The sequence below is a fragment of the Chelon labrosus genome, assembly GCF_963514085.1.
Source record: "Chelon labrosus genome assembly, chromosome: 1".
In the NCBI taxonomy this organism is placed as follows: Eukaryota; Metazoa; Chordata; class Actinopteri; order Mugiliformes; family Mugilidae; genus Chelon; species Chelon labrosus.
Window position 1 is genome coordinate 26,303,073 of NC_140337.1, and position 72,089 is coordinate 26,375,161.

General features: G+C 41.2%; 3 protein-coding genes across 4 annotated transcripts; all 3 read left to right on the top strand.

Annotated features, from left to right (window-relative positions):
* Positions 1-2,027: 2,027 nt before the first annotated feature.
* Positions 2,028-11,684, top strand: LOC311488613 (butyrophilin subfamily 1 member A1-like). The gene is made up of 2 exons (XM_084545416.1): positions 2,028-2,441; positions 11,022-11,684. The coding sequence occupies exons 1-2, from the start codon at positions 2,117-2,119 to the stop codon at positions 11,369-11,371; spliced, it is 675 nt and encodes a 224-aa protein (XP_084401542.1). The 5' UTR covers positions 2,028-2,116; the 3' UTR covers positions 11,372-11,684.
* Positions 11,685-17,411: 5,727 nt separating this feature from the next.
* LOC311491992 (butyrophilin-like protein 2) lies at positions 17,412-41,034 on the top strand (the record flags this gene model as incomplete). The annotated part of the gene is made up of 5 exons (XM_084550099.1): positions 17,412-17,571; positions 18,247-18,573; positions 31,583-31,912; positions 38,818-38,980; positions 41,001-41,034. The coding sequence occupies exons 1-5, from the start codon at positions 17,511-17,513 to the stop codon at positions 41,032-41,034; spliced, it is 915 nt and encodes a 304-aa protein (XP_084406225.1). The 5' UTR covers positions 17,412-17,510.
* Positions 41,035-42,507: 1,473 nt separating this feature from the next.
* Positions 42,508-52,120, top strand: LOC311488599 (butyrophilin-like protein 2). Of its 2 annotated transcripts, XM_084545399.1 has the most exons (5): positions 42,508-42,534; positions 45,339-45,662; positions 50,023-50,382; positions 50,946-51,269; positions 51,502-52,120. In XM_084545399.1, exons 1-5 carry the CDS (start codon positions 42,519-42,521, stop codon positions 51,555-51,557), a joined length of 1,080 nt encoding a protein of 359 aa, XP_084401525.1. In that variant the 5' UTR covers positions 42,508-42,518; the 3' UTR covers positions 51,558-52,120. The 2 variants fall into 2 exon arrangements, with proteins under 2 accessions (XP_084401525.1, XP_084401524.1); XM_084545398.1 differs by lacking the exon at positions 42,508-42,534 and having other exon boundaries at positions 44,311-45,662.
* Positions 52,121-72,089: the final 19,969 nt, after the last annotated feature.

Below are 72,089 nucleotides of genomic sequence, written 5' to 3' on the forward strand. Positions count from 1 at the left end.
TTAAAATAAAATCAACAGACATCACTTCAGTTTACGACTGGATTCTATTTAGTTGGTGAGAAATTAAACGTTTCTACAAGTGAGAAAAAGAAACTCTCTACCTGCTGCAGTCAGAGATCAGCTGATGGTGGGAGTGTTTAGCTGGTGGAGACCAAACATAGAGCCAAAAGAGACAGAGTACCAGAGGTGGCATGTAACGAAGTACGAATACAATAAAGACATTCATTCAATCATCTTGTGGTTGCTAACCACCTCGCCACTGGTCCACCTCTCAATAAAGACAGTAATACTGAAAGTCCACCTGACCCCACTATTTGAGAAGTACTGGTCTAATATGAAAAAAACTAATTCATGTGTGGTGTGGTTTCTGTTGCTATCATTAGCTTTTTGAAGATTTTTTGGAAGCTCGTTTACAACGTTAGCAATGATGGGAACACACAGTTTTGATAGTTTATAGATAACACTCGCTAGCGGTTTAAGAACAACACCCCAGTAATACTAAATCATTCTTAAAAATGATCCAGATGCTCATGCAGGACATCTGGTCAATTCAGTCTAGATTATTCTGCTTGAACTTTTTCATTTTGCAAAATTATCAATGGATGAATTGTTCCATTAATGACAAAATTATTTTTACCTTTTACTTAAGTTCATTTCAGAGCCTGTACTTTCTTACTTTTACTTGAGTAAAGGAGTTGAATCAGTACTTTTACTTTTACCAGAGTATTTTTTTAAACAAGTATCCGTACTTTTACTTAAGTACAGAATGTGAATACTTTTGCCACCTCTGGGCGGAGGAGCTCCAGGACAATGGTGTTGAACGCAGAGCTGAAGTTCACAAATAGGACCCGTGTGTAGGTCCCTGCAGAGTCTAGGTGGTGCAGGATGTAGTGAAGAGTCATGTTGAGTGCATCATCCACTGACCTGTTTGCCCTATAGACAAACTGCAGGGGGTCTAGCAGGGGATCAGTGATGTCCTTCAGATGGGCCAGCACCAGTCACTCAAAGGATTTCATGACCACAAACGTCAGGGCGACTGGTCTGCAGTCATTTAATCCTGTGACAGGGGACTTCTTGGGGACCGGGATGATGGTGGAGTGTTTGTGTTGGGCCTGTGTACTATGAGCACTACATATTGGGGTTTGACTATAAATAATTAATAATTATCAAAAATAATCATTCATTATTACATAATTGGATCTAAATTACTAGATCACCGCGGGGCACCACTCATCTGAGAAGGGAAAAGATAGCCAGTTCATTAAATCAGTCTTATAATACTTATTAAATTATCAGTTTGGTGCTCTAATTAATAATTAACTTAATAACTATAACCAAAATTACCACATTAACAACTAGTTAAGGTGAAGGAATTTGTGTGTGTGTGTGTCTGTTTGTGAGAATGAGACAATGAAAATAAATCCTTAGGTTTAGTTTAGTTTACTTTCAGAGCGAAACTGCTGAACCTGACACAAACTGGATGAACAGGTGTGAAAGTATGAGGAAACTGAACGTCTTCCTCTTTCCTCAGAAGTGATCTGTGGCGTTCTGGACTTCATCCAGACATTTTTATCAGAGTGAAGCTGAATGTAGAGAGAGACACACCTCGCTGCTCCCTCTCTTCACCTGTCAGACGAAAGCTGACACTGTAGAAGCAAACGTGGCTGCAGAGAAGTGTTGTCAGAGAGTCAGTAGATGATCAGCTGCTGTGACCCTTAGTTTGACAGGAAGATGAAGACGTTGGTGGTGTTTGTGATCCTCGTTCACGGTAAGATATCTTCTTGCTGGATCTGATTATCACTTCAGTCTGACATCATTTCTCTCTCGTCTGTCTCTTTAAAGAAAGTCAGTAATGACCTGTTTCAGCTTTGATTAGGAAGTTTTTCAGCCAAATCTATGAAAACTGTCAAAACACATTCAATGATCTGTTCTTTGACTTCAGGCTGTGAATGAAATGTAGTTTTTCATTGACTGACTGATAGTTAAACTGATTTCTCTGGTCCCTGTAGGTAATGTGACCTACAGTCAGTCATGTGTGAAGTCAAACCCACATCATGCAGCTGATTTCTGTTTCTCTTTGTGTGTCCTCTCAGTTTCCCAGCATGCCCTGGCAGGTATGGTGCAGGTGAATGAGGGGGCGGAGTCTGTCCTGCTACCCTGCAACTACTTGGGTTTTTTACCTGTGGACAACCCCACAGTGATTTGGTCCAGGAACGATCTCAGTCCCAAATCTGTCCACAAACAACGAGAAACAGGTGAAGTTAAAGGTCAGAACCGGGTTTACAGGGGGAGGACATCGATGACGCCTGATGCTCTAGACTCTGGAGACTTCAGCCTCACTCTGAGAAAACCCCACCTCTCTGACAGCGGCAACTACACCTGCTCCATCAGTGATGGAAGAGAAGAACGGAGAGTGACAGGCGTACATCTACATGTCAAAGGTCAGAAACAAACCTCAACATGTGGTTTCAGAGGGAAACAAACACTCAAGGCCAAACAGTTTCTGGTCTTTCCAGTAGAAAATCAAAGTGGTGATCAGGAGCTGTTGTATTGTTGGAGTCACAGAAAACATTTCTGATCTCATCTAACAAGTAGGACTTCTCAAGGACACACACACATCAGTCTTCAGTGTGTCTATCTGGGCTTACATTGAATAAAAATGTGAACCCCCAGCTTCAGTCAGAGGAAATAATCAAATCAGAACTGTATAAGAAGGTGAGTTGTGGTCTTTAAGTGAGCTGATGAAGAGTTCTGGTTCAGTCTCGTCACATATCCGTGTTGATGCCACATTAAGCGTAACCTCCTAGCGTCACGTGAGTAAGCGTATTGCGTCATTTCCTGTTTCTGCACCGTGTGGTATTGCTGTTTACAGAGTGTTAGCTTCGCTCAAATTCCAAAAAACGTTCTGTTTATTGCGGGGAATCCTTACGTATCTTCAACCACCTGTCCTCTATAGCTACTTTTTGAACTACACACTCTCTCTTCTAATCAACTTTGTCTGCTAACGTTATCGAATTAACCATGGCTTCTCCCTCTGCTTCCTCTTCTCTCTCCTGCATCTCGTGCCACATGTTTAGTTACTCCTCTGCCTCCTTTAGTGGTAATGGTATGTGTAACAAATGTAGTTTATTCATAGCACTGGAGGCGAGGCTTTCCGAATTGGAAGCACGGTTCCGCACCATTAGGGTTGCCAACTTCCTGAAAAAAAAATAAGGGACACCTCATGGCAGGTCCGGCCGACCCGATTGCCTTCACCCTTCCTGGCGTGGTGAATCTTTTTAGCCCCTTTTTTTGTGAGTCAAACAATTTTTTTAACTCAAAAAAAGAAAATACAGAGGCACTCTGAAGTTGAAAAAGTATCAAAAAAAGCCTTTAATTTAACATGGCAAGGACTGATTAAAAGCACATGAGCCTACGCGTTGCGGCCATATTGGCCTTCATCAGGGCATTTTTTAACTATTTGACTCAAACCTGAATTGAATTAGATGCATATTTTTGAGTGACATGAACACATGGAAAACTAATTATTATCCAGCAATTCCCTTTAATACAAAATAACAAAATTCACTGAATAAAATAAGTATCTCTTTTAAACAGAAACCTGTCCTGCTTAACTTAAAAGAAATTAATAATAAAACAATAGATATAAAGCAGAACATTCATCCAGCAATAGTGCTAATTTTTAGTGCAATAACGAAAGTGCAAACAGAGTCTGTAGAAAACTTATAAACATCGTAAACATATTTGTGCCTCAAAGGCTATAACCGTATGCAACAAATTGGTCTAGGGTTCCCCTAGTTTTGTTGTCCCTTATGCTTCGCATGTGCCCACCACTGGAAGCATGTTGCTTTAGATCAGTCAGTCCACCATGGGCTATGGAAAGAGTGCGCCGGCACACTGTGCAGTGCGCTTTATAGATGTTATCGCGCACTTTTTCCATCCAGGTGTTATCTTTTTCCCAATCCTCTCTGTATTTCTGCATTCTTTTCTGGTTTTTTCTTGGAGTACAAATCGCATTGTTGCTTGAACTTGGTGTACTGCCCCTTAAATCAGTGTCGGCGTCTGTGTCACTGTCACCCATGCTGCTTTGTTGTCTTCCGCTATCTTCTCCGCGAGCGACAGTACCTCAACCAATGGGAGGAGCGTATTCTGTATCGTCATACTCGTGTGTGAATATGCTGTCAGATCATTGGTCACAGAGAAGGACAGGGCCTGGGAACAAGTTTACCGTAAATTTTCATATAAAGCGTCCTGTTATTCATTTTCCATTGGCATTTTACTGACTATTTTTTGACTCTCACAGTAATACGGGACAAAGTGCGTCCCTTTTCAGCTCAATACGGGACGGGTGCTTTTATTTCTAAATACGGGACGATTCCGTTTTTCAAGGGACGGTTGGCAACCCTACGCACCATTGAAAAACAACCAGCAGCTAGCCAGGGCCCTGTAGCCGGTGCGGACCGACCAAGAGTAGCTCCTGTTAGCATAGCTCCAGTTAGCTGTCCCCCGACAGCTCCCGAGCAGCCGGGAAACCAGGGCGGCTGGGTGACGGTTCGAAGGAAGCATAGTCCCACAAGGCCCGTGGATCACCACCAAACCCTTCACGTCTCCAACCGATTTTCCCCACTCAGCGACACACCCGCTGAGAAACCAACTCTGGTGATTGGCGACTCTATTTTGCGGAACGTGAAGATAGAGAAACCAGCGACCATAGTTAGATGCATTCCAGGGGCCAGAGCGGGCGACACTAAATCTTACCTCAAACTGCTGGCTAAGGCTAAGGTTAAATACAGTAAAATTGTTATTCACGTCGGCAGTAACGACACCCGGTTACGTCAGTCGGAGGTCACAAAACTTAATGTGGAATCGGTGTGTAAGTTTGCTAAAACTATGTCGGACTCCGTAGTTTTCTCTGGTCCCCTGCCCAACCTGACCAATGATGACATGTTTAGTCGCACGTCGTCATTTCACCGCTGGTTATCTAGGTGGTGTCCAGCAAACAAGTGGCCTTCATTGACAATTGGCACACTTTCTGGGGAAAGCCTGGTCTGATTAGGCGAGATGGCATCCACCCAACTTTAGCGGGTGCTGCTCTCATCTCTAGGAATATGGCCGATTTTATTAACCCCCCGAAACCATGACAACCCAGAGTTCAGACCAGGAGGCGGAGTTGTAGTCTTACACACTTCTCTGCCGCTTCTCTAGGACTGTCTCACACCCTAAACTCTATAAACTCTATAGATGTTCTGTCTGCTCCCAGATTATTTAAACCAAAAAATAACAACAGAGGAGTTTCTCATAGGAACCTGATACAAATCAATACAAGTTCATTGGTAGAACAGAAGAATAGGAAAATTAAATGTGGTCTTTTAAATGTCAGATCTCTCTCATCTAAATCTCTTTTAGTGAATGATCTGATAACTGATCATCAGATTGATCTATTTAGTTTGACTGAAACATGGCTACAGGATGATGAATATGTTAGTTTAAATGAGTCTACGCCACCCAGTCATAGTAATTATCATATTCCGAGAAGCACAGGTAGAGGAGGAGGAGTGGCAGCAATCTTCCACTCTGATTTATCTATTAATCCTAGACCTAAGGAGAGCTTTAATTCATTTGAAAGTCTTACTCTTAGTCTTCCCCATCCAGACCAGAAAATACAAAAACCAATTCTTTTTGTTGTGGTGTATCGCCCACCTGCTCCTTATTCTGAGTTTTTAGCTGAATTCTCTGAGTTTTTATGTGATTTAGTTCTTAGAACAGATAAAGTCATTATAGTAGGTGACTTTAACATCCATGTTGATGTTGTCAGTGACAGCCTTAGCTCCTCATTTACATCATTATTAGATTCAATTGGCTTTTCTCAGAACGTAAACGGATCAACTCACAGTTTTAATCACACCTTAGATCTTGTCCTAACATATGGCATAGAAACTGAAGGTTTAACAGTATTTACTCATAACCCTCTTTTGTCTGATCATTTCCTCATAACCTTTGAATTTGCAATAATGGATTACACAGGAACTGAAAAGACATTTCATTACAGTAGATGTTTGTCTGACAATGCTGTAACTAGATATAAAGAATTAATTCCTTCTTTATTTACCTCAGTGCCATGTACCAATGTTGTGGACGACAGCAACCACAATTTAACCCCTGCACTAATAGATTATTTTGTCGATGGCACTGCAGCATCGCTTAGTTCAACTTTAAACTTAGTTGCTCCTCTGAAAAAGAAGGTCATAAATAGGAGGAGGCTAGCTCCATGGTATAATTCACAGTTGCGCTGTTTAAAACAGGCAGCCCGAAAGCTAGAAAGAATTTGGCATTCCACTAATTCTGAAGAAGCTCGCATAGCCTGGAAAGATAGTTTAACAACTTATAAAAAAGCTCTCAGTAGTATTAGAACAGCATATTATTCATCATTAATAGAAGAAAACAAGAACAACCCCAGATTTCTTTTCAGCACTGTAGCCAGGCTGACAAAGAGCCACAGCTCTGTTGAGCCATCTATTCCTTTAGCCCTCAGTAGTAATGACTTCATGAGCTTCTTTACTAATAAAATTGTCGGCATTAGAGAAAATATTCAAGGCATCCTTCCAACAGCTGTTAAAGATGCAAGTGCAGCGACATTAGAAACTTTTGTAAGACCTTATCAATATCTGGAATCCTTCTCCCCAGTAGATCTTCTTGAGCTCTCTTCAACAATTACAGCATCTAAACCATCAACCTGTCTTCTAGATCCAATCCCAACTAAATTGCTCAAAGAAGTTTTTCCATTAATTAACACCTCCATATTGAACCAGATAAATTTATCTTTATTAACAGGATATGTGCCTCAGTCTTTTAAGATTGCTGTAATTAAGCCCTTACTCAAGAAAGCCACTCTAGATCCAGATGTTTTAGCCAACTATAGACCAATCTCCAACCTTCCTTTTATTTCCAAAATTCTAGAAAAAGTTGTTGCTAATCAGTTGTGTGACCACTTAAACAAGAATGGTCTGTTTGAAGAGTTTCAGTCAGGTTTTAGAGTTCATCATAGTACAGAAACAGCTTTGGTTAAAGTTACCAATGATCTCCTCATGGCTTCAGACAGTGGACTTGTCTCTATACTTGTTCTGCTAGATCTTAGTGCTGCATTTGACACTATTGATCATAATATTTTACTACAGAGACTTGAAAGTGAGGTCAAGATTAAAGGAACTGCATTAGACTGGTTTGAATCCTATCTATCTGACAGATTCCAGTTTGTTCATGTCAATAATGATTCCTCTACTTATACAAAAGTAAGATATGGAGTTCCTCAGGGTTCTGTGCTAGGACCAATACTCTTCACGTTATACATGTTGCCATTAGGCAAGATTATTAGAAAACATGGCATAAACTTTCATTGCTATGCAGACGACACCCAGCTATATTTATCTATGAAACCAGATGAAACTAATCAGTTGGTTAAACTCCAAGCATGCCTTAAAGACATAAAGGCTTGGATGACCTGTAATTTCCTACTCTTAAACTCAGACAAAGCAGAAGTTATTGTTTTCGGTCCTAAGCATCTCAGAGATTCATTATCTAATCACATGGTGTCTTTGGATGGCATTACCTTGGCCTCCAGTACTACTGTAAAAAACCTTGGTGTTATATTTGATGAGGATATGTCCTTTAAATGTCACATAAAGCAAGTGACCAGGACTGCCTTCTTTCACCTGCGTAATATCGTCAAAATTAGGAACATCCTGTCTCAGAGTGATGCTGAAAAACTAGTTCATGCATTTGTGTCGTCCAGACTGGATTATTGTAATTCATTACTGTCTGGCTGTCCAAATAGCTCTTTAAAAAGCCTCCAGTTGATTCAAAATGCCGCAGCAAGAGCATTGACAGGAATTAGCAAGAGAGATCATATTACTCCAGTTTTAGCTTCTCTTCACTGGCTCCCTTTAAAGTCTAGAATAGAATTTAAAATCCTCCTTCTTACATACAAGGCCCTTAAAGGCCTAGCTCCATCGTATCTTAAAGACCTTATTGTACCATATCATCCCAGCAGATCACTTCGGTCTGAAAGTGCAGGCCTACTTGTGGTTCCTAGAATTTCAAAAAGTAGAATGGGAGGTAGAGCTTTCAGCTATCAGGCTCCTCTCCTGTGGAACCAGCTCCCAGTTTGGGTTCGGGAGGCAGACACTCTCTCTATTTTTAAGGTCAGGCTTAAGACTTTCCTTTTTGATCAGGCTTATAGTTAGGGCTGGACTAAACCATCCCTTAGTTATGCTGCTATAGGCCTAGGCTGCTGGGGGACGATGCACCAAACACATGTCCTCCTTCTTTCTTCTCTCTCCTCTCTCGCATCCTCTTGCCCTCTAATTTCCTATATACTACTAGTCATACAATTCTGTGCTATTACTATGTAGAATGTTTACTGCTGTGTGTGTCCCCCCCCCCCCCTTCTTGTGAGTATCTCTGGCCTGGAGTGGTGTGTTTCCTGTGGAGCTCTATACTACATCTGTTGTCGTGGTCTCATCAGCCTGCCCAGTCTTCATGGAATCCTGCAGTTATCCACTCCTACCTGAATGAACAATTCTCCAACCTGCCTATGTTTCCTCTTACATTTTCAAACTGTCATGTAACATCATCAGTTTGTATCATAAGATTCCACATGTACACTTTAGTCAGATATGTGTATCTATGACAGATGTATGTTTATCTTGCTGTTCTCTTCTCTTCTCTCTTTGCTGTTCTCTTCTCTCTTTCTTCTGTCTGTACCCGGCTGGCCTTAGGCAGATGGGTCCCTCCATATGAGCTGGGTTCTGCTCGAGGTTTCTTCCTGTTAAAAGGGAGTTTTTCCTTGCCACCGTTGCCTTCAGGCTTGCTCTGGGGGTTTCAGGCCGGGTTTTTGTAAAGCGTCTTGAGACGATTTGTATTGTTATTGACGCTATATAAATAAAATTGAATTGAATTGAATTGAATTGAATATCATGTTGCCCCTGAGCTGAAGAACAGTCTACAGATATTTAAAGGTACAGTATGTAAGATTCTGGCCAAAACTGGCCAAAACTGGTACTGCAATCACTTTCAAAATACTGTAGAACGGTGTATCCCCCCCTGACTCGAGGTTGCCAGCTACGCTGCAGGATCCAGCAATTACGTTTCACATTGCCATAATCGACGTGCTAATGTTGTTTTCCTCGGCGTTTCAGCATAATGACAGAGAATGGTAAATGGCACATTCCGGAGATCGAACCGCTAACCCTCTGGTTCGTGGACAACCCGCTCTACCTACTGAGCCACAGCCGCCCTGTGAAACGGGCAGTGTTTGGAATAACGCTGTTTAAAAGAACGGCGTTAGGTAACGACGTTATTTTTTCAGTGACGGGGTAATCTAACTAATTACTTTTCCCGTCGTTAGAACGCCGTTAACGTTACTGGACGTTAAATGCGGTGCGTTACTATGCATTGATTGAATATGTGTAATCCGAACGCACCCCTGGCTCACCGCTAGTGAGGAGGTGGGTTAATAACGAGGTAAGCGATTATGATTGGCTAAGGCAGAGTCATGTTTCATGGTAGCCAATCAGAGCCAGTGTTTTTGCACACATGCCAGCACACGCGCCACACACTCACAACAGCTAAACAGAGATTCGACGAAGCAGCAGAGATGGCGAGTCAGGAGCAATCCGATGAAAAGTTGGCATTTTCAAGGTGGAGATATTTAAGCACTACTTCAATAAATAAAAAAAATCATTGTGGTCAAAGGGAGGGACGTGCATGTAAGCAACTCTAATTTAATGAAGCATCACACAACGACACGCATCTACAAAGCTAGTGGCCAAAAACACCGATACCTCCACCACAGATGATAGCTCGCCGTCTAAACCCTGTCGAAATATAAATATTATATATATATATATATATATATATATATATATATATATATATATATATATATATATATATATAAATATCGAAAGTTATGTACATACACCTGTCTGTTCTACCAATTTCAACTGACTTGTGAAAACTGCTCAAAAAAATCCAAATTATTTGACATATAACAACTTTTTTTTTAACAGTAACGCAAATAGTTACTTTCCCTGGTAACGAGTTACTTTTATTGTAGAGTAATTCAGTTACTAACTCAGTTACTTTTTGGAACAAGTAGTGAGTAACTATAACTAATTACTTTTTTAAAGTAACATTCCCAACACTGGAAACGGGCTCATAATGCATCGCTAATGTTAGCAATGACGACTCTGCGTTTTTATTTCCCAAACAATTCCTTACCTTTTCAATTCGATGACCCACCTCCTCTGTATGCGCTAACGTAACGTTACTTTGCACGAACATGCATAACTTTGTTCGACTGTCGTGAATATTTTAAATGTCCATTTACATTATGTACAAGTAAGTTAGCCAGATGAATCTTACCTGTCCAGGAGAAAATTAGCAACGTTGGCGTCTGTCTTCAAATTCTTCTCCGTTTTCAGCCGTCTCCATCTTTCAAAGGCATCTCCTATACAAATCCTTGTTTTATTTCGGACTTTGTCACGACGTAGTTCGCATTCATAACGAGGTCTTGGGTTTAGTAACGTTATACATGTTTTATCCGACACGTTCGTAGCTGCAGCTGTGGTAACTAGAGCAGAGCTGGCAACCCGGATGACGAAACTCTACTGACTTGGTGATTAGTAGATAGGTGGAGGGTGGCGCCTCAGACCAAAACACAACATGACAACAATAACATCAGTTGAGGGCTGCAACTCTCACTTTTAAATGACAATATCCTGGCCGGACCACTGTTGTCAGTGATATAAGTATTTGAAATGAACATGATTTCTTCATGTCTAGTGACATATCAGGGCCATTTTATGATGAATTGAAATACATTTCTTACATACTGTACCTTTAACAAACTCCACCAGGAACTCTGGACCATGTATTAAACATGTTAGGCTGCTTCAGTTCCTGCATGTAACAGTTATTATTAAACCAGCTGACTGATGTTTCTGTCTCTTGTGTTCTCTCAGTTTCCCAGCCTACCCTGGCTGTGGAGGTGGTGGACGGGGCGGAGTCAGTTCTGTTGCCCTGTCAAGACTCTTCTGTTCCTATGGACCCCACGGTGGAGTGGATCCGCTACGAACTCAGTCCTTCAACCGTCCATCAGCGTCGGAAGACAGGTGATCAACTGAAAAACCAAAACCAGCGTTATAGCGACCGAACATCCATGAAGACTGACGCCTTGACAACTGGAGACTTCAGCCTGAGTCTAAGGAAACCTCGCCTCTCTGACAGCGCAACCTACATCTGCTCCATCAGTGCATTTGGAAACGAACGCAGACTGGCAGCCGTGCAGCTGCAGGTCAAAGGTCAGCAATAAATACTAACACTGTATACAGCAGTATACTGTATGATCACACACAGTTGACATTTGTAGGGTTACCATCTCTAAGCCTTTTGGCCTGGAAGTATCCTGGAACAGAACTAATCTGTTCACTGAGAACATTGTCTGACCAAATTCAGAGAATGCAAACCAAGTACTTGTCTTCTGTTCAAACTCCGACCCAAGAAACTTTGATTTCCGCTCAAGCTACAGCCCTAGTTTCTGTCCCTGAGACTTCTCTAGTCTCTGTTTTTACCTTGTCTCCTCACCTCTCCCAGCCTGAGCGATTTTCTGGAGATTCAGGTGACTGCTGAGCATTCCTGAGACAGTGTGGACTCCATTTTGAGTTCCAGGCCACCTCCTACCCTACCGAGCCAAGGTGGCATCATCTCCCTTCTTTCTGGAAGAGCTGAAGCCTGGGCTACAGCTGAGTGGAGCCAGAGTTCTCCTATCTGCGACTCTTTTTAACTTTTCTCTGAGACTTCTCCTGGACGTGAGGCAGCCAGGGCCCTAGCAGGCCTACATCAGGGAGAGAGATGGGTTAGCGTTTTGTAGCGTCTTGGGTTGACTTTATTCTTTATCTGCACCTGAAATGCAAGCCATGAAGGAATATGTGGAATCATCCTTGGCTGATTGGCTCTCCTTCATCCTACCCTGCTGGAGCTGGATTTTTCTTTGTGGGCAGAAAAGATAAGTCTCTTTGCCCTTGCATCGACTACCATGGCCTGAACGACATCGCCATCATGAACAGGTACCCACTTCCTCTTATCTCTTCTGCCTTTGAACAGCTACAAGGAGCTAAGATTGTTTTCCAAGCTAGATCTACAGAATGCCTACAATTCAGGGAGAGGGATGAGTGGAATGTCTTTTGGACTCACAAATGCCCCAGCTGTCTTCCAGGCCCTGGTGAATGATGTCCTCCGAGATATGTTGAACATCTTTGTGTTTGTCTACTTGGATGACATCTTCATCTTTTCCCCCGACGAAGAGACTCAAGTCCATCATGTCCAGTGCTTGACCATCAGCTCTCGAATGAAGTGAAACTCTTGAGTGAATTTCATGTTCCTTCTGTGTTCTTGGGATTTGTTACTGAGGAGAGACTTCTGATGGACCCAGCTAAGGTCAGTGCTGTCAAGCACTGGCCCACACTTCACACCTGCAAACAATTACAACGCTTCCTGGGCTTTGCAAATTTATATGGCTGCTTTATTAGGAACTTTAGCTCGGTGGCTTCGCCATCACATGCCTTAACCTCTGCACATGCCAAGTTTTTGTGGTCTCCAGAGGCTGATCAGGCCTTCCAGAAACTGAAGGAATGCTTCACCACAGCTCATGTACTAACCCTTCCTGATGCCAGTACACAGTTAGTTGTGGAAGTGGATGCCAACAAACAAAGGTAGACCACAAACAACACCCCTGTGGGCTGAGTTTGTTGATGCCATTTCCCATCTGTTTTTCCCTTGACTCTGCACCAGAGTATCCTTCACATATCCTTTCCCCGTCCTATATGGTGGGGGCAGTAACCTGGGAAATTGAGGATAGGGTCAAACAAGCTACTGGTGATATTCAAGACCCTGATGGTTGTCCCCAGAACCAGTTGTTTGTTCCATCCTCTCTCTGTTCTCAGGTGATTCATTGGGCACACACCTGCAAGATGTCCTGTCACCCTGGAGTGAATTGGACTCTGTTCTTAATCAGACAACAGTTTTGGTGGCCTTCCATTTTGGTTTGCACCCTTTCGGTTTGCACCCAAAATAAAACATCTCGCTGTCCCCCAGCTGGACTGCTGCACACTCTTCCAGTTCCACACCACCCTTGGTCTCACATTTCTCTGGACTTTGTCACCGGGTTCCCTCTATCAGAAGGCAACACTACCATTCTCACTGTTGTGGAGAATTTTTTTTAAATTGGTGTACTTTGTTCCTGTCAAGTCTGTTCAAAGCGTCATGGCTTCCCAAACTTGAAAAAGGAAAGACTTGACCAGACTCAGGATTTTTCTCAATCTTCGGTTTATTTGACCAATAAACTAAGGAAGGTGAAAAACCTTTAAACACAAGAATAAAACAAATGTAAATAAAATTCTGCATTTTCCATCAACCAAGATAAGTACATTTAAATGCATTTTCAGGTAAGTGCATGTAATTTGTTTAAAGGTAAGTATATTTTAAACACACATCAACCATTATCTCACTAAGTCAACCCCAGGTAAGTACTGTGTAAATTAGGAATTGAATAAACAGAAACCTAACCATTTACTTTTAAATTAACCTTTTAACCTAAATTATTTTATAAAGATTTTAGACTCGGCATGTATTTCTATCACAGTTTTAACTAAATACTCATTTTGTAACTAACTAACTTCCAAATCAAGCATTTTAAACTGATTTTACTCTAGATTTTAACAACCGTTTTTGAACAGAAATACCCTTATTTTTAATACATAAATTAAGTATTTTTACTTTGCATTTGATGAAGCAAAAGTTCGCTATTCTTAAAGATGGTTTTAAGCAACCTAATTGGGCCACAATTTGATATGTTATGGTAAATAAGGTAGGTAACCCAAAGAAACGAAATAAGCACAAATTGTACATCTTAACAGTTTAATATCTAAATAAATGTTTGCAACAGTGCCAATTGCAACAGCTGCTACCCTTTTGCTACCAATTTACCATATAAACAAACAATGTCAATCTCTCTCATCAACAGACAGTACAATTAATTTACCTCAATACATAGACCACAACACAGCCAGAGATCACATTTTAGAGTCCAGTGAAGAGACGTGATCTCACCGGTAGCCCTTTTGATTTGAGTCCTCATCCCATGCGCTGATTTATTTATGAAGTGCTTCTTTAGCTCTGTTTCTGCTGTCCTCCGCAGCCTTGCACCCAGCCCAACGGTGCAACGTGTGCTGCTGGTTAGTCTAATTCCATTCACCTGCAGAGCGGCACGTCTGTTGTTAAAAGTACTAGAGGGACTAGAGGGTACTAGCACTAAAAGTACTAGAATGAGTTCCACCAGAGAGAGAAAGAGATTTTTGATTTTTTTTTTTTTTTTGATTTTTAAAAAACATATTGGAACAATAAATAAAAACGTTCATCATTTCATCAACAGAACCTACTTAAACACAATATTAAAGGTCAGAACATCTACAGACACAGAGCATATCACGTCTTCATAGCACCACCTATGGATAAAATCAGTCATGTTACTCACTGTGCTTCCTGTCCAGTTCTGTCCTCCACCTTATTTCTTGTACTACAGTAAATGGACATTTTTGCCATTGTTTATGCTGGAGGACAGTGTTCCAGGACATTTTTGCCTCCACTCCAGTGAGTAGTGTCTCCAATTCACTTTTTTGAAGTTCTTCTTTTTTTTTTTTTTGGGGCCAATGAGGTATTTCCGTAAAAACTGCAGTCTGAATCACTGCAAAAAAAGAAAAGCTGGGGGAACTCAAACTTTCAAGGCAACAAACTTCGATAAAATTTTAAGTTGGGCAGTTAAACTAAATATTGTAAGTTTTGCTTTTGAGTTGCTCAACTCTGAATTCTGATTTGTCAACTCAACTAGAAGTTGTACTAACTTTTAATTTTACGTTGTAAAAACTTCTAATCCTTACTTCTGCTAATTCTCCCATTAGTTGTACCAACTTTTAATTTTACATTGTAAAAACTTTTAATACTTAATTCTGCTAACTCTCCTGTACATTTTACACGGTAAAAATGTAATTCTTATACAGAATCCACTTTAATTTGGTTTAGTATAGCAGAATAATTTAAGAGTAATTTAAAATTGCACACTGCAATAGTTTATAGTGTAACCCAACTTTACAATTTAGAACACATAACTTTTTTTATCAAATGTATAAAAAATTACAGATGCAACATATGCATTCAAAAGATTTATTTAAACCAGCATCACATCCCTTCCAGTAGGGCCAAGTAAATGAAAACTGAGACCCAATTGTCCCGGTCCTCGCAGTCAACTTGTGCCACATTGTATACTAAAAAAAAAAATAAAAATTCGAGTCATGTATACCAGACTTCACAGAACCAGAAGGAGTTTGTTTTTGAGGGATCTGACCCTTGAAGTGAGGTCCGTACCAAGTTCCATGAAAACATTCTGAACAGTTTCGAAAGTGTAGCTGAGGTCTTTTGGGTGCTTAAGGTTTAAAGCATAGATCAACCCAAAGAGGTAAGCAAAAGCAGTTGGCAGGTCAGGGAGATCTTGAAGGACAATCTCTTCTTCCACAACGACAGCAACACTCACAACACTTTGAGGAGCTGTGCTGTCATCATCCTCCAACACAGTGAGGATAGCCACAGTGAGGCCCTTTGTCTGCTCCTCTTCTGCGTCAGTGTCCTTGTGTTGACAGACAGGAAAAGACCAACACGTGACTTGCAAGACATTAGTCATTAAAATACTGTGAATCAGAATAAACTATTACTAAATTAATTCCAAATTATTGCATAAACATTTTTTCTGCAAACAGAACTACAAGTTTGACATATTAACCATTTCCATCCCATATCCCACAACCACAAACTGAACCCCCATACACACATCAACTGACATCAATTAGGCTACATCAAGTCATAACCACTGTCTCAACATACAGTCATTTAGTGAGACCAGCAGACGGCAGAGAACTGAGTAGAGAGGCAGACAGCAAACTAACGGCACAGCGGACTGAGCCACTGCCTGTGGCCGGCTCCGCTCTGTCTCTCTCTCTGGCCCTATCTCAAACCTTCACCTGCTGTGGTCCTGGAGCAGCGACCTAGCATGAGTGTTATTATCACTGTAGTAACATCAACAATTTTTCTAAAAGATGACATGAAATGTCATCTAACATTGCGACCACAATTTTTTTTAGCATTAAAACCCTATGGCTAACAAGTTAGCGAGCATGAACGGTTTAGCTCACGACTAGCTTAAGCTAATGACTAAAAAGTTTGTTTTTAAATGTTGAAAATGTGTAGGTTGACTTCTCCATTCATCTACAACATACTGCACAACACTCCTCAGAATAAAATTCCTGTATCATTTTAACTTAATTTAATTAAAGGTTGGTTAACTTACCCGTGTGGACTACAGCTCGACGCAGCACAGCCACAATGAGACGTCAAGTGAAAAGTAGCTACCAACTTGGAAAGTTGGCTTTCCCGCATTTCTCAACAAAAAAACAAGAGTTAGCAGAATTGTTGTCCCTTGTATTGAACCCCAACTTGGAGATACAAGTATTAACAACTAATCAAATTTTTTTGGAGAAAACAACTGGCTTGCTTTGTTGTGCTAACTAACATTATTGCCTTAAATGTCAATAATTTATATTTTCAAGCTTGACAAACTGTAATTACTGTTTTAGCCCAAAAAATACAAGTTGTTTTTTTTTGCAGTGATGTTGTTAACCTGCTCTGTATATTTATCAGGCCATGTCCTGTCCATGTCCACTCTGAGGCACCCAGTGTAATTTATCCCAGAAAAAAATCACCAAGAACAGCTGTAGCTTCGCTGTTAGACCTTTAGGTGGCTCCATAACAGCTAGCTGGTGCCAGAGGGCCGACGCAACCAAGTTATTAATAACTAACACCCGGCCTCTAAAAGATCATTTTATTTAATTTGACTTTCATCTTTTCTATAATTCCGTCCCAGTTTTTCTGCACCATGTTCTCGTCTCCCAGATATTAAAAAACATCCTTTTCCCACTTTACTTTCCCTATTCTTACCACATCCTGGGTAACCTGTGGGGCAGACATCCAGATGAGTGATACATAATTCCACGTGTTTGTGAGTGAAAGGACAATGTTCAACTAGAGAAATGCCAACATATCAATAAAGTAACAAGGATTTTATTTACAGAATTATTATTTGTGTATTATCTCTCTCTTTTAAAATATTTTTTATTTTCTTTCTTTAAGGTCTCTGCTTAGTTTTCTCATAATTCCTCGATGTCATGTTGTGTTCAATGTACTTCAACCAGGGAAAAATATCAGAGCTGTTTGAACTCTGAGACATTCAGGAGTTTGGACCAGAGTAGTGGTGTTCATGTGGAGCTCATTCTGTTCTTTGTTTTTAACCCACAGAACCGTACATTTTTCCAGTTGAGGCCTGGGTTCTCCTGGTTGTCATCATTGTCATGATCGTTGGTGGTGTCATTGTGGGTCTTGGAGTGTATTTGAGAAGATTCTTCAACAAAGGTATGCTGTGTGTGTTAATCTCTCACAGTGTTAGTAGATGAAGACAATAGACACAAAAAAATAAATAAATAAATAAATGAGGAGTGATATAACCAGTCCAGCATCAAACATGACTGTGGAATCAGTTTGACGCTGATGTGACGACTAAATATCAGAGAAAACTATAACGATAGGTGTCACTAAGAAACCTTAATCTAAACGACCTCACTGAAAGAACCAGTGAACACCACCAGGGCTGGCTGTGGTCAGACGACCTGAACAAAGGCAAAGCAAACTTAGTTGCACCAACATGACGCTAAACATAGAGATGAAGGTCAGTACCTTCCTCAGGAAATATTTGGGACTACCAGAGTAACACTACAGCAAACTGTAACTGCCATTCAAGTCCTTGTGAGAGGAGTTTAAGGAGACGAGACCCAGGGAAGGGATGCAAAGGTGGTTAGAAACAGGATGGAGGAGAGGGTGGACAGGAAGTGGAGGGTAGTGTTTAACATTTACACAGAAGCTGATTGTGGATACAATGATTGTTTATCTGGCATTTTATCTTTAATTTCTAATTTCTGGAACTTGACTGGAACCAGTCAAACATGTTTCACTCCAAATATTTCTCTTCAATGTGCTCAGAGCTGCTGCTGCTGTCTCTACAGCTGATGATGGGATTTGTTGTCCTCTCAGTCTACCAGGTGGAGGTGGATTCAGGGGTGGAGTCTGTCCAGCTGACCTGCAAAACCACAGCTCACCTGCCTGAAGACGCTAAAGTGGTGTGGAAGGACAGAAAATACTGGACGCTCCATGTGTATCAGAACGGCTCTGACCAGCTTGAAGATCAGAACCAGATTTACAGAAACAGAACAAAGATGAATGAAGACCTGCTGAAAACTGGAGACCTCAGTCTGACCCTGAAATACCCCACATGGGAAGATACAGACATCTACACCTGCACCGTCTACAACAGGTGGAGAAACATCCTGATGAAGAAACAAGTGAAGCTCAATGTCGGAGGTCAGTACTGTAGATACAGGTAAGAGGTCAGAGGTCAATACTGTAGACACAGGTAAGAGGTCAGAGGTCAATACTGTAGATACAGGTCAGAGGTCAGAGGTCAGTACTGTATACAGAGGTCAGAGGTCAATTCTGTAGATACAGGTCAGAGGTCAGAGGTCAGTACTGTAGATACAGGTCAGAGGTCAGAGGTCAGTACTGTAGATACAGGTAAGAGGTCAGAGGTCAATACTGTAGATACAGGTCAGAGGTCAGTACTGTATACAGAGGTCAGAGGTCAATTCTGTAGATACAGGTCAGAGGTCAGAGGTCAGTACTGTAGATACAGGTCAGAGGTCAGAGGTCAGTACTGTAGATACAGGTCAGAGGTCAGAGGTCAGTACTGTAGACACAGGTAAGAGGTCAGAGGTCAATACTGTAGATACAGGTCAGAGGTCAGTACTGTATACAGAGGTCAGAGGTCAATTCTGTAGATACAGGTCAGAGGTCAGAGGTCAGTACTGTAGATACAGGTCAGAGGTCAGAGGTCAGTACTGTAGATACAGGTCAGAGGTCAGTGATTTTCCATCTTTCTGTCCAAACGATTCATGCTCATTGTTAAAATGTATTTTTTCTACCAATGTATTTGTAGTTCTTCCAGTTTCCATCTCATCTGTGGTGATTAGATGTTACATTAGTGTTCATTACAGATTACACTCAGATCTACTGCTGCAGAGCGTCTCGTCCAGTTTCCAGCTTCAGTCTCTTGTAGTTTACCTTTAGACAAGTTGTTCAGTCAGGTAGGTCATCCACCAGAAGTTGTTCTTTCACAGCTTTTTGATGTGAGGTGACAGTGTTAACCAATGCACCTCATTAAAAACAGAATTAATAAAGATAATAATAATGATAAAAAGAGATTCCAGACTGGTGCATTGATGACTCTGTCTTTTGAGGGTCTTTAAGATAAGATAAGATAAGATTAGACATGTTTATTGATCCCACGTATGGGAAATTAACTTGTCACAGTAGCATTGAATTGATTTGAAAAATATATACGACAAAATAACAACGTTTCGAAAATATATAGAGAAATATGAAGACATTCTGTATATACACTGTGGTGGTGGAATAAAAAATATACAAATAAATAGATTGCTAAAACTTTCGGAAAAACTATAAGTTGGTGAGGTAGTGGTTTGTGCAAAAAGGCAGATTTATTTTTGCAAAAGTACAGTTATTATTGACTCAGGCTGGTGTTGTACAGCCTGATGGCAGCTGGGGTGAAGGACCTGCGGTAGCGTTCCTTCCTGCTTTGGTCTCCTACAGTCTGATGCAGTGGGTGAGAGGGGTTGTCCATGATTGATGTCAGCTTGGCTAACATCCTCCTCTCACCCACCTCCTCGATGGAGTCCAGAGAGCAGTCCAGGACAGAGCCGGACCGTCTGACCAGCTTGTTCAGTCTCTTCCTGTCCCTCTCTGAGCTTCCACTGCTCCAGCAGACCACTGCATACAGGATGGCAGAAGCCACCACAGAGTGACTTTAGTGGGTCTTTATATACTTTTCTGATGGTTTTAGAGGGTTTTCAATAATTAGTGGTTTGCTGATGTGAGACCAGAAGAACTTGGTACAATGTTAAAGTACAATGCCTTGGGACCTGCACAAGAAGTACACTGGCTTGTGATTCCCTGTGGATGGATTTAGAACAATTCACTTTCAGTCATGGTTATTAATTGGTTTTTGTATAGGTCACTGTATAATGACAGTAAAGGCTAATATGAATCATTGTTGGTAATTAATGATGTTCAGGATGATAACTGAAGATCATTGTTTGCATGAATCATACATCATCACAGATTAGATCCTAAACTGATCGTACACACAACTGAAGAACTTTTGTGGCATTAATGAATAATTAGAGAGCTCCTGTTTGTTCTTGGGTAAGAAGACCCTCGACCATACATGAACACAAGAAAGACAATCTGCTGCTGGTGCTGGGAAATAAGAATGAAAAGGAATGAACCTGATTAAGACACAGGGAAATGTTCTGAAATCATTCATTCACTTCATAAATGGATAGTTTAACATTTAACATTTAATATGTAGGGGAGTCTACACCTTTTAAATGTCTCGTTAGGGCACCACCTCCTGTTATCGTAGGAAGAACACGGTTTAAATCAATTTATCAGTCTCAATTAAATAATTTGCATATCTGAAGGAGTGAATCCTTTACTACAATTTGTACCAGTCATTCTCTGCCATAAAATAACATCACAAACAACTTCTTAAGTGTGAACAAATATTTATTTAATAAAGTGACAACTATGAATAAATGAGGGACTAATAGAATATAGGAGTGTAATCAAATGAACGAATATAATAAGGTATGAAATAATTTCTGGAGCGATGGTGAGAGATGGAGATGTTTTGAGTCCTAAACTAAAGGAATGGATTTGATATCTGATCTAATCAGTCTTCTCTAAAAGATGTTAGTAGGGAGTTTCAAAGTAGTGACACCAACTCTTTGTCTTAAGCGGTAGGAACGTTTCAGCCTACTTTTGCAGAGTCTTCTCGGCGTTGGTGATGGCGGAGCGTCGGTATGACGAGTTGGTGACGAAGCGGCACAGCTAATGCAGGTCTCTCTGGGACCGGTAGATAGGACTTGTTGCTTGATCTGCAACTCCAACACCCAGCTTTGCTTGAGAGCGTTGTAGGTGTTCAGTCAAAGGCAGATGACACTTGGCAATGTCTTTTACGTTTGAAGAAAGAAACTGGATCGTCACGTCTTCTTGATGTCGTTGCTATGGCAACAGCTTCTTGGTTTCTTGATCCGTCGAAGAGATTGGGTCTTTCTCTGATATCCCAGCTGTCTACGCTGGCTAACTTATAAACGTTGTTGATTAGTACTTCGGTTCGTAGAGTATAAAAATGAATAAAGCTTAGAAAAATATTTAGGTCACTATAAAAATCGTACGTCGGGAAAAACATCCGACGAGAAACAAACAGCGCTTGAAATATTCAAGTGGTTCTTAAACAAGTTACTAAATATAAATGTGACTAAGTACGCAAAGAAGACGACTAAAATAAAAGTAAAATGTGAACGGAAAGTGGAAAGTTGAAAGTGTGGAGAAAGTGCGGCGAAAGAGCGGCGGAAAGAGGAGCGTCTCTCTGGTTTTATGAGTTAATTATTCAGGGCGTGTTTGGATCGGGTTTCCATTTTCTTCGCGCGGAAAGAGAAGGGCACGCCTACTTCTTTGTCTCGAGATGTCTTATTGCCTGATCTTCTTAACCTATTTTATATTATTTAATTGAACCATTCCATCACTCATCATGACTCGTTAGCAATGTTTTTCGTATGCGACAACACTCAACATTACAACATGACAAGATGACGTATCAGAATGACCACATCAAAATAACTCAAAAGCATCAATAAATGAATAAACTCAAGTTCTCTTTACAGTGACATTTTGCTAATAATAAAAAGTTGGGGTTTCTAAAATAACAATTTCAACAGTTATGATTTCAACTAATAGCTACTATTAATAAAAGAACATACCTAAGTTTCAACATTCTTTAACTTCAACAATTGATTAAAAGAGAGAAAATACTTTTAAAGATAGCCACTTGATGGCAATGTTGATCCATCCTTACTGTGACAAATTATGTGAATTTGGGCTAGCATTATTGTACAAGATCGTATCAAAATCGTCTCATTGTGATCGTAAGCACTTGCTGAACAATAATATATAACTTACCAGGTTACAACATTTTTGATAGTCATATTATCAAACTTAGGCTCTTTTAGAGAAGAGAAATGCAGATCAGGGTCTGGTCCTGAGCCAAGGAAAGTTATTTACGACCTTCTTATCTGGGTTCCTCTCCCTTGCTCATTCTCGGAGAGGGGGAGAGGAAAAACCTGTGAAAAGCATGTTTGCATGTATGTCTCTGAAAAAAGAAAATTAGTACATCACAAGTTTAAAACATAATTGAACATCACATTAAGGTTTCTAGGCAAGGCAAGGCAAGGCACGTTTATTTGTATAGCACAATTCGTACACGAGGCAATTCAAAGTGCTTTACAGAAGCAGAAGATATAAAAGCAGATTTAAAAGCATAGAACATTGAATATAGAAAACACAATAAAAGGAAATAAAAACAAATTATTTTAAATAAAATAATTACAGTAATTAGAATCATAAAAGACTGATTTAAAATCAATAAAATAATAAAATGTGTCTAAGAAAAAGCTGCAGCAAATAACAATGTTTTCAAGCCTGATTTAAATGAATGAACAGTTGGTGCGGTCCTCAGGTGTGCAGGGAGTGTGTTCCACAGGTGAGGAGCAGAATAACTGAAAGCTGCTTCACCTTGTTTGGTTCTAATGGACCTATGGCTAAACCACGCCCCCTCCACTCACTCGGACAAACAATCAACATTCGGTGACAGGCGCTATGGCAACTTTCACAGAAAGAGACATTTGTCAGGAGGCTATCAATGATTTTTGGAGTCAGAAGGATTACATTTCATCTCGAAGTGACCAAAAGGGTCTACACTATGCGTTGGAAGGTTATATTAATGATGTTATCATTGAGAAGGTCGGTAAGAAGCTTCTACTTCAGATAGGTTTGCCAAAGTACAAAAACTACATAACAGGCAAATGAACTCCGAGGAAACGAAGTGAAATGATGTACAACGCAGCTAGAAGCTAACATTAGGCTAGTCTAATGTTTTCTAACGTTAGCCTAACGTAACGTTAGACTACGTTGTTAACTAATAAGTCCTTTGAACAGATGTAGACGTCTTTGTTGATTTTATTCACGTTTAGTTGGTGGTGTGGTCTTCCACATAACTAATTAATCCAGAGCAGACACTTCTCTCGGTTGAGATATGGCTTTGGAAAGGGTAAAAAATAGACACCGTCGTCGCCCAGCCTCTCGGGATACCTAGTATCGGAGTTGCAGGTACCCCATGCACACCGTTTGACCATTTTAAACGTATAATGTCACGAAAAAACATATAAAAACATTTAAAAACGAACGAAAACTGACTAACTGCAATGCATTTCAATGGACATGGAAGCAGAGAATGTCCGAGTGTATGGGTTAGCTATGCACACTGTGATTGGCTCATCGCGTTTGGGGGCGTGGTTTAGCCATAGGTCAATTTTCGGAACACACAATAGACCTGTCCCTGACGACCTAAGGGGTCTGGATGCTTCATATGGAATTAGTAAGTCAACAATATATCTTGGTGCCAGACCATTTAGTGCTTTGTAGACCAGCAGTAAGATTTTAAACTCTATCCTTTGGCTCACAGGAAGCCAGTGCAGTGATCTGAGCACTGGTGTGATATGATCCATTTTCCTAGTGTTTGTTAGCACTCTTGCAGCAGCGTTCTGGATCAGCTGTAGTTGTCTAATGGATTTTTTGTTCAGACCAGTAAAGACACCATTACAATAGTCCAATCTACTGAAAATAAATGCATGAACAAGTTTTTCCATGTCTTCTTTGGACAAAAATCCCTTAATTCTGGCTATGTTTTTCAGGTGGTAATACGCTGATCTGGTAATGAGCTTTAGATGGTCATTAAAATTCAAGTCAGAGTCAATAATTACACCAAGATTTCTGGCTTTATCAGTTGATGTCAATGACATGGAGTTAAGGTGAGCCCTGATCTTTGATCTTTCACTTTTGGGGCCAAAGACAATCACTTCAGTCTTATCTGCATTAAGCTGGAGAAAATTTTGGCACATCCACTCATTGATTTGATGAATGCACTTGCTCAGTGAAAGTAAGGGACCGTAATCATCTGATGACATCGAAATATAAAGTTGTGTGTCATCTGCATACGTATGATAAGAAATATTATGGTCCTCCATAATCTGGGCAAGGGGCAGCATGTAGATATTGAAGAGAAGTGGTCCAAGAATGGAACCTTGCGGCACCCCACACATAATCTTTTTTCGTTCGGACACATGTTCACCAATTGACACAAAGTAGTCCCTGTCTTGTAGATATGATTTGAACCAGTGTAGTACAGTGCCAGTTAGTCCCACCCACTTCTCTAGTCTGTCAAGCATTATATCATGATCAACTGTATCAAAGGCAGCACTAAGATCTAATAATACCAGGACTGAAGTTATAGAAGCATCATTATTCAGATGTATGTCATTTAGAACTTTGATAAGTACAGTCTCAGTGCTGTGGTGTGGACGAAAACCAGACTGAAATGCATTAAAGAGATTGTTCTGTGTCATGAAAGCATGAGTTTGCTGAAAAACAATCTTTTCAATGATTTTTCCTAGAAAGGGAAGATTTGATATTGGCCTGTAGTTACTTAATACTGAAGCATCCAGATTAGACTTTTTTAGGAGCGGTTTTATTACTGCAGTTTTCAGTGCTTGAGGAAACTGACCGGACTGAATAGAGTTATTTATTATCTGCAATACATCTGAAGCTATACTATTAAAAACATTTTTAAAAAAGTTTGTTGGCAGAATATCAAGGCAGCATGTTGTGGATTTTAGCTGCGATACAGCTTCCGTCAGAGCTCTATGATCTAGAAGGTCAAAATGTGCCAGATTAACTGGAGAAAAAGAAGGCACAAGAGGAGTTACAATTTTGCCTGAGCTGGAGCTGCAAACTGTTTGTCTTATCCTTGAAATTTTATCTGTGAAAAAGGCTGCGAAATCATTACATGACTTGCTGGATAGCAGTTCCGGAGGGACTGATGTTTGGGGATTTGTCAGCCCATCCACAACAGAAAACAAAGTGCGGGAATTGTTACAGTTTCTGTTAATAATCTCGGAAAAGAATGCTTGTCTTGCCTTCTTCAGCTCATAGTTATAGGTGTGGAGACTGTTTTTGTAAATCTCAAAATGAACCTGGAGTTTGGTTTTTCGCCACCTGCGTTCTGCCTGTCTGCAGACTCTTTTCTGGTCTTTGACCAGTGCTGTGTTCCTCCAAGAGACCTTTTTCCTTCCTGTCAAAATTTTGGTCCTAATAGGGGCAATGGAGTCAATAATAGTTGTAACTTTGGAGCTGAGGGCAGTGTTGGTGATGGTGTAAAAGACTGAGCGAAGACTGCACAGGTGTTATCATTAATATAACGTTTTTTGATTACCTCTGTGACATTTTTGTTATGGATAGCAGGCGTAGTTATTTTAAATGACACACAGTAATGATCAGAAAGAGCAACGTCCGTCACCACAACCTCTGAGATATTAAGCCCTTTGGAAATGACCAAATCTAATATATGCCCTTTATTGTGTGTTGGACATGTTACATGCTGAGAAAGCCCAAAATTATCCAGAATGCCCAAAAGTTCGTGCAGTCAAAATCAATGCAAACAATAGACAGTAGTTTGACAAACTCGTCTGAAAACCTTGCATTGTATTTTGGTTGTTTGTAGATGGTTACAAAGAGAGATCGACAGGGAGATTTTAATTGAATAGCAACATATTCAAACGAGTCAAACTGCCCATAAGAAGCTTTCTTGCCCTGAATGCTGTCATTAAACAACACGGCGACTCCACCTCCTTTCTTATGCCTTCTTACTTCACTCATGAAGCTGAAGTTTGGAGGGGCTGACTCATTAAGAACTGTTGAACTGTTGTCTTGTGTTAGCCAACTTTCAGTTAAGAACATAATATCAAGCTTGTGCTTGATTATAAAATCATTGATTAAGAATGATTTGCCTGCCAGAGACCTAACATTTAAAAGAGCTAAGTTAAATGTGCTAAAAAGTTGATCATTCCCATGTTTGGAAACAGACTGTGGCTGACATGGAATGCGAATTAAATTTGATGAAGACATTTTTCTAGAAAGATGAACCAATCTTCTCCTCCGGCCTATAGATACATGAATCAATGCAGCTTCCGACACAATGGGCCCTGGCTTTTCCTTGGAAAAGTCAGGCACTACATTTGCCTTAAAACCTGGACCCAGAGCACATCAATTCCCAACACAGGTAACAAGCTGTGTTGGGCTCGTATTGGGGGATTGGAGTAGCGTCAGCTTTGGAGGGGGTGGTGGTGGTGCCCGTCGGCGGAGAGTGGGTGGTTGTGAGGGCCGAGGTGGAATTTGGGGGGACAGGATCTCAGATGGGCCAGTTGGGCTCGTATTGGGGGATTGGAATAGCGTCAGCTTTGGAGGGGGTGGTGGTGGTGCCCGTCGGCGGAGAGTGGGTGGTTGTGAGGGCCGAGGTGGAATTTGGGGGGACAGGATCTCAGATGGGCGAGGGGTAAATTTAATGCCGACACTGACAAGTCTGTTCATTTGGTCAGTAAACTCCAGCATAGGAGAGGAGGGTGATGGGATACCCTCTGAGCTGGATGGAGTTTGGACAGTTGGAGATGGTGTGCAGGGCAGAGTTTTGATGGTAGGAGACAAATCCTCACAACCAGTGGCCCCTGGTGGAGGACATGAGGCATCCTCTTTTTTGCTCTGACATCCCTCATGGTCAGCGCTTACAGGTGGGGGGAGAGTCACTTCTCCTTGTTTTGGTGTTTGCTCCTTTTGTTTGGATTCCTCATATCTCTTGTCCTTGGGAATGGGAGCAGTATGACGCAGGCATGAAGATAGGTTGCCACAGAAAAGTTTAACTCCTGCCTTGTTCAGAGACATTCCATCTCCTTTGAAAAAGTGTCTCCGGTCCCAGAAAAAGTTAAAATTGTCAATAAAATGCACTGAGTGGACATCACATGCAGTTGAGAGCCAACTGTTTAGTGCAAACAATTTGCTGAATCTTTCACATCCTCCTCTGACTGGTGGTAAAGGCCCACTGAAGAAAACTTCAACATTCAGAGAGCTCACTGTGTTTAGCAGATTACCTAAATCTCGCTTAAGCACTTCAGATTGTCGCTTCACAATATCATTTGCTCCAGTGTGCAGCACGAGATATTTCAGAGTTGGAATCTCTGCTACAATACTGAGGATTCTGTCTGTCATATTGGAGACGGTATCATCAGGAAAACACAACACTTTAGTGTTTCTGCCAAACATGCTTCCCATGTCTTTAATTGCAGAATCACCAACAACAAGAGTCTGAGGCCCAGTCAGTAGCTTTCCTTGTAGCTTTCGGACTTCAGACTTTCGGTCAGGCCTTACCCTTCTCTGTGAGTCAGTGAAGTTATCCAGGTCTTCAGTTGGAAATCCAGGGTCCTGCAGTAGTGGAGCAAAGCGATTTTGCAGCTGCACACTTGAGGGTTTGGGAGGTTCGTTGCTCCTGTTCCCTTTCGCTTTTATCCACAGCTGTGTCTTATTCTGCACTGGCGTTGAGGATGATGATAACGCAGGCCAGCCTGTTGCATCACTGATCTCTGGGCACTGGATTCTACCCGTTAGACGTCTCCCCATAGCAGGTGATTTATTCTTAGGCCTTGCCCCGAGAGCATTCCAGGGAGGACTGATACTGGAAGAACTACTACCCAGCACACAGCCTTTTTGTTTTGTAGGAGCTGTATAAGAGCTAATTAGCGGTGTGTTAGCATTCCCCTGTCCATTGTTTTGAGTCAGCGACAAAGTGCTGTCATTTCCACAAAGTCCATTCACCTCTGCATTTATTTCCAAACGTTGAATTTTTGTCTCCAGCACTGCTATTTTCTGGAGAAGTTTGCAGAGGTCATCTTCGGAAAAGGGAGGCATCTTACTGCCAATTAGCTTAGTTTAGCTTAGCTTAGCTTAGCTTAGCTTAACTCCTCAATCCCAATCACTGCAGCTGGTATAGGTGTCCTTGTAGGCCACGCTCACGAAGTAAAACAGTTTAAAATAACAGTGGTAGCCTTCAGGAACTTTCAAAAATAAAACTCCAAGTGATATATGGGTGTCCAGGATCCACTTTCCATAAGTTTATAAGCAGAAGGAATCGATTGCAGTGGGAAAAGATAGATAAAAACAATTGTCTAGACATTGTCCATACAAAGTAGAAGAGTCATTTAATTCAATCTTTGTAGTTCCTGACATCGCATTGATGTTCTTTCAATTCAGGACTAATTAGTCAAGAAACAAGAGTGGAAATTCCACAAGAAGTGTAAATCTGTTGTTGGGATCTGAACCTGGTGGTGAGCTATGGAAGCTCACCATGCCTAACCAAGTTAACCACATGGTTGCCTTTGTCTTGGAAACAAAGGGAAGCCCTGGAAACTCTAAGTCCCACAATCCTCCAGGTGTGAAAACTGGCCCAGCAGTTCACTGGCTGACAGTGGCATGTGACATCTGAGGTCATCAGGTCATATAAAATGCGCTGTTTGGCCAGTGTTCTCACTCTCTTACTCTCTGACTCTCTCCCCCACTACAACTCCACACCTCCACGTGGAGACCCCCAGCTGCTCGGCTGCAGCTGGGCGCCAGGTAGTCTGCTAACAAAGAGCAACTACTTGCAGGCCTGTTCTCCATACAGCAGCGAAGCGAGTTCCTGCTGAGGAATCTACACCAGCTCTTTAGCCAACAAACCAAAGGTTTTGCAGGCTAAACTCTCAAACAACAGGAGCCACACGGCTAGTTAGCACCGAGCTGCTAACCAGCCACTTCAAAGGACTTCAAGGAGCGGCTGGTTTCCCTCCAACGTTTGCCATCAGGAAAACACAGCAAGGACTACAACTTTTCCCAGTTTGGCTTTCCATCAGGAACCGCCAGCTAAAGGAGCAACACACCAGAAATGGACTTTCCACCAACTGGTAGTATGACCTGGGCCTAGTCAAGCTAAGCTAAGCTACGCATAGAACTTTCATTTGATGTGATATTTGTTTTCATTGAGTTGTTTGAGTATTGTGATTTGATGTTAGTTTAGATTATGCAACACATAGACTCAGGGTCTTGCATGCTTAACTAACCACTCTTCCTCTCACCTGGCACCTCATAAAACCCTTATCACATTCCACACATCTACTGGCGAGCACATGGTCTGAGTGTCCCCACTCAGCAGCCATTGTTTCCTTTGTGTTCAAGACCTCAAGGCCCAGCGGCCATCTTGACACACCCACAACCGGCGGCCATCTTGACACGCCCACAACCGGCGGCCATCTTGGCACACCCAAAACCATTTTGGCTCACACACACACACATACACACACACACACCTGTATTGAGTACACTGTAGTTAGCTTGTATGTTTAATTTTATTCTTGTTAATAAATGTCTTTTAAACATACCTGTCTGTTTAATGTTGCACAAGAGTGAATATTGCCAACCTCTACACTGTCAAGAACTCCAAATTCCTTCAACTTTAAAGCAGCACTAAAGAAGTTTTCCTCTTCGGTCCCCCTACTGGTTGGAAGTGTAATTGTCCATTACTTCCGTCGTAAATAAGTTAGCCTACTGCATCCTACTGTCGCAGGCACGTTATTTGTTTATGCAGAACCGGCTTTGGAAACAATCAACGATTTGAAGGATGTCCAGTGAGAAGGTAGAGTATGTTGCATGATTTTACGAAAGTATGATGTATTGCAACATTAGAATGAAGTAAAACAAAATAATGACATTGCTTGCTATTTTTATTTCTGTGTGAAACTGTAAATTTGAAACGGCAGATTAGCAATAGCCAGATAGGTTTACATAAGGACGAAAAATAAAGAAACGTATTGCCTAACAGTTTAGCATGTAATAGCCATTTGCATTGTCTGTGAAAATCTTGTGAATGTTGTTGAAAAAAGTTTCAGAGACCGTTGTGAACTAAGACAACTTTGGGAACGATCAAACATTTGAGGTTATTTTGGCAGTTATTGTCTTAGCTTGCAGAGATAGTTACAGCGATATTTAGCTTAGCGATAGTTACATACAATAGCGAACACCTTAGCTAACATGAGCCATAGCGATAGTTACATATATATTAGCACAATAGCTAATGCCTTAGCTAAGATGAGCCGATAAAATAATTGACAATGTATTGAACACTGATGCACACTGTTTGAGTCCAGCAGCAGCAAAGCCAAGTCACCATCCGTCTTGCATTTTGTTGCCTCCTTCAGCTCCTTCAGCTCTCGCCAACGAGTATGAGCCGGTCCGATATTCACTCTCGTTTTAGCTCTTTCTTTATCATGCTCTCGTTTTTTTTTCTTCGCCTCATCGGACAGTACACTCCTCCTTTTCTTTGCAGGCTCTGTCATGAAGCTGGTATCTTCCACACACCTGCTGAGTGTTCTCTCACTGATCTGATTCACTCTCTCACTGATTTGAGCTTCAACCTACCGGCTTTTGTAGCCGCGTTGCCGTAAAGCAGGTCAAATTTGTAGTCTTTTTAGAACTACAAAAACGCTACCCGACGAAGCAAAGTTACATAGTGCGGTTACAGCCAATAGAGGGCCGCAAAGCGAATACAGAATTGTCTTTCACCCGGTTTTGAGGTGATAAATCACTGAAACTATTTTTGAAACATTATTTTAAGGTACTAAAAACTCTTTAGTGTTGCTTTAACTAGTTGTTAACGTGGTAATTTTGGTTATAGTTATTAAGTTAATTATTAATCCGAAACCCAAATTGACAATTTAGTATAATTTATGAGACTGTTTTGATTGATTGGCTATCTTTTCCCTTCCTAGAAGGGTGGTGCCCCGAGGTGATCTGTTAATTCGGATCCAATTATGTAACAATAAATAATTATTTTTGATAATTATTAATTATTCATGATAGCCAAACCCAAATATTGAGTGCCTTAGTACCCAGGCCCAACACTATCTTTTTGGCTCAGATGACGTCCTCAGCATTAGGGAGGTCCGATAGCATGGGTCTGTCCGGCATCTGGACATGGCACATTTATGGCTAAGGTGTAAAAGGTTGATCTGTTAGAAGAGTTCCTCTGCAAAACAACTTCGTAAATTTAAATTCCAGAGAGGGGGAGAATTGAGAGGACCACAGGTTCCTACAAATACATCAGTAGTTTACACTTCTTAACTTGTCTCTGTTCAATGGAGAATGGGACATATTTCAGACTGAAACCAGTCAAACATGTTTCACTCCAAATATTTCTCTTCAATGTGCTCAGAGCTGCTGCTGCTGTCTCTACAGCTGATGATGGGATTTGTTGTCCTCTCAGTCCCCCAGGTGGTAGAGGTGGATTCAGGGGTGGAGTCTGTCCAGCTGACCTGCAAAACCACAGCTCACCTGCCTAAAGACGCTAAAGTGGTGTGGAAGGACAGAAAATACTGGACGGTCCATGTGTATCAGAACGGCTCTGACCAGCTTGAAGACCAGAACCAGTTTTACAGAAACAGAACGAAGATGAATGAAGACCTGCTGAAAACTGGAGACCTCAGTCTGACCCTGAAATACCCCACAGATGGAGACACCAACATCTACACCTGCACCGTCTACAACAAGAAGGGAAAGATCCTGATGAAGAAACAAGTGGAGCTCAATGTCAGAGGTCAGTACTGTAGATACAGGTCAGAGGTCAGAGGTCATTATTGTAGATACAGGTCAGAGGTCAGTACTTTAGATACAGGTCAGAGGTCAATACTGTAGACACAGGTCAGAGGTCAGTACTGTAGATACAGGTCAGAGGTCAGAGGTCAATACTGTAGACACAGGTCAGAGGTCAGTACTGTAGATACAGGTCAGAGGTCAGAGGTCAATACTGTAGATACAGGTCAGAGGTCAGTACTTTAGATACAGGTCAGAGGTCAGTACTGTAGATAGAGGTCAGAGGTCAGAGGTCAGTACTATAGATACAGGTCAGAGGTCAGTACTGTAGATAGAGGTCAGAGGTCAGTACTATAGATACAGGTCAGAGGTCAGTACTGTAGATATAGGTCAGAGGTCAGTACTGTAGATACAGGTCAGAGGTCAGTACTGTAGATACAGGTCAGAGGTCAGAGGTCAGTACTGTAGATACAGGTCAGAGGTCAGTACTGTAGATACCGGCAGAGCCCGTCTACGGAGAGCCTTCCCACTCTCTATTAAGTCCCATTGTAACGAATTTCGGTTGCAGTTCCACCAGATTTCCACTGGGGGCGATCGCCATGAGTGGAACATGAATGGGACTCTATGGAGCTAAACGGCTAAATGTGTCTCTTTCACCCGATTATCGTTGAGAAATCTCAGATTTGATTGTAGGTTTTGCAAGTTCAACATGGGTTATAGGTCAAAAGTTCGTTACAGGTCAGTACTGTAGATACAGGTCAGAGGTCAGAGGTCAGTACTGTAGATACAGGTCAGAGGTCAATACTGTAGATACAGGTCAGAGGTCAGTACTGTAGATACAGGTCAGAGGTCAGTACTGTAGATACAGGTCAGAGGTCAGTACTGTAGATACAGGTCAGAGGTCAGAGGTCAGTGATTTTCCATCTTTCTGTCCAAACAATTCACGCTGATTGCTGAAATGGATTTTTTCTACCAATGTATTTGTAGTTATTCCAGTTTCCATCTCATCTGTGGTGATTAGATGTTACATTAGTGTTCATTACAGATTACACTCAGATCTACTGCTGCAGAGCGTCTCGTCCAGTTTCCAGCTTCAGTCTCTTGTAGTTTACCTTTAGACAAGTTGTTCAGTCAGGTAGGTCATCCACCAGAAGTTGTTCTTTCACAGCTTTTTGATGTGAGGTGACAGTGTTAACAAATGCACCTCATTAGAAACAGAATAAATAAAGATAATAACAATGATAAAAAGAGATTCCTGACTGGTGCATTGATGAATCTGCCTTCTGAGGGTCTTTAAGATAAGATAAGATAAGATTAAACATGTTTATTGATCCCACGTATGGGAAATTAACTTGTCACAGTAGCATTGAATTGATTTGAAAAATATATACGACAAAATAACAACGTTTCGAAAATATATAGAGAAATATGAAGACACTCTGTATATACACTGTGGTGGTGGAATAAAAAATTTACAAATAAATAGATTGCTAAAACTTTCGGAAAAACTATAAGTTGGTGAGGTAGTGGTTTGTGCAAAAAGGCAGATTTATTTGTGCAAAAGTACAGTTATTATTGACTCAGGCTGGTGTTGTACAGCCTGATGGCAGCTGGGGTGAAGGACCTGCGGTAGCGTTCCTTCTTGCAGCGTGGATGCAGCAGTCTGCTGCTGAAGGAGCTGCTTAGGTCTCCTACAGTCTGATGCAGTGGGTGAGAGGGGTTGTTCATGATTGATGTCAGCTTGGCTAACATCCTCCTCTCACCCACCTCCTCGATGGAGTCCAGAGAGCAGTCCAGGACAGAGCCGGCCCGTCTGACCAGCTTGTTCAGTCTCTTCCTGTCCCTCTCTGAGCTTCCACTGCTCCAGCAGACCACTGCATACAGGATGGCAGAAGCCACCACAGAGTGACTTTAGTGGGTCTTTATATACTTTTCTGATGGTTTTAGAGGGTTTTCAATAATTAGTGGTTTGCTGATGTGAGACCAGAAGAACTTGGTACAATGTTAAAGTACAATTCCTTGGGACCTGCACAAGAAGTACACTGGCTTCTGATTACCTGTGGATGGATTTAGAACAATTCACTTTCAGTCATGGTTATTAATTGGTTTTTGTATAGGTCACTGTATAATGACAGTAAAGGCTAATATGAATTATTGTTGGTAATTAATGATGTTCAGGATGATAACTGAAGATCATTGTTTGCATGAATCATACATCATCACAGATTAGATCCTAAACTGATCGTACACACAACTGAAGAACTTTTGTGGCATTAATGAATAATTAGAGAGCTCCTGTTTGTTCTTGGGTAAGAAGACCCTCGACCATACATGAACACAAGAAAGACAATCTGCTGCTGGTGCTGGGGAATAAGAATGAAAAGGAATGAACCTGATTAAGACACAGGGAAATGTTCTGAAATCATTCATTCACTTCATAAATGGATAGTTTAACATTTAACATTTAATATGTAGGGGAGTCTACACCTTTTAAATGTCTCGTTAGGGCACCACCTCCTGTTATCGTAGGAAGAACACGGTTTAAATCAATTTATCAGTCTCAATTAAATAATTTGCATATCTGAAGGAGTGAATCCTTTACTACAATTTGTACCAGTCATTCTCTGCCATAAAATAACATCACAAACAACTTCTTAAGTGTGAACAAATATTTATTTAATAAAGTGACAACTATGAATAAATGAGGGACTAATAGAATATAGGAGTGTAATCAAATGAACGAATATAATAAGGTATGAAATAATTTCTGGAGCGATGGTGAGAGATGGAGATGTTTTGAGTCCTAAACTAAAGGAATGGATTTGATATCTGATCTAATCAGTCTTCTCTAAAAGATGTTAGTAGGGAATTTCAAAGTAGTGACACCAACTCTTTGTCTTAAGCGGTAGGAACGATTCAAGCCTACTTTTGCAGAGTCTTCTCGGCGTTGGTGATGGCGGAGCGTCGGTATGACGAGTTGGTGACGAAGCGGCACAGCTAATGCAGGTCTCTCTGGGACCGGTAGATAGGACTTGTTGCTTGATCTGCAACTCCAACACCCAGCTTTGCTTGAGAGCGTTGTAGGTGTTCAGTCAAAGGCAGATGACACTTGGCAATGTCTTTTACGTTTGAAGAAAGAAACTGGATCGTCATGTCTTCTTGATGTCGTTGCTATGGCAACAGCTTCTTGGTTTCTTGATCCGTCGAAGAGATTGGGTCTTTCTCTGATATCCCAGCTGTCTACGCTGGCTAACTTATAAACGATGTTGATTAGTACTTCGGTTCGTAGAGTATAAAAATGAATAAAGCTTAGAAAAATATTTAGATCACTATAAAAATCGTACGTCGGGAAAAACATCCGACGAGAAACAAACAGCGCTTGAAATATTCAAGTGGTTCTTAAACAAGCTACTAAGTATAAATGTGACTAAGTACGCAAAGAAGACGACTAAAATAAAAGTAAAATGTGAACGGAAAGTGGAAAGTTGAAAGTGCGGAGAAAGAGCGGCGGAAAGAGGAGCGTCTCTCTGGTTTATGAGTTAATTATTCAGGGCGTGTTTGGATCGGGTTTCCATTTTCTTCGCGCGGAAAGAGAAGGGCATGCCTACTTCTTTGTCTCGAGATGTCTTATTGCCTGATCTTCTTAACCTATTTTATATTATTTAATTGAACCATTCCATCACTCATCATGACTCGTTAGCAATGTTTTTCGTATGCGACAACACTCAACATTACAACATGACAAGATGACGTATCAGAATGACCACATCAAAATAACTCAAAAGCATCAATAAATGAATAAACTCAAGTTCTCTTTACAGTGACATTTTGCTAATAATAAAAAGTTGGGGTTTCTAAAATAACAATTTCAACAGTTATGATTTCAACTAATAGCTACTATTAATAAAAGAACATACCTAAGTTTCAACATTCTTTAACTTCAACAATTGATTAAAAGAGAGAAAATACTTTTAAAGATAGCCACTTGATGGCAATGTTGATCCATCCTTACTGTGACAAATTATGTGAATTTGGGCTAGCATTATCGTACAAGATCGTATCAAAATCGTCTCATTGTGATCGTAAGCACTTGCTGAACAATAATATTACAACATTTTTGATAGTCATATTATCAAACTTAGGCTCTTTTAGAGAAGAGAAATGCAGATCAGGGTCTGGTCCTGGGGAAAGAAAGTTATTTACGACCTTCTTATCTGGGTTCCTCTCCCTTGCTCATTCTCGGAGAGGGGGAGAGGAAAAACCTGTGAAAAGCATGTTTGCATGTATGTCTCTGAAAAAAGAAAATTAGTACATCACAAGTTTAAAACATAATTGAACATCACATTAAGGTTTCTAGACATTGTCCATACAAAGTAGAAGAGTCACTTAATTCAATCTTTGTAGTTCCTGACATCGCATTGATGTTCTTTCAATTCAGGACTAATTAGTCAAGAAACAAGAGTGGAAATTCCACAAGAAGTGTAAATCTGTTGTTGGGATCTGAACCTGGTGGTGAGCTATGGAAGCTCACCATGCCTAACCAAGTTAACCACATGGTTGCCTTTGTCTTGGAAACAAAGGGAAACCCTGGAAACTCTAAGGCCCTGTCCACACGTAAACGCAAATACGCCAAAATGGAGGTTTTTTTAATCGTTTTGGCCGAGCGTCCACACGTATCCTGTAAACGCATAGCCCTAAAACGCACTTTTCTGAAAACGGGTCCCAGGGTGGAGAAATTCGAAAACGCAGCTCCTGCGTTTTCTTGTGGACGGGGAATACGGGAAAACGATGACGTCATCGCCACACTCCCGAGCAGCCTTCCAGTTCCCGCGAGACGTCTCGTAACAACATCAACAACAATGGCGGACTACATGCTAGTTTTCATGCTGGAGACGATATAGAGCCTATTAGGGTTACTAGGGCAAAATATCATGCTCCTGTGCCACCACGCTGAGCAAAAAAGGCGATTTGTAAACAGCGCTCAAGCTTTGTGCGCATGCTCCGCATCTTCCTCTCCATTTTTGGTGAATTTCTGAAACCGAAACAGCGCCACCTATAGGCCTGGAATATGAAGTAGCGTTTTCGGTCGTGCTGAAACGGACCTGTGTGGACGCGGATATTTCTTGAAACGATGATCGAAAACGGAGAGGGAAAAGATCGTTTTCGTACGTGTGGACGGGCCCTAAGTCCCACAATCCTCCAGGTGTGAAAACTGGCCCAGCAGTTCACTGGCCGACAGTGGCATGTGACCTCTGAGGTCATCAGGTCATATAAAATGCGCTGTTTGGCCAGTGTTCTCACTCTCTTACTCTCTGACTCTCTCCCCCACTACAACTCCACACCTCCACGTGGAGACCCCCAGCTGCTCGGCTGCAGCTGGGCGCCAGGTAGTCTGCTAACAAAGAGCAACTACTTGCAGGCCTGTTCTCCATACAGCAGCGAAGCGAGTTCCTGCTGAGGAATCTACACCAGCTCTTTAGCCAACAAACCAAAGGTTTTGCAGGCTAAACTCTCAAACAACAGGAGCCACACGGCTAGTTAGCACCGAGCTGGTAACCAGCCACTTCAAAGGACTTCAAGGAGCGGCCGGTTTCCCTCCAACGTTTGCCATCAGGAAAACACAGCAAGGACTACAACTTTTCCCAGTTTGGCTTTCCATCAGGAACCGCCAGCTAAAGGAGCAACACACCAGAAATGGACTTTCCACCAACTGGTAGTATGACCTGGGCCTAGTCAAGCTAAGCTAAGCTACGCATAGAACTTTCATTTGATGTGATATTTGTTTTCATTGAGTTGTTTGAGTATTGTGATTTGATGTTAGTTTAGATTATGCAACACATAGACTCAGGGTCTTGCATGCTTAACTAACCACTCTTCCTCTCACCTGGCACCTCATAAAACCCTTATCACATTCCACACATCTACTGGCGAGCACATGGTCTGAGTGTCCCCACTCAGCAGCCATTGTTTCCTTTGTGTTCAAGACCTCAAGGCCCAGCGGCCATCTTGACACACCCACAACCGGCGGCCATCTTGACACGCCCACAACCGGCGGCCATCTTGGCACACCCACAACCAGCGGCCATTTTGGCTCACACACACACACACACACACACACACACACACACACACACACACACCTGTATTGATTACACTGTAGTTAGCTTGTATGTTTAATTTTATTCTTGTTAATAAATGTCTTTTAAACATACCTGTCTGTTTAATGTTGCACAAGAGTGAATATTGCAAACCTCTACACTGTCAAGAACTCCAAATTCCTTCAACTTTAACTAGTTGTTAACGTGGTAATTTTGGTTATAGTTATTAAGTTAATTATTAATCCGAAACCCATATTGACAATTTAGTATAATTTATGAGACAGTTTTGATTGATTGGCTATCTTTTCCCTTCCTAGAAGGGTGGTGCCCCGAGGTGATCTGGTAATTCAGATCCAATTATGTAACAATAAATAATTATTTTTGATAATTATTAATTATTCATGATAGCCAAACCCAAATATTGAGTGCCTTAGTACCCAGGCCCAACACTATCTTTTTGGCTCAGATGACGTCCTCAGCATTAGGGAGGTCCGATAGCATGGGTCTGTCCGGCATCTGGACATGGCACATTTATGGCTAAGGTGTAAAAGGTTGATCTGTTAGAAGAGTTCCTCTGCAAAACAACTTCGTAAATTTAAATTCCAGAGAGGGGGAGAATTGAGAGGACCACAGGTTCCTACAAATACATCAGTAGTTTACACTTCTTAACTTGTCTCTGTTCAATGGAGAATGGGACATATTTCAGACTGAAACCAGTCAAACATGTTTCACTCCAAATATTTCTCTTCAATGTGTTCAGAGCTGCTGCTGCCGTCTCTTCAGCTGATGATGGGATTTGTTGTCCTCTCAGTCCCCCAGGTGGTAGAGGTGGATTCAGGGGTGGAGTCTGTCCAGCTGACCTGCAAAACCACTGCTCACCTGCCTGAAGACGCTAAAGTGGAGTGGAAGGACGGATACAATGATGTGGTCCATGTGTATCAGAACGGCTCTGACCAGCTTGAAGACCAGAACCAGTTTTACAGAAACAGAACGAAGAAGAATGAAGACCTGCTGAAAAGTGGAGACCTCAGTCTGACCCTGAAATACCCCACAGATGGAGACACCAACATCTACACCTGCACCGTCTACAACAAGAAGGGAAAGATCCTGATGAAGAAACAAGTGGAGCTCAATGTCAGAGGTCAGTACTGTAGATACAGGTCAGAGGTCAGAGGTCAGTACTGTAGATACAGGTCAGAGGTCAGAGGTCAGACGTCATTATTGTAGATACAGGTCAGAGGTCAGTACTTTAGATACCGGTCAGAGGTCAGTACTTTAGATACAGGTCAGAGGTCAGAGGTCAATACTGTAGACACAGGTCAGAGGTCAGTACTGTAGATACAGGTCAGAGGTCAGAGGTCAATACTGTAGACACAGGTCAGAGGTCAGTACTGTAGATACAGGTCAGAGGTCAGAGGTCAATACTTTAGATACAGGTCAGAGGTCAGTACTGTAGATAGAGGTCAGAGGTCAGTATAATAGATACAGGTCAGAGGTCAGTACTGTAGATAGAGGTCAGAGGTCAGTACTATAGATACAGGTCAGAGGTCAGTATTGTAGATACAGGTCAGAGGTCAGAGGTCAGTACTGTAGATACAGGTCAGAGGTCAGAGGTCAGTACTGTAGATACAGGTCAGAGGTCAGTACTGTAGATACAGGTCAGAGGTCAGAGGTCAGTACTGTAGATACAGGTCAGAGGTCAGTACTGTAGATACCGGCAGAGCCCGTCTACGGAGAGCCTTCCCACTCTCTATTAAGTCCCATTGTAACGAATTTCGGTTGCAGTTCCACCAGATTTCCACTGGGGGGCGATCGCCATGAGTGGAACATGAATGGGACTCTATGGAGCTAAATGGCTAAATGTGTCTCTTTCACCCGATTGTCGTTGAGAAATCTCAGATTTGATTGTAGGTTTTGCAAGTTCAACATGGGTTATAGGTCAAAAGTTGAATGAACGAGAACTTATGTCCTTTCGTTTTCTTACAGGTTGAGTTGTTGTTGCCCATAACACGCTAGCATTGTGCTAATGAACGCTGATTGGTCAGTGAAGGACTGATTACGACCAGATCCCGCTTGACGGCATCGTGGCATCCGAAACGGGACCAGAATGTTAAGGCGTACTTTTCCGCCAAAGTTTTTTTTTTTCGGCCCGGTCTTTTAAAACAACAAAACAAAAACTCTTCTAGCACGATTATTTACCTGTGTCAGCTGTGTTGTCCATGCCTCGAGAGAAAAGAAAGTGCAAGCACCAAAGCAGTGACTGAAGGATTGCCGTAAAGCAGTATCTCTGGTCGTACGATGTGTATGACGTCAATGACATTTTAAAATACTTTTTAAAGCAAATAAGTGACTCTAAAAAATCTAACACCCAGCAATGTGTCATTTCTTTGCATCTCCTTTCAAATTCAATATTCAAATTACTGCACAAAAAATTATATCCTGAGAAAAGTGGATTTTGAGGGGTACTGCTCCATAGACCGCCATTCATTCTGCACTCGTCATGAGAGTGCCCTCATATGGAACCAGAATGGAACTGCAACCAGTTCAGAAGCCGGAAGTTCAATGAGAGTGGAACTTCTCCCCATATTAGACGTTCTCTGATACCGGTCAGAGGTCAGAGGTCAGTACTTTAGATACAGGTCAGAGGTCAGTACTGTAGATACAGGTCAGAGGTCAGAGGTCAATACTGTAGATACAGGTCAGAGGTCAGAGGTCAATACTGTAGATACAGGTCAGAGGTCAGTACTGTAGATACAGGTCAGAGGTCAGAGGTCAGTACTGTAGATACAGGTCAGAGGTCAATACTGTAGATACAGGTCAGAGGTCAGTACTGTAGATACAGGTCAGAGGTCAGAGGTCAATACTGTAAATACAGGTCAGAGGTCAGTACTTTAGATACAGGTCAGAGGTCAGAGGTCAGTGATTTTCCATCTTTCTGTCCAAACGATTCACGCTGATTGTTGAAATGGATTTTTTCTACCAATGTATTTGTAGTTATTCCAGTTTCCATCTCATCTGTGGTGATTAGATGTTACATTAGTGTTCATTACAGATTACACTCAGATCTACTGCTGCAGAGCGTCTCGTCCAGTTTCCAGCTTCAGTCTCTTGTAGTTTATTTGTGCAAAAGTACAGTTATTATTGACTCAGGCTGGTGTTGTGCAGCCTGATGGCAGTTGGAATGAAGGACCTGCGGTAGCGTTTCTTCTTGCAGCGTGGATGCAGCAGTCTGCTGCTGAAGGAGCTGCTTAGGTCTCCTACAGTCTGATGCAGTGGGTGAGAGGGGTTGTCCATGATTGATGTCAGCTTGGCTAACATCCTCCTCTCACCCACCTCCTCGATGGAGTCCAGAGAGCAGTCCAGGACAGAGCCGGACCGTCTGACCAGCTTGTTCAGTCTCTTCCTGTCCCTCTCTGAGCTTCCACTGCTCCAGCAGACCACTGCATACAGGATGGCAGAAGCCACCACAGAGTGACTTTAGTGGGTCTTTATATACTCTTCTGATGGTTTTAGAGGGTTTTCAATAATTAGTGGTTTGCTGATGTGTGACCAGAAGAACTTGGTACAATGTTAAAGTACAATTCCTTGGGACCTGCACAAGAAGTACACTGGCTTCTGATTCCATGTGGATGGATTTAGCACAATTCACTTTCAGTCATGGTTATTAATTGGTTTTTGTATAGGTCACTGTATAATGACAGTAAAGGCTAATATGAATTATTGTTGGTAATTAATGATGTTCAGGATGATAACTGAAGATCATTGTTTGCATGAATCATACATCATCACAGATTAGATCCTAAACTGATCGTACACACAACTGAAGAACTTCTGTGGCATTAATGAATAATTAGAGAGCTCCTGTTTGTTCTTGGGTAAGAAGACCCTCGACCATACATGAACACAAGAAAGACAATCTGCTGCTGGTGCTGGGAAATAAGAATGAAAAGGAATGAACCTGATTAAGACACAGGGAAATGTTCTGAAATCATTCATTCACTTCATAAATAGATAGTTTAACATTTAACATTTAATACATCAGTAGTTTACACTTCTTAACTTGTCTCTGTTCAATGGAGAATGGGACATATTTCAGACTGGAACCAGTCAAACATGTTTCACTCCAAATATTTCTCTTCAATGTGCTCAGAGCTGCTGCTGCTGTCTCTACAGCTGATGATGGGATTTGTTGTCCTCTCAGTCCCCCAGGTGGAGGTGGATTCAGGGGTGGAGTCTGTCCAGCTGACCTGGAAAACCATAGCTCACCTGCCTGAAGACGCTAAAGTGGAGTGGAAGGACGGATACAATGTTGTGGTCCATGTGTATCAGAACGGCTCTGACCAGCTTGAAGACCAGCACCAGTTTTACAGAAACAGAACGAAGATGAATGAAGACCTGCTGAAAACTGGAGACCTCAGTCTGACCCTGAAATACCCCACAGATGGAGACAACAACATCTACACCTGCACCGTCTACAACAAGAAGGAAAACATCCTGATGAAGAAACAAGTGATGCTCAATGTCAGAGGTCAGTACTGTAGATACAGGTCAGAGGTCAGAGGTCAGAGGTCAGTACTGTAGATACAGGTCAGAGGTCAGAGGTCATTATTGTAGATACCAGAGATGGGACCAAGTCTTTGTCCTCCAGTCCTACACTTTTCATTTCGACTCTTTTTAACAGTAATAATATATTACATTTAAATGACTTTTAAATACTTTTTAAACCTATATTTATTTATCATAATGTGATAAAACATGTATCAAGTGAAAATGTCTAAAAACTAAGAGCTGATCCTTCCATATGACGCTATCAACCAGTTCCATTTAACTCATCTGCAACAATATTTTTCCTTTTAAACTTTCTTTGCTGAAACAAACATTTGATCAAATGTGGAAAAGTGCAGACATTTATTTTCCAAAGCACTAGAATGAGTTCCACCAGAGAGAGAAAGAGATTTTTGATTTTTTTTTTTTTTTGATTTTTGAAAAACATACTGGAACAATAAATAACAACGTTCATCATTTCATCAACAGAACCTACTTAAACAGTATTAAAGGTTAGAACATCTCCAGACACAGAGCATATCACGTCTTCATAGCACCACCTCTGGATAAAATCAGTCATGTTACTCACTGTGCTTCCTGTCCAGTTCTGTCCTCCACCTTATTTCTTCTACTACAGTAAATGGACATTTTTGCCATTGTTTATGCTGGAGGACAGTGTTCCAGGACATTTTTGCCTCCACTCCAGTGAGTAGTGTCTCCAATTCACTTTTTGTGAAGTTATTCTTTTTTTTTTTTGGGCCTATGAGGTATTCCTGTAAAAACTGCAGTCTGAATGTTGTTAACCTGCTCTGTATATTTATCAGGCCATGTCCTGTCCATGTCCACTCTGAGGCACCCAGTGTAATTTATCCCAGAAAATAATTAACAAGAACAGCTGTAGCTTCGCTGTTAGACCTTTAGGTGGCTCTATAACAGCTAGCCGGTGCCAGAGGGCCGACGCAACCAAGTTATTAATAACTAACACCCGGCCTCTAAAAGATCATTTTATTTAATTTGACTTTCATCTTTTCTATAATTCCGTCCCAGTTTTTCTGCACCATGTTCTCGTCTCCCAGATTTACTCCCAGATATTAAAAACCATCCTTTCTCCACTTTACTTTCCCTGGTAGACTTGGTAGTCCTCTCTTCCAGTTACCAACTGCCAGAGCTTCACTTTTCTTCCAGTTAACTTTTGCAGATGATATCACACCAAAATCATTTACAGTGTGTTCCAGTTTTCTGGCCTCTTCCTGGTTCTGAATAAAAACAATAAGATCGTCAGCATACGCAGCTAAAACATGTTTCTCATTACAACCTTGTATAAACAACCCCTCCATGGTGGTTCTTATTTTACACAGCAAAGCTTCGATAGATAACGTGTACAACATACCTGAAAGAGAGCAGCCCTGTCTCACCCCTCTACACACTCTGAAGGGGGCACTTAGACCTCCTTTAATCTTCAGTACACTTTCAGTGTCTTGGTACAACACCTTGATCATAGCTATGACACCAGGGCTGAGACCAAACCTCTCCAGGATCTTCCAGAGGTAAAGGTACTCAACCTGGTCAAAAGCCAAAAGAAGAACTGAACAGCTCTCCATCTTCTCTGTACTCAGAGCTGAACAGCTCTGAATAAAAACCTGTTGTCCGTCTCCTGATGTCGTTGTCATCTGACCTCGATATCAGCAGATGACCTCGATTTCCAGTGGAATCTGCTAAACTTTGTAATTCCACAGTTTCTGTCTCCAGATAATTCATAGATCTGGTGATGTCACGTGTGACACTGAAAGTGTACTGTTGACAGAGCTGCTTTATTTCCACCTTCCCATAATCCCACCACTGCCTCAAAGATTTAAAGTCTGACTTTCTGTTCTTAAAACATCTCCAAAAGAATCTAAAACATCTTTAAAATGGAAATCATCCAACAGAGCAGTGTTAAAATGCCAGTATGCACTCCTGGACTTTAAATTAGAAATGAAAACATTACTAGTAACTAACAAGTGATCAGTAAAACCAATAGGCATCATTCTGTCGTCTTTAAAAACATTAAAATGATGTTTAAAACAATAAAACCGATCCAACCTAGCCAGAGAAATAACATTATCTCTAGTGTGAGTCTAGTATTGTCTTCTGTCTCCATTTCTTCTTCTCACACATCCACCACTTCATGTGTTTTCAGTACATGTTTTAAAGCAACCTGTGATGCAGTGTGTGGTTCTACATGGTTCCTGTCTAGTAAATGGTTTTCAAACAAAGCAGAGCTCTCCTTTGCCCCGGAGGAATCTCTGCTCTGCTGGTGTATCAACCAGAGATTAACATTTAACATTTAATACATCAGTAGTTTACACTTCTTAACTTGTCTCTGTTCTTATTTGATTTATTTATTTATTTGATAGGGACAGTGCACATTAATGAACATCTATTCAGACAGCAATAGACGTAAATATGATGGATTATACCAACAATGCTAATTTGCATCCACTAGGCAGGTAACACAAAAACATGATAAGACATAGGACAGGACAATAGATCACAATAAGAGGACAACATAAGACAGTACATTACTAAGAAGAGAAACATCAGTGGTTACAAGACTGGTTTGCTTTCGACCACTGCTTGAGGTGAGATTTGAAGGTTTGTAATGTGGGACACTTGTTCAATGGAGAATGGGACATATTTCAGACTGGAACCAGTCAAACATGTTTCACTCCAAATATTTCTCTTCAATGTGCTCAGAGCTGCTGCTGCTGTCTCTACAGCTGATGATGGGATTTGTTGTCCTCTCAGTCCCCCAGGTGGAGGTGGATTCAGGGGTGGAGTCTGTCCAGCTGACCTTCAGAACCACAGAGCTGCCTGAAGACGCTAAAGTGGAGTGGATGGACAGAGACAACAGGAAGGTCCATGTGTATCAGAACGGCTCTGACCAGCTTGAAGACCAGAACCAGATTTACAGAAACAGAACGAGGATGAATGAAGACCTGCTGAAAACTGGAGACCTCAGTCTGACCCTGAAATACCCCAGAGAGAGAGACAGTGGACAATACCTCTGTATAGTCTACAACAAAGCGGGAGACATCCTGAGAGAGAAACATGTGGAGCTGAAAGTGAAAGGTTTGTTTGTTTCTTTCAGTCTCTGTTTCTTTCTTTCTTTTTTTATTTCTCTCAGTACTGTAGATGGAGGTCAGAGGTCAGAGGTCAGTATTGTAGATGGAGGTCAGAGGTCAGAGGTCAGTGATTTTCCATCAGTCTGTACCAATAGAAGTCTACACTGTAAATTCTAACAAGTTGAATTTACTTAAAGAAATTTAGGAAACCAATTATCTTGGGAAAAGTAAGTAAACAAACTTAATTGTGTGAAGTAGTGTGAAATTATTATATTTCAGTGAGTTGTACTTGTTTGAAGTGGATTACACTACAATACCTCAAGTGAAGACACAACAAATTTCAAGTGGTCTGCTTGTTTTGGCAGAATATATTAAGTTAATGTGACACAAAGTATCTGAGTTGCAACAACTTGATTTGAATTTAATTGTACTGAAATACATTAAGTTCTTACAACTTCAAAAACAAGTACAGCTCACTTAAATATAATAATTTCACACTACTTCACACAATTAGTTTACTTACATTTCCCAAGGTAATCGGTTTCCTAAATTTCTTTAAGTAAACTCAACTTGACCGAAACTCAATAAAGATAAGTCACATTAACTTAATATACTGTGCCAAAGTAAGAGAGCAGTACTTAATTTTAAATAAATGCACAATAAATACCTTAAAGTTAAAAATAAGAATTCACAAAATGGCATTACAAACATGTTTTTTATTTCAGTATCTGTAAACAACAACAACAATAATAATCAACATGCTGTTCATTCAGAAACTTGTCTAGAAAGAGATCATCAAAGGTCGAGTTTGGCTGAACAACTGAAGAGGGAGAATAGATAAATAAAAGGTCAGAATATCTCTTTAGCACCACATATACTTAGTTTTTAAATGGGGTTCACCAGATTTGAATGTGCAGATACATGAAGACATGGTGTTGGGGAGGTCCTTGTGAAGCGACCATGCTTTAATCTATGATGCTTTAATAGCTGGACTCGTTCTGGAGAGATAAAAGTGCAGAACTTCCACATCCACTGCATCCCTCTTCCAGTAGACACTTAAAAAAAAATACAGAACAATAAATTAGACTAAAAGAGACAGTGACCACCTATTGTAATGTCTAATGTTGAAGTATTTGGGATTAGCAACCTGCCCATTGAGATGTTACTAATTATTTATCATTGTTATTATTCGTCATCATATTTTATATTTAAATCCAGTGATAGAAATAAAAACAAGTGTAAAATGTATTATATTAAGACTGTTTAGTCACCTATATTGTACAGTCAGAATCTGTTTTGGAAACATCAAACACTTGTCTATAATCTATAAGACTATACCAAAAAACATTTGTCACATTCATCATAATTTTTTTTTTTTTTACAAAGGTTTTTTAACGTAATAATTTTGCAATGGTGAATCAAACTAAGACACAAAAATAAACATGAAATAAAAATGACTAAGAGTGACAATACCGTCTCAGAAGGATTCTGGTCCAGTCTACTGAGAAAGCTTCTTATCAACGAAGCAGCAGTGTGGGAGGAGGTGTAGTGGGACGAAAAGAGACAGTTATCTGGTGTCCTGGTGGTCAGAACAGTCCTGGTGACAGAGGGGACCTGTCACCAGGGACTAGCAGGTTTAGGAATAGCTTCTTTCCCAAGGCAATATCAATTTTGAATGGAGCTAAACTTTTTTAATAATGCTATTTGCATTGTTACTCAGCACTTCACGCTCATTTATTTCTTTACTATTATTTATTACATGTTTTTATTATTTATTACACAGGCTGCATGGAGGATGTTTGCAATGTTGCAATGGATGGTGGGTGGATGTATTGAAACGTGTGTATGCATGTGTATGTGTGTGTGTGGAGGAGGATGTAAATATTGCAATGAATGTGTTGTATTAGTGTATATATGTTGACGCACTCTACTGGAGTGGCTCTATGAATCTCATTGTACCTAAATGCAATGACAATAAAGGCATTCAAATTCAAATTCAAATTCTAACTGTCACAGACACCACCTAAGGAAGGCTATATGGAAAATAAATAAACATAAAAAATGTATTAAATCAGAACAATTTTAACAGTCATGTGTTACCACATCCTCATGTCCTTCATATCTAAGCAAGATTAAATGATGAACTGATTAATATTGTTTCAATAATGTTTCCAGATTAGTGTATTAAAACAGACAGCAGCAATGTATTACTTAAGGATAAGCATCACTAATTAATCTGACCTGCAGTTCTGAATGTCTGAATGAAAGCAGTACCCACCTGTCTCCTTTCTCCTGTGTTGGTTTGTTGGTTTTAGTATTTAGGGTCATACCACCTGCATGAAATAAACCAAACTGGGTAAAGTCACTAATCTGTGCCAGGCGTCAGCGTTTATCAAACTACTGTAGTTATAAAGAAGTGTAAACATTATTGAGTGTAATGTCCGGTTGTGGCGGCTATGATAACATGATATTTTCCGTGTTTACCGCATGGACTGTCCCGCTGCTCCAGGCATCACTCAGACTGTATTACCTTTCTCTACTGGGTCAGTTATGACCTGTCTGGAGCAGCGGGGGTGTACTGAGCCCGAGAAGAAGAAAGCGCTCAGGTCGAATGTTGTGTCTACAAACTGTAACCAACAAACCTTAACTGACATTACACACACAAGCTAACATGCTAACAGAAAGTCAGAAAGTCAGAGATGTCAGCTTTCTTCCAACAACTCTCATTCCGATCATTAAATTTTAGTTTAGTCTCATACCACAAACCATGCTACACACTCAGAGAAACCAGGTTCATATAACTTAAAGAAACAAGTATGCGGGTAAAAAGTGCAGAAAACTCGGTGACAGAAAGTAAACTTAAAAAACTAGTATGAATTAAGTTAAATACACTAATTCATCATAAGTCAGGACATTGTTTGCATTTACAGTCTAATAACAATCCTCCAGTAGTTGTTCTTTCACAGCTTTGAGTCAAGTCAGACCATTAGAATAATACTCACATGACTCTGGAGAAAACATTTGAATTGTTTCAAAACAGAAAATGTGAACCTGGTGTGTTATGAGCTGATTTAGAGAGAATGATCTTGTTTGTGTTCAGTCAACAGAAGGTGGCTGTAGTTATTAATGGTTGTAATAACTAGAGAAAAAGAAGTAGAGGTCAAACCAGACACAAATTAAACTAAAACCTTGACGAAGAAGAAACAAAGACAGACGCTTTAGACATGTGAAGAGACGCTGTGTTGCTAAGGTGGACTGACAGCATGGAACAACAGGACTGTGAATGGACAGGAAGTTAAAGAGGGAAGTGTGGGATCAGGAAGGTACATGGCAGGAACAAGAGGTGGGCGGTTCGATCCCAATATCGATAATATCGATACCAACATTGGTATCGAGATTGGTCGATACCAGTGTAATGAGATCGATACTTAAGTTTCAGTTTCTCTCATTTCATTAAAGAAGCGACCTGACTCTGTTTGTCTAGATGCCGCTGCTGTCACAGAGCAGATCAGGCTCATTTTGCTCCTCCTCCACCTCGCGTGTGTTTGTTGTACCTTCACGTGACTCTGCGGCGCCAGGTGACCGAACAAGCCCACCGCTACCAGCCAGGCTCGGCCAGCAGCAACGCATTACACACAACGAGAGAAAGAGTAGGGCTATTTGGTTATATTTTCGGGCCGAAAATGAAACGATAGCAAGTTGTACTATTTGTAAAAAGGTGGTAAGATACAGTGGTAACACAACAAACTTGTAAAACCATAGGCTATAGAAATTTTTAAAATCCCCGCACTAAAGGAGAGAAATGTTGTCTTATTTTTATATTGTATTGTAAATCCGAAACATGTCCTTGCATTATTTATAATATTTGTTGTGGAGTGATAATTTTCTACACTTTGTTTATTTAAGAAAAAAAATCCAGAAAGAAGTTCAATGGACGGAGAGATTTAGTTTTTATTGTAGTTTCTGAACACTGCCTGAAAAATAATTTGTTTTTATTTGTCCTCAAGGGATCATTTTGTGTTGTTTCTGAACAAAAACTTTTATTGTGATAAAGTATTTTCTATTTACTTATAAACCGAATTCTGTACTGGACTTTAACTGATTAATAATCCAAAAGGCAAATCACGAAAACACTTAAAATGTCATGAGAATTAATTCAGATTTGGATTGATGGCGCATCCACCTTAATTTTTAAAAAGTATTGATATCGGTGTCGGTATCGGCGATATTGGCCCAGTATTTACTTGGTATCGGATCAATACCAAATTTAGCGGTATCGCACACCTCTAGCAGGAACTGAATCTGGCAGCAGGAGGATGAGGTCTGGAATATTGTAATGTTGATCATGTGATTTGTTGTCCTCTCAGTCCCCCAGGTGGAGGTGGATTCAGGGGTGGAGTCTGTCCAGTTGACCTGGAAAACCACAGCTCACCTGCCTGAAGACGCTAAAGTGGAGTGGAAGGACAGAGACAATGATGTGGTCCATGTGTTGATGGACATTTACAACAGGAAGGTCCATGTGTATCAGAACGGCTCTGACCAGCTTGAAGACCAGAACCAGATTTACAGAAACAGAACGAAGATGAATGAAGACCTGCTGAAAACTGGAGACCTCAGTCTGACCCTGAAATACCCCACAGATAGAGACACCAACACCTACACCTGCACCGTCTACAACAAGGAGGGAAACATCGTGATGAAGAAACAAGTGGAGCTGAAAGTGAAAGGTTTATTTCCTTTCTTTCTTTCTTTCAATCTGTATTTTATTCATTCTCTCATTCATTCTTTCTCTCTCGCTTGCTTTCTTACTCTTTCATTTTTCCTTTTCTTTCTTTCTGTCTTTCTCTTTTCTTTCCTTCTTTCTTTCTTCCTTCCTTCCTTCCTTCCTGTCTTTCTTTCTTTCTTTCTTTCTTTCTTTCTGTGTTTGAAATGCTGCGTGGAGCTGAGATCCATTGACACCACAGAGAGACAAAGAGACTGAAGACATGTTAGGATCTGAACTCTTCTTCTCTTCGCTGTCACTGTCATGTTAGATCCACAGATAGAAAAGCAGCAGACAGCAGCTCCACACTGACAGGAGACATTACTGTGAAGCAGCACATGGACAAACAACCAACCATCAAGACTCTGATCATCTGCAACACCTTTCTAGATCTCTGTCCTGTTCCTTCTGCTCTCATCTGCTTCTGTCCTTCAGCTTTCTCTACAATCATTCAATAAAGTCATGAAAACCTGCTGCTGCTGCTGCTGCTGTCTCTACAGCTGATGATGGGATTTGTTGTCCTCTCAGTCTGTCAGGTGGAGGTGGATTCAGGGGTGGAGTCTGTCCAGCTGCCCTTCAGAACCACAGAGCTGCCTGAAGACGCTAAAGTGGAGTGGTGGGACAGAGACTACAGGAAGGTCCATGTGTATCAGAACGGCTCTGACCAGTTTGAAGACCAGGACCAGATTTACAGAAACAGAACGAAGATGAATGAAGACCTGCTGAAAACTGGAGACCTCAGTCTGACCCTGAAATACCCCACAGAGAGAGACAGTGGAAGATATGTCTGTATAGTCTACAACAAGGAGGGAGACATCCTGAGATGGAAAACAGTGGAGCTGAAAGTGAAAGGTTTGACTGTTTATTTTCTTTCAGTCTGTCTTCCTTCTTTCATTCTGTATTTCATCATTTCTCTCTTTCATTTTTTCCTTTTCATTTATCTTTCTTTTTTCTTTTATTCTTTTGTTCTATCTCTGTCTTGCTTTCTTATTGTCTTTCATTTTTCCTCTTTCTTTCTGTCTCTTTCTTTCTTTCTTTCTTCCTGTCTTTCTTTGTCTCTAACTGTCTTGTGTCTCCTCTGCAGGCAGAGTCCAGGTCCAGGATGAGACGTCTCCTCTGATGGCTGAAGAGTCAGTTTGATCAGGTTGTTGATCTTTGATTATTGATCAGTGAAGGATCTGATGATGAATTAAAAGAAGATAAAGCTGCTGGTGGATCAGAGTTCATGTCAGCGACCTCCTCCTGCTTCAAGTAAAACCCTCAAAGTCAGTCAACACGTTTGGAAGAGGGAACTAATGAACTTCATTCAGTTGTCCAGCAGAGGGCAGTCCTGACTGAAACCTTCAACAAGACACAAGTTAACATGAGGTTTTTAACATTTCTGTGACTTCTGATGTGTTGATGAAACCAGGACTGAATGACGGAGGACAGATTTAAATGAGCCTTTCAAAACCAACTGTAGCGCCTTTAGCCTGATGTAAGAACACACTATGACACTAACATTCCCTCTAGGTTCAGAGAGCTGGTAATAGTTAGTCAAGTACAATACCATGAAGTTAACAGTTGACAGTTTATTGCCACAGATTAATTTTTTTTTTTTTTTTTGCAGTGCATGAAAATGAAAAATACAAAAAATAAAAAAAGTTCAAAAGAAAATGTTCCTCCTTCTTTCTAGAAGGGCAGAGTTCAGTTCAGTTCTGTGTTTTATGTGTGCAACGTTCTGATCATGTGGTTACTACCCGGGTAGATTTTTTTGTTATGTTCTTATCTGTGTCACGAGTGAAGTGAGATGATGTCTGAAGTTCCTCTGAATGGATTCCACGGTTGGCCGGGCCGTGCACCGTTCCCTCTGATTGGCTCGTCCTCTCTGGCTCGCCACCGAACCCCCTCGGTTCAGAATCTGAATCAGTTCTAATCCGGCAATAAACCAGTCTACACATAGCCTGGAATCTAGACGCGCCCCTAGCGGCAGCAGATTACATTTGCTTCCAGGGTCAGTCTAGTTACTCTCCGTTGACTTGAGATGTCGAAAAATCCAAGATGGACCGGGCCAATCACGAGTCGGTGGGCGGGGCTTAACACGATGACGACTGACCTGCGACCATAAGTTCCGTGAATTACGCGTGAGTTCCCCGTCCTGCTAGAACTACCAGAGCGATGGCTGCTGCTAGCGAACAACTTTCTTTCCAATCGGCTTTGGCCGCCGCTCTGAAAGACTTGAAGTTAAGCTTTTCTCTGAGAAAAGAACAAGAAACTGCACTGAGGTCGTTCTGACAGAAGAAGGATGTATTTGGAGTTTTGCCAACCGGATACGGCAAAAGTTTGATCCACAGCTTAAAAATGATTAATGCAGGAGAAACTCAACCTGTAGGCGAACTCATAAAAAAAACAAAAAACAGGATGCAACAAGAACTATTTAATATCTATTAGGATAAGTTTTTTCCACAACACATGCAAGGAACTCTCTTTTCCGTCGCTCTGACTACGTCACCTTCGTCGTTGCTCTGATTGGTTGTAGCGCTATCCTATTGCGTGGAGAGGGAGTTTGAAAGACAACCGTTTATCCCACCCCTCCAGTTGAGCCCTGTCTATGGAGAGTGTCCAGACCCTACATTTAATGTGGCTCTGGCTCGTCAGGCTAGTCTACACATAGAGTGCAGAACAAATAATCATTACTCTCATTTCTACTTCAAATCCATCCATCCATCCATCCATCTTCTAAACCCGTTTAGTCCTGTTAAGGGTCACGGGGGTCTGCTGGAGCCTATCCCAGCTGTCATTGGGCGAGAGGCAGGGGTACACCCTGGACAGGTCGCCAGTCCATCGCAGGGCTAACCCAGAGAGACAGACAACCATTCACACTCACATTCACACCTACGGGCAATTTAGAATCACCAATTAACCTAATGAGCATGTCTTTGGATGGTGGGAGGAAGCCGGAGTACCCGGAGAGAACCCACGCAGACACAGGGAGAACATGCAAACTCCGCACAGAAATGGATTCGAACCGGTGACCCTCTTGCTGTGAGGCATCAGTGCTAACCACCTCGCCACTGTGCCGCCCCTCTACTTCAAATCATCATCTTTATTTTAACAAAACACTATTTATATTTTTAAACAGCTCTATTAATCAAAACATCAGTATTTATCTTTTTAACCCTTTCAACCGTAAGTTAACAGTATTAAATTGTTCAGTGCAGTAAACACATTATGCACATTAACCAAAAAAAACTTTTTATATCACAACGGCATCATGTGCCATCTCTTTCTCTCTCATATGCTACAGTAGTGGCCATTTAGCTTAACCAGCTACACCATTAGCATTCCCAGTACAGGTAATACCTGAATTAGCTTAACAGCGTTAGCCGCGATTAGCATTAGATATCGGGGGACTCCGACTGCTTTTATGAATTTTCTCACATCATGCTAATATCAACAGCTAACCTCGGGGCTTAGCCTCGTAGCATGTAGCATCTTTCTTAGCGGAGTTCTCACAGAGGCTCAACACGGTGAAACCGGCTCCTTTCTCTCTCACACACACTCACTCTCACACACTCTCTCTCTCTCTCTCTCTCTCTCTCTCTCTCTCTCTCTCTCACACACACACACACTCAGAGTATATCCATAAGTCGTACCCTTTTTACAAGGTGTTGCACTTGCAAAATATAAGATTCGAGAGGGTCTTATCTGCAAGCCGAGCACGATGTGGCCTCATGATGATCCCACCATGACTGAAGACCCTTTCAACTGGGGCACTTGAGGCCGGCACTGAAAAAGCTCTCATTGCAACAGGAAAAAGTGCAGGGAGGATACCCCTGTTTGCATCCCAGAAGGACAGACAAGCCTGCCCACCACAAAGACCAAAATAGTTATTTAGTTGTGTCTCTGGGTTGGTGGTTGTGTCCTGCTTGCGGCGTTTTCTGTACTCTGAGAATAAGCCAGTGCTCTCTTCTTCCTGGTTTTCATTTTCAACCTCTTGGAATCCAGGACTCTGGGATGTTGTGTCAGGTCGCACCTCACGTAGAATCAGATCTAATAAAAAGAAAGTGAACTTCCTCATTCATTATTTCACAGCTCAGTTTGATATGCTCGCAAAATCAGCTCTAAAAATGTAAAATGTTGTGAATTTAATTTCCATAATTTGATAACAGTGACATGCCTAACTTTATATCATGTAAAATAAAAAATCACTGACCTTTCACCATGTCAACAATGTCATTCTTTATGTCATCAGTGACAAGCACATCATGCTGAAGCCACATCATGGAGAAAGCTGGGTCCAGGACAGCTGATCTGATGTAGAGTGGCTCAGCAAATGGCAGCTCTTCTCCTGATGCTGCTGATAACATTCTGACATTAACAAAGATCCCCCGGAATCTTTTCTTGAGAGAGCATTGCAGGCTATGGATCATGCTTCCCAGGAAGCGCACTTGCTGTTTTGAGTTCTTCCCAAATGGTGGTTTAGTGACAATACACAGGGGAGGACAGAGCTGACTGTCACAATCTGCTCTCCCTGAGTAAGATCGGTGGCCTCGGCAAATGGCTGTAGCACATCACAAAGCTCCTTCATCAGATTCCACTCCCTACTTGAGAAGAGCAGCTCATTGTGGCCTGTGTCCTGACCAACACTGCACAGTTCCTGATGACTGAATGAGAGCACTGCCTTGACTTGGCGGAGAGTGGGATTCCACCGTGTATTCACAGCAGCGGGTATCCCTCGTTGCCCAAATTTATCTTCAAATGCATCTTTAAAGGTGCTGGATGTATGCAGGAGAGAGCTCAGCTTGGAGCATTTTGCAAAGGTACTGTTCATGATCCGTGCATCCTTGAGACCATCACCAACAGTTAACTGCAGCGTGTGGGCAAAGCATTGCTGACGTTTAGGACTTCCTCTGTTGATCATGCGGTCCACAGTCTCCCATTCACCTCTGGAGAGGTCTTCCCACAACTCTGCATCATCCAGATTGTCGTCATCAGTTACTTCACCATCTTGCTCTTTTGGAAAGCGCACTGTGAATGCTCGCTTCATATTAGCGGCATTGTCACAGATAACAAAGTCAAGTTTGTGTCTGATGTCATATTCGTCACATATGGAATCAAAGGCTTCTGATATCCGTTCTCCTGTGTGAGTTCCTTTGAATCTGCTGCAGGCAAGCAAGTATGATTTCAGCTGAACTCCCTCAGATGTTGCCAAAACATGGCCAGTGACTCCCAAAAAGCCACGCATTCTCCTGTCTGACCAAATATCCACTGTAACTGATACATGGTCTGCACTTGCAAGAAGCACTTTTATTTTCTCTTTAGTCTCTGCAACAAGGGATTCTATCTTTAAAGTTATTGTCCTACGACAGGCAGGCTGGTACTTGGAGTCAGCCACAGACATGAGTGTCGGAAATGTCCATTCTCAGTGATTGAAAGAGGCATGCTACACCCTATCACCAGGTCTCTTAGAATGGCATTTGTTATGGCCTTCTGTCTTGGATGATTAACTGAATAGGCTTTCTGAGGACGAGGCTGGAGGAACTGGGAGATTGCAGGCTGTGTAGTATCAGTGCTGCAGTTTCTTGTCCTTTCATACTCTGCATATCTGTGAAACAGAAGCAAAAACAAGAATGGGATGTACTGCATGGTCGGTCAGACATGAAAACATGATATATGGTTAAAAAAAATAGTTGTTTGAGGCTTTTTGTAGTTTTTATTTACTATCTTGCTTAGCATCAAAATCCTCCAGACTTGGCCCTTCTACACTGATTCTTATTAGTGGACAGTGTTGGGGAAGTTACTTTTAAAAAGTAGTGTTTGCTCATTACTCGTTACTTCTTAAAAAAGTAACCCATTACTTTACTTACCTCTATGGAAAGTAACTTTTTACGTTTATGTTACTTTTATGTTGCTCGACTTTGGGCAGAACCCAATATCTGTTCCTAAATGTGTAGGCCTACATAAAGTTCTACTATGGAGGACATAACAGGTATTTCTTTTGTGCTCTTCATTATTAAAAATGCCACAAACTGAGCACTTCACAAGAAAACATTGGGCTATTATAGGCTTCAACACAGTTTTTCTCAGTTGCTAAAACACTAAAATCCATTGGCTGAAGAAAGTTTTCAGTTGCTTGAACTCATTAAGCTAACTGTTCAGTCTGTTGTCAATACCTTAAACCATTTCACATGGTTTAGCAAAACTCTAAACACATTCTCATTCTTAAAACACATTCTGCACTCTAATGCACATGTCATCCATACTGGTAAACACAAGTGGCAACAATAACATATAAAGAGAGCAGAAATGTCATTGATTGAACACAATCAGTCAAAATTGATTTCACTTCTTTCAAATGATGTGACAACCAATATAAGCCAGTTCAGAGAGAAAACAGGTTGTTGAAGGTGGGAATGAGAGAGTGTGAGAATGGACAGAAGAATTTATGTGAGAGGACGAGGACGAGTGCGTATGCGAGGTGGGGGACGAGGAGAAAGAGGAGGAGGGCAAGAAAGAGAAAGAGGAGGACGAAGAGGAAGAGGAAGAGGAAGACAAAGAGTGGAAATATCCGATGACATTCGAGCAACAATCATAGACCATGTTGTTGGCTGTATATGGTACAATAAACAAATTGTATGGCACTGAACATTGTGCTTTCCATTTGTTTTCAGTACTGACTGCTCAATAGATTTCGACTGGTTACAGGTTCATATCATCAAAGAACAAGAATTAGAGTATCACAGAGATAAAGTTTTTGAGATGCAGGGTACAGCACTGTAAAAATAAGGGTACAAGAAGGAGGAAGAACAAAAAAAATGCAAAGAGCAAAACAGTAATTTCTGATCAATTTTGAGCTTTTTGTATAATGACAGAAACATATGAAATTTGTTTTGAGATTAAAAATGTACTTCTCCCTGAGAACTATATGTTTTGAACAATGTGTTTTCTATTTTTTGGTGTATTGTTTACTGACTGCTTGATAGTGTATGTCATTTTGAGCAATTTGTTTATTATATGAGAGCAGTGTTTCATTTTGGGCACAGGTAAAACTGTTTTGAGGCCAAAGTTTGATTTTGCAAGAGGAGTCAGAGGTTTTGTAAATCGTGCTCGAAGCTGAGGGTTTGTGTTTAAGGTTTTGAGAAAATGGAGCAAGGTTTCAGAAATTGTGTTTTAGCAATTGAGAAAAACTGTATTCAAGTTAACTTACTCAGAGTCTGAGTCGTCACTTGGAATAATGAACAGTAGGTGCCGATAATGCCCATCATGGAGGTAAATCGCAGTTAAAGAAGCTGCAGAAGAAGAAGTAGCTTCGTCTTCATGTTTGTACTGACCGTACTGACTCACACAGCCCATGCACAGCTTACACTGTCGAAGAGGAGGAAACAACATTTTTGAGCGCGAACAATACAAACAAGGTAATTGTTTGTTTTTTTCTAAAAATTTTAAATCTCATTGTTTTACCTGTGATTCAAGGGTGTTGTGCTAATAAACGTTGGAGGCCAAAGCACATTCATGGTTACTCCAATGAATATTTAAAGTACAATAGTGTGTCAAGATTGGTGACCTGGTGCATGAAGGATAACAGATTTCTATCCTTTTTCTTTTCTTAGGCTGACGATGTAGATCCAGATATCAGCCAGTTTGCAGTTGCAGTGCTCTCTGTAATCCTGGAAGACGAACCAGGCCTGACTCCAAACTCCTTGCACTTGGAAGGTGAAAAAGCCATCATTCTGGAGGGACGGGTTGTCGTCGATGGTCTGCCAGATCTGCCAAAAGCTGTATTTCTCCTGTTAGATTTGATCTATGTTCTGAATTTGGACTATCCAAAGGCCATGCAGAACACCTTTGAATTTATTCAGAGGGTGTTTGTTTCATTAGGAGGCAAGTCTCTGAAACCCAAACTACAAACACTGAAAACCTGCTTCTGACTTAGATTGTTCACGCCAAATAAGTGGAATGTGATCGTGCTACCTGCTGTTGCAAACAAATGCACTACTTTAAGTTGAAGAATAACATTGCCGCTCCAATGTTGTGAAGCACTACATACGACCTAACTGAAGTTTTTATATGGTCTTTTTGAAGTTTTTTTGTCGTTTTTTGTAAATATGTTTTGTTAGTATTCATCGGTACTCAAGACCTTTTTTTTTTAAGCTATCTACTATTGCATTGAAACTTCTAGTCTAACGGTACCTGCATTTGATCCTTTTTGTATATGGAGCTAGGGGAAAAAACAAACTATTTGTATGTTTTATCTACCTCACTGTTACATTGAGAGACGGTTGTTACTTCTTTGATTTTTTTTTGATTACTGTGATTGGACTTCCTGATGTACTGTACTGGCTACAGCACTGCACAGGTTGTTCACATATGCATCTGTTTGTTAATAAACTCTTGTCAAAGTTCAAGGTTGTACTTTGTGACTTCTTACCCACTGAAAGTTGAAGCTAATTGTGGCTACTTATTCTAACATATTCAGTTTACTTAAAAAAAGTTGGGAAACCAATTGCCTCACTTTATCCAAGTAACCCTAGCTTGTCTTTAGTAAGATAAATGAAGGTATAAGAGTAAACTTACTTGTAGTCATTCAGTAAGCTTATTTGAAATCTAAGTGTAAACTTACTTAAAAACAATCTGTTCACCTAACTTTTAGTTGTTTATTAGTTTAACTTTAATTTGGCTTGGAAGTTTACTTTAAAAAAAATGAGGCAATCGGTTTCCCCACTTTTTTTAAGTAAACTGAACTAGTTAGAATTTACAGTGTAGTAAATTCTAACATTTTCCACAGAGGGAAACAAACATTAAACAAAGTTAAACATTTCCTGCAGTCCAGGAAGTGGTTTCGATTTAAACTCTCAGGTTTGACCAGAAAAAAGAAGAATGACAAATACAGGAAAGAGGGCCGCCCACAGAAGACTGACTCAGTTATACACGGTGCAGTACTGAGCAAGCACACACTTTAGCATCAAGCTCAGCATCAGACTTTGCTTTAGCGAAGCTCGCGTGTGATGTTGGTTAGTGGTGGGGGTTTTGATCTCCCTCATACCTGATATGGACAAAAGTGTCCTTTTCAGATTTTATTTTTTTGATTGCTCAGTGTTGGTTATGCTTGCTGCTATGATATTTGGTCAAGGTGTGTATTTTTGAACAAATTTTGATATTTCAAAAACAAATCCCATAATACTCTATTTTTACACTGTGTAACCTAAATAGTTACGTTGTTACCACCAAGGGACAAAAGTGTCCTCTTTTAAAATGCCATAAAAATGGCATATGTTAATATTTTTTTCTGCTTTTTTTTTACATAAATCTTTTCATCTACTTCAGTCCTAATCATAAATACCAAATATTTGATTATTTTCAATATTTTAACCCTTTATATGCCAGTGTTTGTGATGGCATCCAAAATTTATCGTAAAAAAACACACAAAAAATTAAATATTTTCAATAATCTGAATGCAAAGTGGATTTTTCTTGGGGGGATTATTAGAGCCTTGGATATGTCAATAAATAGTGGCAAGATTGATTTTGATGGATTATTATTAGTAGTATTAGTATTGTTTTTGTGTGCTGTGTACAAACAACTCCCATGAAAATCCAATGAACCTTCAGTTTCGTACTTTGCAGCTGCACCTGTGTGTCTTTGAAGTAAAAGGATAAATGTTATAGATCAAATGCCTCAATTAGACACACACTGCATCACCGTGTGGTACGGCAGCACTATGGCCTGCTTCTCCAGGGAAAGTAGCGTTCAGTCAGGATGCAGCATGTTGTGGTTCAGTGCAGCTCACGTTTCTTCACCATTCACTGAGGAGCCACTTGGGTGATAAGGAAATAATGAGTCAACACCAGTGATCACTGCTGCCTTCTAGCTGAGGTCTTTGTTAGCTTCTGATATGGGGCTGAGAAGAAATAGGAACAGGACACAGGATATGATGAAAGTGGGCAGCAACACTACAGGCAGGACTCTGAAAGACCTTCCTGATCTGGACCAAGTAATACAGAACTAGATCTACACACAGACTATGTCATAGAGATGCAGACGTCATCACCTTCTTCTGGTCTGTGTCACCGTGATGTTTTACACTCGTGTAGAGAAGCACATGAGGCCGTGGTGTCGGCTTCAGTGCAGGTCAACCATCTACGCTGTAGTTATGACCAGAAACATCTCACCTCTCATAAGGCAGTCCAGGTGCTTTGGCTGATGTTTGGGCTCTGCTCTGATGTTTGAAAGTCCAGCGAGTAAAACAGGAAGAATCGCTTTAATTTGCTTTTTATGTTGCCATTAAAATCAACTTGTAAATAGACACAATGCCAGTGGATTAACGGTCATTACTTTTATTGTATCTTCATGTTCCCTTAATGTCCTTTATTTAAGTAAATCCTAATTTAATGTGTGAATGTTAATCAACAGACAAGAGACTGGTTCTGATCAAATCAACTTTATTGATATTGAGTTGGAAACACATCCAGCATCCGGATGATAAAGCAAAAGAAAGAAAAAGGTGTAACTTGGCTTTATATACAGTCTAAACATGTACATGGAATCTGTTTCCTGCATTTGAACTCATTCTATCTGTGAACACATGGTAGCAAGCACCCTGCTAGTGAAGTGGAGAGCACTGACACCTCACAGCAACCAGACATGTTCTCCCTGTGCCTGCAGGGGTTTTAGTACCAGGTGGTCTACGGTTAGGATTCGGTGCAGCCAGAGCTTGATCCCTGATTTGGGGGAGATGAAACTACAGTGGTTAGAGAAGCAGCTTCGGGGCCACAAGGTCACGGGTTCACATCTCCCTGAGGTGTCCTGAGTAAGGTCCTAACCCTCTAAGTGTACACTCTGCTGAGAGAACAAACCGATGGTTATTGCTCCACAAGGGAAGCTGGTGGGAAGCCACACAGGGGCAGTTAATTAGAAAACAGTGAAGGTGGAACAAAACTGACGACCACAACACACCTACGGTTACTACACTGATAAAATATCATTGATATAGCTAAGTAAGGCAGTACAGTTGATGGAATTAAATAAGGCAGAGTTTAAGATCACATGGTTTCTTTTAGTCAAGTTGCTCCAGAGCAACAGTCTGTTTCATCAACTATCTCAGTGGAAACACTTGACTTCTCTGGTGTGGGGGACTGTGCTGTCCTCTTCAAACCCTCCTCCAACGTCAGAAGACAATCCGTTCCTGCAGCTTGCTCTTCAGCTTGCAGACCAACCAAATGGCTGAAAGGACAATCAGTACTGCAGTCAGGATCCAGGTGGTCTCTGTCCACTGTGGGCAGTGAGACGGCTACAGAGGGGAAACAAGAAATGTCTCATTATCATCTGTTCAACAACTGCAGCAAAACAAACAGTTTATAAAGACATTCTCATGTGGAGCGTGCAGCTTTGTTGTTGTAGCCACATTGTGTATAAACTGTCAGCAGATTCTTAATAGTAAAGTATATTCAGTGTCTCACCTGGGGAGTAGCAGCAGGAGGAAGTGTGCGCTGGGTTTGGTGCTCTGCTGCTCCGACTCTCAGCCTCACAGCTGCAGGAGTGCCGTGCACCCTGTCCTCCCCCCGGTACGTGTAGCAGTAATACAGTCCTCCATGAGTCTGCAGAGCCTGGTTGATGGTGAGAGACAAGTCCCCCCGTCTGAGCCAGTCCTCAGGCACCGACACCCGGCTTTCCTCCCAGCCTGCCCCGTATGAGACATTATTGGAGAGATAATGCTGCAGCACCGGCTCCTTTTCCTTTTCCCACAGCACAGACATCACTGACTGCCCTCGGAGGGTGAGGATCTCCGAGTGGCATGGAAGTGTGACAGCCTCACCCTCTGGCACATAAACTTCAGAGGGGATGAAAACCTCCAGCTGGACCACGAAGCTGTCGTCGCATGTGTACTCGTAAAACCCATTGTCGTTGACATTCACGTTGTTCAGTGTGAGGGGAGAGCTTTGCTGGATCCTGTCCTGGTGGTCTGGTCCAGGTCTCCAGTCGCCGTCCAGGGAAGCAACGAGTCTCCGGCTGTTATCCTTACGCAGCTGGATCAGCCTGGCAAAGTCTGCATTCTTGCACTTTTCAGCGAGTGGAAACTCAACGGAGTCCCCTAAAGTTGCGTTGATGTAAAGTCCATAAACTGGAGCGATGACAGAAAGAAGAATAAAGATTGATGGAGCACACATGACTGCTGGCTTTCAGAGAGAGGACGCAACTTCAGAGTATCCCTCCACTGCTGTTACGCTCAACCATAGGACACAGGCTTGGTACAGCGGTTGGTTGCAGCTGTTCCGACGTCAGTGTTTGTAGGTGTTTTTAAACCAATCAGGTTTCTTGTGCAGTTTTAGGACATGCCCCCCAAACTCCGAACCACCTCGGGTTACCTTCGGTCATTTCTCATAACGCTGTAACATTTCCCGGTGGGCCGGCCTGACTTTCGGGCCGCGATGGGCCGGTGTTCAATTATTATTTTCATTTATTTATTTATTTTGGGCCGGTGTTCAGTCATGGCACTGAGTGGGTATCGTGTATGTTGTTACCGCTGTCGCTGGGCCGTCTCCACTTGCAGCTCTTTTCTTTTTTTTTTTTTTTTTTGCAGACGCAGCCTGACGTAACACGTCCGTGCACAGCGCACACTGTCAGTGGTGTTTGGAGCCTGGCTCCAGCCCCAGAAGTGCAAGGGTGTTTGCAAAATGGAAAATAAAAATAGCAAGGGTGGCGCAGAAAAAGCGACAATTAAAAAGAGAAAAGCACTGGAGACAGATGCAGCCAAATGTGCAAAAATCGGCAGCTTTTTCAATAAAACGTCCGATGAAACGGGTAAGACAAGATGTTGAACAAAATGCAACTTTACCTGCACCGTTCAAGTTATTGCGCTATTGTAGGCTTAACGTGTAGCTAAAGTTATAATTACATTATTTTAATGGTAGTATAAGTCGTGATCTAAAGTGGGCCGGTCTGAGGCATGAAACTCCAGGGCTGAAAATGAGTCCCACTCTGGCCCTGGTGTCAATAACTGTGTCAGTTCGTGTTTGATGGAAGTGAAACTAGTCTGAGCTCTGATCTGAACAACAGATTCTACAGTGAATGGAGCCTGTCTGCTCTCACACTTCACATCATCCTGTTACATTTATGTCCAAAGTGCAGATATGAAGGGAAATATCAGGACAGAGTGGAGCTCACCAAAAGGGAAAACACGAGAAATGTGAAATGTGAGGAAATGTTACAAGTTGTAACTTACAACAGTCCGCATCCGTTGTGAGGAGCCAGAAAAAAAAAAACACGAAGATCCCCGGATGAAAACTCCCCCCGGCACTTCTGGCCCAGTTTCCTAGGAAAGTCAGACGCGTCTGACTCATAGCAGACACGTCGACCAATCAAACCAGAGGACGAAGAGCGTTCATCCGGGGGTCTTCGTGTTTTTTTCTGCCTCCTCACAGCGGGTCTGGACTGTTGTAAGTTACAACTTGCAACATGGTACAGAGATAGCAGTTTATCATTAACTACGTCTTTCCTCTTTTGGTGAGTAACTTATTTTAATAGATACCTAATTGTGTTGTGTTGTGATGTTGTGTGTTTGTTGTTGTCCAGAATGATTTCTTTACTGTATAACTTAACAATGATCAGGTCATAGAGTTATTGTTGTCAGGACAGTTTTTGTTTTTTTGTTTTTATTGAGACACTGGATGATTTGTGTTCACTGTGGGTTTAGACGAGGTGTTGTGATAGTTTTCATCGTCTATCCAGAGCAGAAAGAATGTAGACTGAAAGAAGAAACAACCAGACGAGTCTTCCTCCTGCTTTATTGTGTTACTAACTAAAATTAAGTATAGTCTCAGTTTTTCTTATTAACGGTAAACTTGACAACTATACAAAAGAAATGCAAAGTTTCTCCAGGCGTGTCAATGACTCCGCCTCGACAGAAATATCCTGCACAGTATGGAGGTGAATTTTTCCGCATGAGAGTGGAGAGTTGGTAAAGATCACCGCGTTTACCTCCGTCTCTGTGTGGTTTCCATCCTAAATCAACAAAGACACCTTAGAACGCAGCAAATTAAAAACTGCCTATTTAAGATTAGAGAGCCATTGACAGGGCTCTCAAGTTGTTAACTGAGTTCAGAGTGAGATTTTGGCGGTGACGGCAGGAATTTGGTTGGGGTGGGGACGGGGCTTAGATCTGATAAATGACACATAAATTCGCACAAATAAAAATATTTATTTAATTCAGCATTTCTTAGTGCCGGTATATCTGTGTCTGATAATGTCTGAGCTTATCAATAATATGGTATCACATAATTTAGCCCCCTGGGAAAGATATTTCTGCAACTGAGTCAAATATGCAGCACTCAGCCTATCACGGAGTGAGGTGAATAGCTCCTGCATGAGCCTTCAAGCAAGCAGAGCTTTTTTTTTTTCAAATCTCATTTTAAGTTGGTAATGTCCTTCCTAGAAGTTTATCTCAACTGCTTTGTGGATAACGTTAAAAAAACCTAAGCGGTGGCCTAAGAGAAAAGCTATGTGAATAATGTCCTGAACTAAGACTAAAAAACAAGTGTCAGAATAGCTGCTGAAACTATCCGGGATTCAACTGGCTAGCCAGGCTAGTTCACACACTGGTCAACTGCTAACATTACTAATCATCAGCTGCCTGGACACAATATTCCCCAGGAACAAAAATCAAATGATGAGATGATTTACAATCTGTGTATCAGTCTTTCTTTCCATTTTCAAATGGCAATCAAAAATCAAAACATTAAAAAGTGACTGGTTATTTGTTATTTGTTTTTTAATCTTACACAAAACGAAAAAAATATTTCAATTTTAGGCTCAGATCAAAAATACGAAATGGAAAAACGGGACGCAGGACTGATTTTAATATTTAATTGGTCGGGTTTTACTGACCCGGAGGTTTTGTAATGAGTGAGATCAGATGTGACTCGAGCGATGTGACAGTGCTTTTCTCAGCGAGCGTCTGAACCGGGAAAATCTAAATCTTGCCCGGATACAGCAATGCTATTTTCTGATTGGCTGTTCAGTAGCTATGTTCTTTTTATTTGATTGGCTGGTGCGTGAACGGTGCCTCTGAACTCTACGGGAATGCGCTTGATTCAGACCTATTCCACTGGTTTAAAAAAAATAGCGTATCGTGGTAATTTCTCTGCGTGAGAAATAAGGTGTGGCGTGTGAGTGTGTGAACGGGTTGAAATGCGTGACTTGAGAGCCCTTCATTGAGTAATGTCCTAATAGAGGCACTCATGGAGGTACAAGGGATGTTGCCTCAGCCCCTCCCTCTTAGACCGGGCATACGGTGTGCGATTTTGTATGCGGAACTGCAACGCCAGAAAGAAGTAGAAGAAGAAGAAGAGGAACCCGAAGTGGGAGGCCCACACCCATAGACATATACACCGGTTGTTTTGACGTAAAATTCTGGGCCCTGTAGACTCTTAATGTCAGTGGGCCCCTATCCATTCCAGTAAGCAAGCAAAAAAATAAATAAAATAAAATAAAATAAAAATGGGGCATGTATTTATAAATAAACAAGCATAAATCGGGTTTTAAGCTAAAATCAGATCCGATTATATTGATGACTGTTTTTTTTCATTCACCATCTGAACTGATGCATTTGCCCTAGTTGTGCTCAAACACCTATAAACATTAGGCTACATCTGGTTTGTGTACTAATGTTCTGATCCATGACACACTTTGATTCATTTATTCAGGAGCCAACAACTGTACACGGAGAACGAAATCAAATAAACTAACTAATTTTTCAATAAAATTATTCTTCAAGGATAAAACTCAGAACACTGGGTTTAGGTCTGGGTGTAAATAATCATTCTACTGATGAGTTTGCTGATTGACAAAGTTACCTCAGCACTTGATATTTGATACAGATCTGTTCTTAAGTGCAGGATAGTCCCACATCTGTTACCTCGGCTAGTAAACCAGCATGGATGGGTGGAGTCTGGGTGGAGTTGAAATAAACAGAAACACTTTATTTGAAGATACAACATTTCACATGCTCTCTGTTTGAAATGTTATTTTTAAATGCAGTAAATAAATGTTCTTTTAAACTTTTACTGTTGATCCATGGTGAACAGAACCTGATCTGGAACTTGAAGATTTCTCTTTAGTGCATCAGTGACAGAAACACATTTGTTGATCAGAGAAAACTTCAACAAACAGCAGGTTTTTCTAGTGACTGCTTCCACTGCAGCGGTTGGAGTTGATGGAGTTTAGTCAGAAAGTTCTTTGGTCGGTGGTTTGGAACAAACAGAATGAAGAACAGGATCAGATGTTGGAACGACTGAATGAAGTCAGACTGTAGATTGTCCTTGTTGTATCTGCAGAGAGTGACCTTTGACCTCATGTGTTCATGACTCTTCACCTCTGTCTCCTCTCACAGGGAGAAGATGATCTGCAGGATCCTGCTGCTCATCATCCTCAACTCATGTGTCTGTGGTCAGTTTAGAAATTGACTTGATGAAGTCCAAATCAATTGTCAGTCTTCAATGATGGAGTTGAAAGACTCCCATGTTCCAGTTCTCAGTGTGTCTGCTCCTCTCTTTCTCTCTCTGTCTCCTCAGCAGCAACATTTGAAGTGAATGTGACACAGAGCTCCTATCAGGCAGAGGAGAACCACAACATCACCCTGGAGTGGACCTTCACCACCAAACCTGACTCTTCCTACAAATATCTCTTTATCCTCTGTAGCTTGTTAACCAATCAGAAGGTGTTCGTTCTGTATCATGTACATGAAGGTGTTGAGATGTCAGAGTCTCAGGATGAACAGTTTTCAGGACGAGTCCAGGGAGACAAAGACGTCTTCAGAGAAGGATGAATCAGACTTCATGTGTCCAGACTCAGGACTGATGACTCTGGTCTGTACCAGTGTGACGTGAAGACAGATTATGGCTCCAGCTCTGGCAGATGTGAACTCAACGTCTCTGGTAAGTTGATAAAATAGAAGTTACTAGAAGTCCTTTTTAAAGATGCTGACTGTTTTTGAGACACAAAAATGTGTCAACTAATATTTTGATGTTCTTTCCAGCAGCTGCTGATCAGCCTCAAACTCAGAGACCAACGTTGAGTCTAGGGCCAGAGACTGGAAGAAGGAGGAGATCACATCTTGGACTAATAGCAGTAGTAGTAGTAGTAGTAGTAGCATTCGTAGCAGCAGCAGTATTAGCAGCAGTAGTAGCAGCTCTGCCGCCTGTCTGTGTTTTATTTCTGATTCCTTTCAAAATTAAAGGCAGAAAAAACTTAAATGAGAAAAAAGAAAACCTCAGTAGTTGTATAGATGCTTAGTGTCCCAGAGAGACAGTGCAGGGAGGTCAAACATAGACCAGTGCAGTTTTCAATAGAAGTAACTGATATAACTGTTTCTCTCCACTAGGGGTCGCACTGGTTTAGTCAGAGGAGCAGACATAACACAACACCCAGAACTAAACAGCAGATATCAGCAATAGCACGTCTGTTTTCCTTCTTCAGAGAGTTCAGGTTGTTCATAAAATGTTTTCTTTAAAGTAAAGTTAATTAAATGTAAACATTGTCATAATGATCTTGTTCTTCTTTGCACTAAAACAAAGAGAAACATCTGGAGTTGTGATTATTTACAGGTTATTATGTTATCATGTTAGTGGCCCCCTTGAGGTCACATTGAACTGTGGCCCCTGAACTAAAATGAATCTGACAGCCTTGCACTAGTGTGTGTGGAGGACCTCTCTACATTAGAACTATAGTCACAGACCTGAGACTACTCTCCTTTGTTTCCATATTTGTCAGTGTTAAATAATGTTCCTGTTACTCTGAGTCAGAGTTTAAATGATTTCTTCCATCATTAATAACTGATGTCAGTGTAAATGATTCTTCTAAAGTCTCTTTAGATTTAGTCCAAAGACTCTAAACTGTCACCAGCTCCACTTCTTCTGATGTGACTCGTCATGTTTCTTCATCTAAAGCTCCATCCAGATGTTAACAGCTTTTATCATCACTGATGTCTTTCCTAATGTACAGTGTATTGTAGTTAATATTTATTTATTGCAGAATGATGCTGCTGTTGTTACTGTTCATCATAAATTGTTCTATGACTTGTAAATAAAACGACTGATCTTCAAACCTAACTTTTCTTCTGGAGTTTTGAATGGTGACATGATATTAATCCCACATTTCCTCCACATTCATTTTCCATTGATTAAAAGTCCATGTAATCAAACAGCACTTCAGTCAGACTAAGAGCAGAGAAACAAACTAATAGCTGTTGTTGAGGCTCCTTAAGCTGCTAGATACAGTATGTGATGCTGCTAAACAGGTTTCATTGAAGATAGTAGATATGATGAAGACGTGGACTTGATGATGATTCATGGGACATCTGACTGAACTGTACTCTCAGACCAGCGTTAGCTTTGACAAACATCCTGACAAATAAGTCGTCATGTGCATCATATGAAATGATTTGAACACTCAGAACAATGAGCAGCCACACATGTGGTGACCAGGGAGCAGTTTAGGAGGTTAGGGGCTTTGCTCAAGTGGAGGAAAGGTGTTGGAATTATAAGCATTTTATACATAGTCCTTGATTTTCAGCAGGGACTCAAAAGCTCTTTCATGGAAAGATGTGAGATATTCCTTCATTACTTCTTCATCAGTTAAGCAGATAAAATGACTGAGTTATCTCCCAGTGTGTTACTTGATTTGGAAATTATTGCTGCAAAGTCAGAAGATGTATTTAAAGGAGCTCCAGTGAAAACTGGGCTTGTAATTCCTCCAGTTTGTACGTGAATATCCTCAAATTAAAGCTGAGAGTCTGCACTGCACCAGATCATTTCACAGCTTCTAAATGTGGTTTGATCTCCCTGATAACATGTGATGAAGTCAAACTGTGGACAAAGTGAGCTGAGGAGCTTTAACCTCCACTACATCCCTGGTTAGCAGGATGAAGGCGCCCTCTTGTGGTCTTCATCACATTTCAGACCAGATCAGATTTGTACCTGAAGAAGCCTTGGATGCGTGCTGGAACGTCTTCAAGAGACAGTGAACTAACACAAGTTATGAATATGTGATGTTTACGTTATCAAAGCAGCAGATGATGAAGAAAAACTCTGACCTTCCGGCCTCAAATGTCCCTTTAAATCAGAGGTCCTCATTTATCAGGTCATGGACCAGTACCAGACAACAAACCATTTACTACTGGACCATGAGGAGACAATATGATCCTGCAAACTCCCTGAATAATGAACACATCATTGTAGGTTATCTGTGCTGCAGACTCACTGAACTTGTCGTGTCCTCTCACCACCAGGGGGAGCTCTCTGTTTATGAGCTGCTGCAGAGAAACAACAAATGTCAGTGTGTGATAAATATGGGAATACAACCAGATCTCTTTTTACAGTGTTCCTCCAACACATTTCACAACTTTTAAACTAAATTACTCTCTTTTCTTTGATTGGATTCAAACATCCAGAGCTCATGTTGTCATAGAAACTGAGTCAATGCTTAAATTCAAATAAACATCTGGATTATGGCTGATACACATGTGTTGAGAAGTAGACTCTTACTTTCACACTGTCATTCTACACACACACAAACAACAAACACACTGCCCACATGGTGACAGATAGATGACTTTCAACTAAATATAAAGAGACTTTAAAAGAATGATTGTGCTGCCCTGGCAGAGCGTTGACTGTAGCAATGCTGTAGACAGACAGTTAACAATCCCAAGTCCTCCAATAAACACACAGCCTTGACTTTTATGGTATTTTAATAAAAACTTGTTGCTTCATGTCCTTTGTTTGGAAAACTGAAACATTACAATAAATACACAATTCAGTTAAAAACAATGGATACGTGTAAAACATGAACATAAAACATGAAATCCTACAAAAACAAAACATATAATACTATTATATACATATTACTTCCAAACACATCGTTTCCAAGGCAGAAGTTTATCAGAAAAGAAACCAGTGACTGTTTTACTCTGAGCTCAATGACAAATGTTTGGCTGCAATAAATACCTCTGGCCAGTAGGTGTCAGTCAATAACAGTTTTTAACCTTTGAACTCATGAAGGTCAGTTTTGGAGATTAAACGCCTCCATAATGTTAACTTCCATGGCAAGAGCTGCTGCTGCTGCTGCTGCTGCTGCTGCTGCTATATATGCAAGACAAGACAAGCATCAGGTTTTCAGTGGCTAACCAGAAGTTGAAAAACCAACTAATGTAAATTGAGGGTTGAGGTGGTAAGGAGCACTAGAAAGATGTGAGATAATGGCAGCTTGTATATACTGTGCTCCTGTGGGTCCTAAAAAGAAGCAGCAAAGCTAAGAAATGGTGATGTTAAAGAGTCTTGACTGCTGAGGGGACAAAAGACCTCCGGAAGCGTTCCTTCTCGCACTGTGGGTGGAGCAGTCTTTGGCTGAAGGAACTTCCTAAAGTCCCAACTGTCTCACACAGGGGATGAGAGGAGTTGTTCCTGATGTTTCACAGTTTAGCCAACATCCTCCTCTCCCCCACCTGCTCCACTGAGTCCAGAGGACAGCCCAGGATGGAGCTGGTCCTCTTGATCAGTTTGCCCAGTCTATTCTTGTCCCTCTCCGTGACTCCACCACACCAGCAGACCACAACGTAGAAGGCTGCAGATGCAACCACAGTGTCGTAATAAGTCCTCAGTGGTGTCCTACACACCCCAAAGGACCTCAGTCTCCGCAGCAGGTAGAGGCGACTTTGTCCCTTCCTGTATAGGACATTAGTGTTGTCCGACCAGTCCAGTTTACTGTTCAGGTGAACACCCAGGTATTTATATCCATCCACGATGTCGATGTCCAATCCCTGGATGTTCACCAGTGTGGTGTGTGCTGCCTCCACTCAGACCACTACTACATTTGCCAGGTTGTCTCTCTGAGTCTTTACAGCAGCAGAATGAATTTGTTTCTGTATTTTTATGAAAGTGAAATAAACTACAACACAGGTAAACATCAGAGCTGCTGCTACTACTGCTGCTATCAGTCCATCACGTCTTCTCTTTCTTCCTCCAGTCTCTGGTCCTGGACTCAACGTTGGTCTCTGAGTTTGAGGCTGATCAGCAGCTGCTGGAAAGAACATCAAGATATTACTTTTTAATGTCCAAAATGAACAAATGTACTCGATGGTGTGTATTATTATTATTATATTTATTTATTTATTTATTTTTGATACTGTATTGTTCCCACAAGGGGAAATTATCTCTCTGCGTTTTGACCATCCAGTCATTCACACAGTAGTGTTAACAGTTGGAGCAGCACCCGGAGACCATGTTAGGGCTTAAGTGCTAACTCAAGGCATCAGGAAGAGGTGAACCTGACTGAAAATAATACAGTTCTTAGCAGCCAGACTTCATCAAGTCTAGTTTAACAGCTCAGTCAGTGGAACAGTGATCAGCATCTTTAAAAAGGACTTCTAGTAACTTCTACTTTATCAACTTACCAGTGACCTTGAGTTCACATCTGCCAGAGCTGGAGCCATAATCTGTGTTCACGTCACACTGGTACAGACCAGAGTCATCAGTCCTGAGTCTGGACACATGAAGTCTGATTCGTCCTTCTCTGAGGACGTCTTTGTCTCCCTGGACTCGTCCTGAAAACTGTTCATCCTGAGACTCTGACACCTCATCACCTTCATGTACATGATACAGAATCAACTCCTTCTGATTGGTTAACAAGCTACAGATGAT

Bases quoted from the DNA above. Each gene is read 5' to 3' on its own strand.
- LOC311488613 (XM_084545416.1), top strand. From the start codon at position 2,117: ATGGTGCAGGTGAATGAGGGGGCGGAGTCTGTCCTGCTACCCTGCAAC. The intron at 2,442-11,021 runs GTCAGAAACAAA...GTGTTCTCTCAG, and splicing joins CGTACATCTACATGTCAAAG to TTTCCCAGCCTACCCTGGCT.
- LOC311488599 (XM_084545398.1), top strand. From the start codon at position 45,218: ATGGGACATATTTCAGACTGGAACCAGTCAAACATGTTTCACTCCAAA. The intron at 50,383-50,945 runs GTTTATTTCCTT...TTGTCCTCTCAG, and splicing joins AGTGGAGCTGAAAGTGAAAG to TCTGTCAGGTGGAGGTGGAT. The intron at 51,270-51,501 runs GTTTGACTGTTT...TCTCCTCTGCAG, and splicing joins AGTGGAGCTGAAAGTGAAAG to GCAGAGTCCAGGTCCAGGAT.